At 62.0% G+C, this 62,500-nt stretch overlaps 7 non-coding genes across 7 annotated transcripts; all 7 read right to left on the bottom strand.

Moving 5' to 3' along the window:
* Nucleotides 1-3,139: 3,139 nt before the first annotated feature.
* On the bottom strand, nucleotides 3,140-3,258 carry LOC131864608 (5S ribosomal RNA). Its single transcript, XR_009363373.1, has one exon. It is a non-coding gene; the product is annotated as a 5S ribosomal RNA (ribosomal RNA).
* Nucleotides 3,259-11,063: 7,805 nt separating this feature from the next.
* On the bottom strand, nucleotides 11,064-11,182 carry LOC131864607 (5S ribosomal RNA). Its single transcript, XR_009363372.1, has one exon. It is a non-coding gene; the product is annotated as a 5S ribosomal RNA (ribosomal RNA).
* A 7,804-nt stretch (nucleotides 11,183-18,986) lies between these two features.
* LOC131864606 (5S ribosomal RNA) lies at nucleotides 18,987-19,105 on the bottom strand. The gene has a single exon (XR_009363371.1). It is a non-coding gene; the product is annotated as a 5S ribosomal RNA (ribosomal RNA).
* Nucleotides 19,106-26,909: 7,804 nt separating this feature from the next.
* On the bottom strand, nucleotides 26,910-27,028 carry LOC131864595 (5S ribosomal RNA). Its single transcript, XR_009363361.1, has one exon. It is a non-coding gene; the product is annotated as a 5S ribosomal RNA (ribosomal RNA).
* A 7,804-nt stretch (nucleotides 27,029-34,832) lies between these two features.
* LOC131864584 (5S ribosomal RNA) lies at nucleotides 34,833-34,951 on the bottom strand. The gene has a single exon (XR_009363350.1). It is a non-coding gene; the product is annotated as a 5S ribosomal RNA (ribosomal RNA).
* Nucleotides 34,952-42,755: 7,804 nt separating this feature from the next.
* LOC131864648 (5S ribosomal RNA) lies at nucleotides 42,756-42,874 on the bottom strand. Its single transcript, XR_009363412.1, has one exon. It is a non-coding gene; the product is annotated as a 5S ribosomal RNA (ribosomal RNA).
* Nucleotides 42,875-50,678: 7,804 nt separating this feature from the next.
* On the bottom strand, nucleotides 50,679-50,797 carry LOC131864637 (5S ribosomal RNA). Its single transcript, XR_009363401.1, has one exon. It is a non-coding gene; the product is annotated as a 5S ribosomal RNA (ribosomal RNA).
* Nucleotides 50,798-62,500: the final 11,703 nt, after the last annotated feature.

Here is a 62,500-nt window from a genome sequence, read left to right as displayed (position 1 = left end):
CACCTTCGCCGGGGTGGGCACCTTGGTGTGCAGACCTTGGCTGGGTTGCGCGCCCTGGTGGGCACCATGGTGCGCACCAAGGAGCGCTCCGAAGTGTGCTCCAAGGTGCGGCCTGCACGAAGTCGGAGCCCGGTTTGCCCCGGGTGTGCACCTCGGGTGGGCACCTTGGTGCGCATGCCTTGCCTGGGCTGCGCACCAGGGCGGGCTCAAGATGGCACCCGCGTTCCTTTTTTTTCACTATCTTTCAAAACGGAAATTTTAAAATCTCATTTTTTTTTGCCTTTTTCTGGAAATTAGTGAAGGCAGCGCATCAAAGGTGCGCACCTCGCTGCCCACCACGGTGCGCAACGCCGGTGGGCACCCGGGAGTGCTTCGAAGTGTGCTCCAAGGTGCTGCGTGCACGTTGTCGGAGCCCGGTTTGCCCCGGGTGCGCACCTCGCGTGCACCTTCGTCGGGGTGGGCACCTTGGCTGGGTTTGCCCCGGCTGCGCTCCGAAGCGGGGTTATTGGAGCGCCGCCTCTTTTTTTGTCGGAGCGTTTGGTGGGGTTTCTCGCATTGGCTCTTCCGAGGCCCGGTTGCCACCCTGGCGCGCACGAAGTCGGAAGTAGGGTTAATTGCCCGGGTGCGCACCTTTGCCAGGGTGGGCACCTTACCTGGGCTGCGCACCAGGGCGGGCTCAAGATGGCACGCGCGTTCCGTTTTTTTCACTATCTTTCAAAACGGAAATTTTAAAATCTCCTTTTTTTTTTGCCTTTTCTGGAAATTAGTGAAGGCAGCGCATCAAAGGTGCGCACCTCGCTGCCCACCTTGGTGTGCTCTGAGGTGCGCACCCGGGAGCGCTACGAAGTGTGCTCCAAGGTGCGGCGTGCACGTTGTCGGAGCCCGGTTTGCCCCGGGTGCGCACCTCGCCTGCACCTTGGCCGGGGTGGGCACCTTGGCTGGGTTTGCCCAGGGTGCGCTCCGAAGCGGGGTTACTGGAGCGCCCCCTCTTTTTTTGTCAGAGCGTTTGGTGGGGTTTCTCGCATTGGCTCTTCCCAGGCCCGGTTGTTGGGTGCGCTCCCACCCTGGCGCGCGCGAAGTTGGAAGTTGGGTTAATTGCCCGGGCGCGCACCTTCGCCAGGGTGGGCACCTTGGTGCGCACACCTTGGCTGGGCTGCGCACCAGGGCGGGCTCAAGATGGCACCAGCATTCCCTTTTTCTCACTATCTTTCAAAACGGAAATTTTAAAATCTTGTTTTTTTTTTGCCTTTTATGGAAATTAGTGAAGGCATCGCATCAAAGGTGCGCACCTCGCTGCCCACCTTGGTGTGCTCCGAGGTGTCCACCACGGTGCGCAACGCCGGTGCGAACCCGGGAGCGCCCCGATGTGTGCTCCAAGGTGCGGCGTGCACGAAGTCGGACCCCGGTTTGCCCCGGGTGCGCACCTCGCGTGCACCTTGGTGCGCACACCTTGGCTGGGTTGCGCGGCCTGGTGGGCACCATGGTGCGCACCAAGGAGCGCTCCGAAGTGTGCTCCAAGGTGCGGCGTGCACGAAGTCGGAGCCCGGTTTGCCCCGGGTACGCACCTCGCGTGCACCTTCGCCGGGGTGGGCACCTCGGCTGGGTTGCGCGCCCTGGTGCGCACCAAGGAGCGCTCCGAAGTGTGCTCCAAGGTGCGGCGTGCACGAAGTCGGAGCCCGGTTTGCCCCGGGTGCGCACCTTCGCCGCGGTGCGCACCATGGCGTGCACGAAGTCGGAGCCCGGTTTGCCCCGGGTGCGCACCTCGCGTGCACCTTCGGCGGGGTTGCGCGCCCTGGTGCGCACCAAGGAGCGCTCCGAAGTGTGCTCCAAGGTGCGGCGTGCACGAAGTCGGAGCCCGGTTTGCCCCGGGTGCGCACCTCGCGTGCACCTTCGCCAGGGTGGGCACCTCGGTGCGCACACCTTCTCAATGTTTTCTTGCCTTTTCTGGAAATTGGTGAAGGCAGCGCATCAAAGGTGCGCACCTCGGTGTGCTCCGAGGTGCGAACCCGAGAGCGCTCCGAGGTGCCCACGAAGTCGAAAGTCGGGTTAATTGCATTGTTTTCCCCGGGTGCGCTCCGAGGTGCGCAACATCGGCGCGCACCAAGGAGGGCTCCGAAGTGTGCTCCAAGGTGCGCACGATGGCGTGCACCTCTGGTGCGCACGATTCGGAGCTCGGTTTGACCGGGGTGCGCACACCTTGGCTGGGTTGCGCACCTTTTGTGCGCTCCAAGGTGCGCACGAAGTCGGAGCTCGGTTTGCCCCGGGTGCGCACCTTCGCCAGGGTGCGCACCTTGATGCGCACGCCTTGGCTGGGCTGCGCACCTTGGTGGGCGCCATGGTGCGCACCTTTCGTGCGCTCCAAGGTGCGCACGAAGTCGGAGCTCGGTTTGCCCCGGGTGCGCACCTTGGTGGGCGCCATGGTGCACTCCGAGGTGCCCAAGATTGGTGCGCACCAAGGAGCGCTCCGAAGTGCGCTCCAAGGTGCGCGCGAAGTCGAAAGTTGGGTTAATTGTCCGGTTTGCCTCGGGTGCGCACCTTGCGTGCACCTTCGCCAGGGTGGGCGCCTTGGTGCGCACACCTTGGCTGGGCTGCGCACACCTTGGCACCCGCGTTTCCTTCATTTTAAATTTTTTTTTTTTACAATCTCTCAAGTGGGAAATTCTATAATCTCAACTTTTTTTGCCTTTTCAGGAAACTTTTGAATGGAGCGCATCATTGGTGCGCTCCGAAGTGTGCTCCAAAGCTCTCTCCAGCTGCGTGCACCTGCCCCGGCCGCGCACCCGGCCCCGCCCAGCTTCGCTCACCTGTCCCGGGCGTCTGGTGCGGAACCTTAGAGTAAGAAACATCACCGTGCACCTTGGCCAACGTGCGCGACTCGACCGAGCGCGCACTGGCCGAGGTGCACACCGATTTCACCTGGGTGCGCGCGCAGCACCTCGGGCGCACCGGGGTGCGCGCACAACGCCCGGGTTGCACCGTGGCCTGTGTGCTCGGGGCGCCTCGGGTGCGCGCTCGGTGTCGCCCCCGCGCGCGCGGTAGTGCGGGCAGCGCACCCCGGCCCGGCCCGGCCCCGACGAGAACGCAAACGGGCAAAAGGTTTATTCAAATAGCATTGCGACGCCCGGCGAAAAACTAAAAAAGGGTGCAACACCGGGACTTCCCGGGAGGTCACCCATCCCAGTACTACTCCGGCCCAAGCGCGCTTAACTGCGGAGTTCTGATGGGATCCGGTGCACTAACGCTGGTATGATCGCACCCGTTATGAGCTTGTCGCAGTGTGTACTTAGCAAACCGCGACCCACGTGCGAATCCACCCCGGCCACCCACCCCCGTCGAGGTGCACACCCTCCCTCGCGAAGTGCGCCCCGTTCGCCAAGTGTGAGCCCTGCCCGGGTGCGCGCACCTTGCTAGGGCGTCGGGTGTGCACCCGGCCCGGCCTACGTGCGTGCACCTGGAGGGGGCGTCGTGTGCGTGCAGTGTCCCGTCTGCAACGCGGTGCCCACACACCACCTCGGGCGCAACGACCTGCGCTCACATGTGGGCCGAGTGCACCTTGGTGCATGTTCGGGGCGCCTCGGGTGCACGCTCGATCTTGCCCCGGTGCACCAAGGCGCTCGGTTTGCCCCGGGTGCGCACTTGGTGCAAGGTGGGCACCCAAAATAGGGATCAAGCACCAAAACACAAGTTTCGGGATGCAAAATGGGACCCAAGGACCACAAATGCGTTCCAAGACCCATGATGGGTCCACGAGAACAAAAATGTGTTCCGAGACTTAATAAACAAATATTGGGTTTTAGGAGAAGAAACATGCTCTGATGCCCAAAACGAGAATCGACCCCGAAAAGGCCACAGGCCAAAAGTGGGATGCGAGACAAAAAAAAATGGGACCCGAGGACCAAAATTGGGTTCCCAGGTCGAAGACAGGGCAACCGGACAAGAAACGACCTCTAAGGCTCGAAATGAGTCCCGACGACTAAAACTTGACAAGAAGCACCCATCAGGCACCCAACTCGACACCCATGGGATGCCGACCCACCCGGGCTTCCACCTAGCACACCTTGGCACCCACCCACCCTCGCACCCAACCTCGCACCCAACTTAGCACCTTTGAACCCACATTGGCACTCACCCTGACCCTGGCACCTTGGAACCCACATTGGCACTCACCTTGACCCTGGCACCCACCTTTGCACTCACCTTGGGACCCACCCTGGCTCCCACCTCGGCACCCACCCAGACACCCACCTTGGTTCCTTGGCACCCACCTTGGATCCTTGGCACCCACCCCGACACCCACCTTGGCACGCAACTTGGCTACTTGCCACCCACCTTGGCTCCTTGACGCCCACCCCGACAACCACCCCGTGACCTACCCTGGCTAGGGTTGGTGCACACCCACCCTGGTGCCCACCTTGGCACCCACCCTATGACCCACCTTGGCACGCACCTTAGTACCCACCCCGTTACCCACCCTAGGACCCACCCCGTGACCCACCTTGGCCAGGGTGGGTGCCTTGGTGCGCACAACTTGCCTGGGCTGCACACCAGGGCGGGCTCAAGATGGCACCCGCGTTCCGTTTTTTTCACTATCTTTCAAAACGGAAATTTTAAAATCTCATTTTTTTCTTTTTTTTGCCTTTTCTGGAAATTAGTGAAGGCAGCGCATCAAAGGTGCGCAATGCTGGTGCGAACCCGGGAGCGCTCCGATGTGTGCTCCAAGGTGCGGCGTGCACGAAGTCCGAGCCCGGTTTGCCCCGGGTGCGCACCTCGCGTGCACCTTCGCCGGGGTGAGCACCTTGGCTGGGTTGCGCGCCCTGGTGCGTACCAAGGAGCGCTCTGAAGTGTGCTCCAAGGTGCGGCGTGCACGAAGTCGGAGCCCGGTTTGCCCCGGGTGTGCACCTCGGGTGCGCACCTCGCGTGCACCTTCGCTGCGGTGGGCACCTTGGCTGGGTTGCGCGCCTTGGTGGGCACCATGCAGTGCACGAAGTCGGAGCCCGGTTTGCCCCGGGCGCGCACCTCCGCCAGGGTGGGCACCTTGGTGCGCACAACTTGCCTGGGCTGCGCATCAGGAAGGGCTCAAGATGGCACCCGCGTTCCGTTTTTTTCACTATCTTTCAGAACGGAAATTTTAAAATATCGTTTTTTTTTGCCTTTTCTGGAAATTAGTGAAGGCAGCGCATCAAAGGTGCGCAACGCTGGTGCGAACCTGGGAGCGCTCCGATGTGTGCTCCAAGGTGCGGCGTGCACGAAGTCGGAGCCCGGTTTGCCTCGGGTGCGCCCTGGTGGGCACCATGGTGCGCACCAAGGAGCGCTCCGAAGTGTGCTCCAAGGTGCGGCCTGCACGAAGTCGGAGCCCGGTTTGCCCCGGGTGTGCACCTCGGGTGGGCACCTTGGTGCGCATGCCTTGCCTGGGCTGCGCACCAGGGCGGGCTCAAGATGGCACCCGCGTTCCTTTTTTTTCACTATCTTTCAAAACGGAAATTTTAAAATCTCATTTTTTTTTGCCTTTTTCTGGAAATTAGTGAAGGCAGCGCATCAAAGGTGCGCACCTCGCTGCCCACCACGGTGCGCAACGCCGGTGGGCACCCGGGAGTGCTTCGAAGTGTGCTCCAAGGTGCTGCGTGCACGTTGTCGGAGCCCGGTTTGCCCCGGGTGCGCACCTCGCGTGCACCTTCGTCGGGGTGGGCACCTTGGCTTGGTTTGCCCCGGCTGCGCTCCGAAGCGGGGTTATTGGAGCGCCGCCTCTTTTTTTGTCGGAGCGTTTGGTGGGGTTTCTCGCATTGGCTCTTCCGAGGCCCGGTTGCCACCCTGGCGCGCACGAAGTCGGAAGTAGGGTTAATTGCCCGGGTGCGCACCTTTGCCAGGGTGGCACCTTACCTGGGCTGCGCACCAGGGCGGGCTCAAGATGGCACGCGCGTTCCGTTTTTTTCACTATCTTTCAAAACGGAAATTTTAAAATCTCCTTTTTTTTTTGCCTTTTCTGGAAATTAGTGAAGGCAGCGCATCAAAGGTGCGCACCTCGCTGCCCACCTTGGTGTGCTCTGAGGTGCGCACCCGGGAGCGCTACGAAGTGTGCTCCAAGGTGCGGCGTGCACGTTGTCGGAGCCCGGTTTGCCCCGGGTGCGCACCTCGCCTGCACCTTGGCCGGGGTGGGCACCTTGGCTGGGTTTGCCCAGGGTGCGCTCCGAAGCGGGGTTACTGGAGCGCCCCCTCTTTTTTTGTCAGAGAGTTTGGTGGGGTTTCTCGCATTGGCTCTTCCCAGGCCCGGTTGTTGGGTGCGCTCCCACCCTGGCGCGCGCGAAGTTGGAAGTTGGGTTAATTGCCCGGGCGCGCACCTTCGCCAGGGTGGGCACCTTGGTGCGCAAACCTTGGCTGGGCTGCGCACCAGGGCGGGCTCAAGATGGCACCAGCATTCCCTTTTTCTCACTATCTTTCAAAACGGAAATTTTAAAATCTCGTTTTTTTTTTGCCTTTTATGGAAATTAGTGAAGGCATCGCATCAAAGGTGCGCACCTCGCTGCCCACCTTGGTGTGCTCCGAGGTGCCCACCACGGTGCGCAACGCCGGTGCGAACCCGGGAGCGCCCCGATGTGTGCTCCAAGGTGCGGCGTGCACGAAGTCGGACCCCGGTTTGCCCCGGGTGCGCACCTCGCGTGCACCTTGGTGCGCACACCTTGGCTGGGTTGCGCGGCCTGGTGGGCACCATGGTGCGCACCAAGGAGCGCTCCGAAGTGTGCTCCAAGGTGCGGCGTGCACGAAGTCGGAGCCCGGTTTGCCCCGGGTGCGCACCTTCGCCGCGGTGGGCACCATGGCGTGCACGAAGTCGGAGCCCGGTTTGCCCCGGGTGCGCACCTCGCGTGCACCTTCGCCGGGGTGGGCACCTCGGCTGGGTTGCGCGCCCTGGTGCGCACCAAGGAGCGCTCTGAAGTGTGCTCCAAGGTGCGGCGTGCACGAAGTCGGAGCCCGGTTTGCCCCGGGTGTGCACCTCGCGTGCACCTTCGCTGCGGTGGGCACCTTGGCTGGGTTGCGCGCCTTGGTGGGCACCATGCAGTGCACGAAGTCGGAGCCCGGTTTGCCCCGGGCGCGCACCTCCGCCAGGGTGGGCACCTTGGTGCGCACAACTTGCCTGGGCTGCGCACCAGGAAGGGCTCAAGATGGCACCCGCGTTCCGTTTTTTTCACTATCTTTCAGAACGGAAATTTTAAAATATCGTTTTTTTTTGCCTTTTCTGGAAATTAGTGAAGGCAGCGCATCAAAGGTGCGCAACGCTGGTGCGAACCTGGGAGCGCTCCGATGTGTGCTCCAAGGTGCGGCGTGCACGAAGTCGGACCCCGGTTTGCCCCGGGTGCGCACCTCGCGTGCACCTTGGTGCGCACACCTTGGCTGGGTTGCGCGCCCTGGTGGGCACCATGGTGCGCACCAAGGAGCGCTCCGAAGTGTGCTCCAAGGTGCGGCGTGCACGAAGTCGGAGCCCGGTTTGCCCCGGGTGCGCACCTCGCGTGCACCTTCGCCGCGGTGGGCACCATGGCGTGCACGAAGTCGGAGCCCGGTTTGCCCCGGGTGCGCACCTCGCGTGCACCTTCGCCGGGGTGGGCACCTTAGTGTGCAGACCTTGGCTGGGTTGCGCGCCCTGGTGGGCACCATGGTGCGCACCAAGGAGCGCTCCGAAGTGTGCTCCAAGGTGCGGCCTGCACGAAGTCGGAGCCCGGTTTGCCCCGGGTGTGCACCTCGGGTGGGCACCTTGGTGCGCATGCCTTGCCTGGGCTGCGCACCAGGGCGGGCTCAAGATGGCACCCGCGTTCCTTTTTTTTCACTATCTTTCAAAACGGAAATTTTAAAATCTCATTTTTTTTTGCCTTTTTCTGGAAATTAGTGAAGGCAGCGCATCAAAGGTGCGCACCTCGCTGCCCACCACGGTGCGCAACGCCGGTGGGCACCCGGGAGTGCTTCGAAGTGTGCTCCAAGGTGCTGCGTGCACGTTGTCGGAGCCCGGTTTGCCCCGGGTGCGCACCTCGCGTGCACCTTCGTCGGGGTGGGCACCTTGGCTGGGTTTGCCCCGGCTGCGCTCCGAAGCGGGGTTATTGGAGCGCCGCCTCTTTTTTTGTCGGAGCGTTTGGTGGGGTTTCTCGCATTGGCTCTTCCGAGGCCCGGTTGCCACCCTGGCGCGCACGAAGTCGGAAGTAGGGTTAATTGCCCGGGTGCGCACCTTTGCCAGGGTGGGCACCTTACCTGGGCTGCGCACCAGGGCGGGCTCAAGATGGCACGCGCGTTCCGTTTTTTTCACTATCTTTCAAAACGGAAATTTTAAAATCTCCTTTTTTTTTTGCCTTTTCTGGAAATTAGTGAAGGCAGCGCATCAAAGGTGCGCACCTCGCTGCCCACCTTGGTGTGCTCTGAGGTGCGCACCCGGGAGCGCTACGAAGTGTGCTCCAAGGTGCGGCGTGCACGTTGTCGGAGCCCGGTTTGCCCCGGGTGCGCACCTCGCCTGCACCTTGGCCGGGGTGGGCACCTTGGCTGGGTTTGCCCAGGGTGCGCTCCGAAGCGGGGTTACTGGAGCGCCCCCTCTTTTTTTGTCAGAGCGTTTGGTGGGGTTTCTCGCATTGGCTCTTCCCAGGCCCGGTTGTTGGGTGCGCTCCCACCCTGGCGCGCGCGAAGTTGGAAGTTGGGTTAATTGCCCGGGCGCGCACCTTCGCCAGGGTGGGCACCTTGGTGCGCACACCTTGGCTGGGCTGCGCACCAGGGCGGGCTCAAGATGGCACCAGCATTCCCTTTTTCTCACTATCTTTCAAAACGGAAATTTTAAAATCTCGTTTTTTTTTTGCCTTTTATGGAAATTAGTGAAGGCATCGCATCAAAGGTGCGCACCTCGCTGCCCACCTTGGTGTGCTCCGAGGTGCCCACCACGGTGCGCAACGCCGGTGCGAACCCGGGAGCGCCCCGATGTGTGCTCCAAGGTGCGGCGTGCACGAAGTCGGACCCCGGTTTGCCCCGGGTGCGCACCTCGCGTGCACCTTGGTGCGCACACCTTGGCTGGGTTGCGCGGCCTGGTGGGCACCATGGTGCGCACCAAGGAGCGCTCCGAAGTGTGCTCCAAGGTGCGGCGTGCACGAAGTCGGAGCCCGGTTTGCCCCGGGTACGCACCTCGCGTGCACCTTCGCCGGGGTGGGCACCTCGGCTGGGTTGCGCGCCCTGGTGCGCACCAAGGAGCGCTCCGAAGTGTGCTCCAAGGTGCGGCGTGCACGAAGTCGGAGCCCGGTTTGCCCCGGGTGCGCACCTTCGCCGCGGTGCGCACCATGGCGTGCACGAAGTCGGAGCCCGGTTTGCCCCGGGTGCGCACCTCGCGTGCACCTTCGGCGGGGTTGCGCGCCCTGGTGGGCACCATGGTGCGCACCAAGGAGCGCTCCGAAGTGTGCTCCAAGGTGCGGCGTGCACGAAGTCGGAGCCCGGTTTGCCCCGGGTGCGCACCTCGCGTGCACCTTCGGCGGGGTTGCGCGCCCTGGTGGGCACCATGGTGCGCACCAAGGAGCGCTCCGAAGTGTGCTCCAAGGTGCGGCGTGCACGAAGTCGGAGCCCGGTTTGCCCCGGGTGCGCACCTCGCGTGCACCTTCGCCGCGGTGGGCACCATGGCGTGCACGAAGTCGGAGCCCGGTTTGCCCCGGGTGCGCACCTCGCGTGCACCTTCGCCGGGGTGGGCACCTCGGCTGGGTTGCGCGCCCTGGTGCGCACCAAGGAGCGCTCCGAAGTGTGCTCCAAGGTGCGGCGTGCACGAAGTCGGAGCCCGGTTTGCCCCGGGTGCGCACCTCGCGTGCACCTTCGCCAGGGTGGGCACCTCGGTGCGCACACCTTCTCAATGTTTTCTTGCCTTTTCTGGAAATTGGTGAAGGCAGCGCATCAAAGGTGCGCACCTCGGTGTGCTCCGAGGTGCGAACCCGAGAGCGCTCCGAGGTGCCCACGAAGTCGAAAGTCGGGTTAATTGCATTGTTTTCCCCGGGTGCGCTCCGAGGTGCGCAACATCGGCGCGCACCAAGGAGGGCTCCGAAGTGTGCTCCAAGGTGCGCACGATGGCGTGCACCTCTGGTGCGCACGATTCGGAGCTCGGTTTGACCGGGGTGCGCACACCTTGGCTGGGTTGCGCACCTTTTGTGCGCTCCAAGGTGCGCACGAAGTCGGAGCTCGGTTTGCCCCGGGTGCGCACCTTCGCCAGGGTGCGCACCTTGATGCGCACGCCTTGGCTGGGCTGCGCACCTTGGTGGGCGCCATGGTGCGCACCTTTCGTGCGCTCCAAGGTGCGCACGAAGTCGGAGCTCGGTTTGCCCCGGGTGCGCACCTTGGTGGGCGCCATGGTGCACTCCGAGGTGCCCAAGATTGGTGCGCACCAAGGAGCGCTCCGAAGTGCGCTCCAAGGTGCGCGCGAAGTCGAAAGTTGGGTTAATTGTCCGGTTTGCCTCGGGTGCGCACCTTGCGTGCACCTTCGCCAGGGTGGGCGCCTTGGTGCGCACACCTTGGCTGGGCTGCGCACACCTTGGCACCCGCGTTTCCTTCATTTTAAATTTTTTTTTTTTACAATCTCTCAAGTGGGAAATTCTATAATCTCAACTTTTTTTGCCTTTTCAGGAAACTTTTGAATGGAGCGCATCATTGGTGCGCTCCGAAGTGTGCTCCAAAGCTCTCTCCAGCTGCGTGCACCTGCCCCGGCCGCGCACCCGGCCCCGCCCAGCTTCGCTCACCTGTCCCGGGCGTCTGGTGCGGAACCTTAGAGTAAGAAACATCACCGTGCACCTTGGCCAACGTGCGCGACTCGACCGAGCGCGCACTGGCCGAGGTGCACACCGATTTCACCTGGGTGCGCGCGCAGCACCTCGGGCGCACCGGGGTGCGCGCACAACGCCCGGGTTGCACCGTGGCCTGTGTGCTCGGGGCGCCTCGGGTGCGCGCTCGGTGTCGCCCCCCGCGCGCGCGGTAGTGCGGGCAGCGCACCCCGGCCCGGCCCGGCCCCGACGAGAACGCAAACGGGCAAAAGGTTTATTCAAATAGCATTGCGACGCCCGGCGAAAAACTAAAAAAGGGTGCAACACCGGGACTTCCCGGGAGGTCACCCATCCCAGTACTACTCCGGCCCAAGCGCGCTTAACTGCGGAGTTCTGATGGGATCCGGTGCACTAACGCTGGTATGATCGCACCCGTTATGAGCTTGTCGCAGTGTGTACTTAGCAAACCGCGACCCACGTGCGAATCCACCCCGGCCACCCACCCCCGTCGAGGTGCACACCCTCCCTCGCGAAGTGCGCCCCGTTCGCCAAGTGTGAGCCCTGCCCGGGTGCGCGCACCTTGCTAGGGCGTCGGGTGTGCACCCGGCCCGGCCTACGTGCGTGCACCTGGAGGGGGCGTCGTGTGCGTGCAGTGTCCCGTCTGCAACGCGGTGCCCACACACCACCTCGGGCGCAACGACCTGCGCTCACATGTGGGCCGAGTGCACCTTGGTGCATGTTCGGGGCGCCTCGGGTGCACGCTCGATCTTGCCCCGGTGCACCAAGGCGCTCGGTTTGCCCCGGGTGCGCACTTGGTGCAAGGTGGGCACCCAAAATAGGGATCAAGCACCAAAACACAAGTTTCGGGATGCAAAATGGGACCCAAGGACCACAAATGCGTTCCAAGACCCATGATGGGTCCACGAGAACAAAAATGTGTTCCGAGACTTAATAAACAAATATTGGGTTTTAGGAGAAGAAACATGCTCTGATGCCCAAAACGAGAATCGACCCCGAAAAGGCCACAGGCCAAAAGTGGGATGCGAGACAAAAAAAAATGGGACCCGAGGACCAAAATTGGGTTCCCAGGTCGAAGACAGGGCAACCGGACAAGAAACGACCTCTAAGGCTCGAAATGAGTCCCGACGACTAAAACTTGACAAGAAGCACCCATCAGGCACCCAACTCGACACCCATGGGATGCCGACCCACCCGGGCTTCCACCTAGCACACCTTGGCACCCACCCACCCTCGCACCCAACCTCGCACCCAACTTAGCACCTTTGAACCCACATTGGCACTCACCCTGACCCTGGCACCTTGGAACCCACATTGGCACTCACCTTGACCCTGGCACCCACCTTTGCACTCACCTTGGGACCCACCCTGGCTCCCACCTCGGCACCCACCCAGACACCCACCTTGGTTCCTTGGCACCCACCTTGGATCCTTGGCACCCACCCCGACACCCACCTTGGCACGCAACTTGGCTACTTGCCACCCACCTTGGCTCCTTGACGCCCACCCCGACAACCACCCCGTGACCTACCCTGGCTAGGGTTGGTGCACACCCACCCTGGTGCCCACCTTGGCACCCACCCTATGACCCACCTTGGCACGCACCTTAGTACCCACCCCGTTACCCACCCTAGGACCCACCCCGTGACCCACCTTGGCCAGGGTGGGTGCCTTGGTGCGCACAACTTGCCTGGGCTGCACACCAGGGCGGGCTCAAGATGGCACCCGCGTTCCGTTTTTTTCACTATCTTTCAAAACGGAAATTTTAAAATCTCATTTTTTTCTTTTTTTTGCCTTTTCTGGAAATTAGTGAAGGCAGCGCATCAAAGGTGCGCAATGCTGGTGCGAACCCGGGAGCGCTCCGATGTGTGCTCCAAGGTGCGGCGTGCACGAAGTCCGAGCCCGGTTTGCCCCGGGTGCGCACCTCGCGTGCACCTTCGCCGGGGTGAGCACCTTGGCTGGGTTGCGCGCCCTGGTGCGTACCAAGGAGCGCTCTGAAGTGTGCTCCAAGGTGCGGCGTGCACGAAGTCAGAGCCCGGTTTGCCCCGGGTGTGCACCTCGGGTGCGCACCTCGCGTGCACCTTCGCTGCGGTGGGCACCTTGGCTGGGTTGCGCGCCTTGGTGGGCACCATGCAGTGCACGAAGTCGGAGCCCGGTTTGCCCCGGGCGCGCACCTCCGCCAGGGTGGGCACCTTGGTGCGCACAACTTGCCTGGGCTGCGCATCAGGAAGGGCTCAAGATGGCACCCGCGTTCCGTTTTTTTCACTATCTTTCAGAACGGAAATTTTAAAATATCGTTTTTTTTTGCCTTTTCTGGAAATTAGTGAAGGCAGCGCATCAAAGGTGCGCAACGCTGGTGCGAACCTGGGAGCGCTCCGATGTGTGCTCCAAGGTGCGGCGTGCACGAAGTCGGAGCCCGGTTTGCCTCGGGTGCGCCCTGGTGGGCACCATGGTGCGCACCAAGGAGCGCTCCGAAGTGTGCTCCAAGGTGCGGCCTGCACGAAGTCGGAGCCCGGTTTGCCCCGGGTGTGCACCTCGGGTGGGCACCTTGGTGCGCATGCCTTGCCTGGGCTGCGCACCAGGGCGGGCTCAAGATGGCACCCGCGTTCCTTTTTTTTCACTATCTTTCAAAACGGAAATTTTAAAATCTCATTTTTTTTTGCCTTTTTCTGGAAATTAGTGAAGGCAGCGCATCAAAGGTGCGCACCTCGCTGCCCACCACGGTGCGCAACGCCGGTGGGCACCCGGGAGTGCTTCGAAGTGTGCTCCAAGGTGCTGCGTGCACGTTGTCGGAGCCCGGTTTGCCCCGGGTGCGCACCTCGCGTGCACCTTCGTCGGGGTGGGCACCTTGGCTTGGTTTGCCCCGGCTGCGCTCCGAAGCGGGGTTATTGGAGCGCCGCCTCTTTTTTTGTCGGAGCGTTTGGTGGGGTTTCTCGCATTGGCTCTTCCGAGGCCCGGTTGCCACCCTGGCGTTCACGAAGTCGGAAGTAGGGTTAATTGCCCGGGTGCGCACCTTTGCCAGGGTGGCACCTTACCTGGGCTGCGCACCAGGGCGGGCTCAAGATGGCACGCGCGTTCCGTTTTTTTCACTATCTTTCAAAACGGAAATTTTAAAATCTCCTTTTTTTTTTGCCTTTTCTGGAAATTAGTGAAGGCAGCGCATCAAAGGTGCGCACCTCGCTGCCCACCTTGGTGTGCTCTGAGGTGCGCACCCGGGAGCGCTACGAAGTGTGCTCCAAGGTGCGGCGTGCACGTTGTCGGAGCCCGGTTTGCCCCGGGTGCGCACCTCGCCTGCACCTTGGCCGGGGTGGGCACCTTGGCTGGGTTTGCCCAGGGTGCGCTCCGAAGCGGGGTTACTGGAGCGCCCCCTCTTTTTTTGTCAGAGAGTTTGGTGGGGTTTCTCGCATTGGCTCTTCCCAGGCCCGGTTGTTGGGTGCGCTCCCACCCTGGCGCGCGCGAAGTTGGAAGTTGGGTTAATTGCCCGGGCGCGCACCTTCGCCAGGGTGGGCACCTTGGTGCGCAAACCTTGGCTGGGCTGCGCACCAGGGCGGGCTCAAGATGGCACCAGCATTCCCTTTTTCTCACTATCTTTCAAAACGGAAATTTTAAAATCTCGTTTTTTTTTTGCCTTTTATGGAAATTAGTGAAGGCATCGCATCAAAGGTGCGCACCTCGCTGCCCACCTTGGTGTGCTCCGAGGTGCCCACCACGGTGCGCAACGCCGGTGCGAACCCGGGAGCGCCCCGATGTGTGCTCCAAGGTGCGGCGTGCACGAAGTCGGACCCCGGTTTGCCCCGGGTGCGCACCTCGCGTGCACCTTGGTGCGCACACCTTGGCTGGGTTGCGCGGCCTGGTGGGCACCATGGTGCGCACCAAGGAGCGCTCCGAAGTGTGCTCCAAGGTGCGGCGTGCACGAAGTCGGAGCCCGGTTTGCCCCGGGTGCGCACCTTCGCCGCGGTGGGCACCATGGCGTGCACGAAGTCGGAGCCCGGTTTGCCCCGGGTGCGCACCTCGCGTGCACCTTCGCCGGGGTGGGCACCTCGGCTGGGTTGCGCGCCCTGGTGCGCACCAAGGAGCGCTCTGAAGTGTGCTCCAAGGTGCGGCGTGCACGAAGTCGGAGCCCGGTTTGCCCCGGGTGTGCACCTCGCGTGCACCTTCGCTGCGGTGGGCACCTTGGCTGGGTTGCGCGCCTTGGTGGGCACCATGCAGTGCACGAAGTCGGAGCCCGGTTTGCCCCGGGCGCGCACCTCCGCCAGGGTGGGCACCTTGGTGCGCACAACTTGCCTGGGCTGCGCACCAGGAAGGGCTCAAGATGGCACCCGCGTTCCGTTTTTTTCACTATCTTTCAGAACGGAAATTTTAAAATATCGTTTTTTTTTGCCTTTTCTGGAAATTAGTGAAGGCAGCGCATCAAAGGTGCGCAACGCTGGTGCGAACCTGGGAGCGCTCCGATGTGTGCTCCAAGGTGCGGCGTGCACGAAGTCGGACCCCGGTTTGCCCCGGGTGCGCACCTCGCGTGCACCTTGGTGCGCACACCTTGGCTGGGTTGCGCGCCCTGGTGGGCACCATGGTGCGCACCAAGGAGCGCTCCGAAGTGTGCTCCAAGGTGCGGCGTGCACGAAGTCGGAGCCCGGTTTGCCCCGGGTGCGCACCTCGCGTGCACCTTCGCCGCGGTGGGCACCATGGCGTGCACGAAGTCGGAGCCCGGTTTGCCCCGGGTGCGCACCTCGCGTGCACCTTCGCCGGGGTGGGCACCTTAGTGTGCAGACCTTGGCTGGGTTGCGCGCCCTGGTGGGCACCATGGTGCGCACCAAGGAGCGCTCCGAAGTGTGCTCCAAGGTGCGGCCTGCACGAAGTCGGAGCCCGGTTTGCCCCGGGTGTGCACCTCGGGTGGGCACCTTGGTGCGCATGCCTTGCCTGGGCTGCGCACCAGGGCGGGCTCAAGATGGCACCCGCGTTCCTTTTTTTTCACTATCTTTCAAAACGGAAATTTTAAAATCTCATTTTTTTTTGCCTTTTTCTGGAAATTAGTGAAGGCAGCGCATCAAAGGTGCGCACCTCGCTGCCCACCACGGTGCGCAACGCCGGTGGGCACCCGGGAGTGCTTCGAAGTGTGCTCCAAGGTGCTGCGTGCACGTTGTCGGAGCCCGGTTTGCCCCGGGTGCGCACCTCGCGTGCACCTTCGTCGGGGTGGGCACCTTGGCTGGGTTTGCCCCGGCTGCGCTCCGAAGCGGGGTTATTGGAGCGCCGCCTCTTTTTTTGTCGGAGCGTTTGGTGGGGTTTCTCGCATTGGCTCTTCCGAGGCCCGGTTGCCACCCTGGCGCGCACGAAGTCGGAAGTAGGGTTAATTGCCCGGGTGCGCACCTTTGCCAGGGTGGGCACCTTACCTGGGCTGCGCACCAGGGCGGGCTCAAGATGGCACGCGCGTTCCGTTTTTTTCACTATCTTTCAAAACGGAAATTTTAAAATCTCCTTTTTTTTTTGCCTTTTCTGGAAATTAGTGAAGGCAGCGCATCAAAGGTGCGCACCTCGCTGCCCACCTTGGTGTGCTCTGAGGTGCGCACCCGGGAGCGCTACGAAGTGTGCTCCAAGGTGCGGCGTGCACGTTGTCGGAGCCCGGTTTGCCCCGGGTGCGCACCTCGCCTGCACCTTGGCCGGGGTGGGCACCTTGGCTGGGTTTGCCCAGGGTGCGCTCCGAAGCGGGGTTACTGGAGCGCCCCCTCTTTTTTTGTCAGAGCGTTTGGTGGGGTTTCTCGCATTGGCTCTTCCCAGGCCCGGTTGTTGGGTGCGCTCCCACCCTGGCGCGCGCAAAGTTGGAAGTTGGGTTAATTGCCCGGGCGCGCACCTTCGCCAGGGTGGGCACCTTGGTGCGCACACCTTGGCTGGGCTGCGCACCAGGGCGGGCTCAAGATGGCACCAGCATTCCCTTTTTCTCACTATCTTTCAAAACGGAAATTTTAAAATCTCGTTTTTTTTTTGCCTTTTATGGAAATTAGTGAAGGCATCGCATCAAAGGTGCGCACCTCGCTGCCCACCTTGGTGTGCTCCGAGGTGCCCACCACGGTGCGCAACGCCGGTGCGAACCCGGGAGCGCCCCGATGTGTGCTCCAAGGTGCGGCGTGCACGAAGTCGGACCCCGGTTTGCCCCGGGTGCGCACCTCGCGTGCACCTTGGTGCGCACACCTTGGCTGGGTTGCGCGGCCTGGTGGGCACCATGGTGCGCACCAAGGAGCGCTCCGAAGTGTGCTCCAAGGTGCGGCGTGCACGAAGTCGGAGCCCGGTTTGCCCCGGGTACGCACCTCGCGTGCACCTTCGCCGGGGTGGGCACCTCGGCTGGGTTGCGCGCCCTGGTGCGCACCAAGGAGCGCTCCGAAGTGTGCTCCAAGGTGCGGCGTGCACGAAGTCGGAGCCCGGTTTGCCCCGGGTGCGCACCTTCGCCGCGGTGCGCACCATGGCGTGCACGAAGTCGGAGCCCGGTTTGCCCCGGGTGCGCACCTCGCGTGCACCTTCGGCGGGGTTGCGCGCCCTGGTGGGCACCATGGTGCGCACCAAGGAGCGCTCCGAAGTGTGCTCCAAGGTGCGGCGTGCACGAAGTCGGAGCCCGGTTTGCCCCGGGTGCGCACCTCGCGTGCACCTTCGGCGGGGTTGCGCGCCCTGGTGGGCACCATGGTGCGCACCAAGGAGCGCTCCGAAGTGTGCTCCAAGGTGCGGCGTGCACGAAGTCGGAGCCCGGTTTGCCCCGGGTGCGCACCTCGCGTGCACCTTCGCCGCGGTGGGCACCATGGCGTGCACGAAGTCGGAGCCCGGTTTGCCCCGGGTGCGCACCTCGCGTGCACCTTCGCCGGGGTGGGCACCTCGGCTGGGTTGCGCGCCCTGGTGCGCACCAAGGAGCGCTCCGAAGTGTGCTCCAAGGTGCGGCGTGCACGAAGTCGGAGCCCGGTTTGCCCCGGGTGCGCACCTCGCGTGCACCTTCGCCAGGGTGGGCACCTCGGTGCGCACACCTTCTCAATGTTTTCTTGCCTTTTCTGGAAATTGGTGAAGGCAGCGCATCAAAGGTGCGCACCTCGGTGTGCTCCGAGGTGCGAACCCGAGAGCGCTCCGAGGTGCCCACGAAGTCGAAAGTCGGGTTAATTGCATTGTTTTCCCCGGGTGCGCTCCGAGGTGCGCAACATCGGCGCGCACCAAGGAGGGCTCCGAAGTGTGCTCCAAGGTGCGCACGATGGCGTGCACCTCTGGTGCGCACGATTCGGAGCTCGGTTTGACCGGGGTGCGCACACCTTGGCTGGGTTGCGCACCTTTTGTGCGCTCCAAGGTGCGCACGAAGTCGGAGCTCGGTTTGCCCCGGGTGCGCACCTTCGCCAGGGTGCGCACCTTGATGCGCACGCCTTGGCTGGGCTGCGCACCTTGGTGGGCGCCATGGTGCGCACCTTTCGTGCGCTCCAAGGTGCGCACGAAGTCGGAGCTCGGTTTGCCCCGGGTGCGCACCTTGGTGGGCGCCATGGTGCACTCCGAGGTGCCCAAGATTGGTGCGCACCAAGGAGCGCTCCGAAGTGCGCTCCAAGGTGCGCGCGAAGTCGAAAGTTGGGTTAATTGTCCGGTTTGCCTCGGGTGCGCACCTTGCGTGCACCTTCGCCAGGGTGGGCGCCTTGGTGCGCACACCTTGGCTGGGCTGCGCACACCTTGGCACCCGCGTTTCCTTCATTTTAAATTTTTTTTTTTTACAATCTCTCAAGTGGGAAATTCTATAATCTCAACTTTTTTTGCCTTTTCAGGAAACTTTTGAATGGAGCGCATCATTGGTGCGCTCCGAAGTGTGCTCCAAAGCTCTCTCCAGCTGCGTGCACCTGCCCCGGCCGCGCACCCGGCCCCGCCCAGCTTCGCTCACCTGTCCCGGGCGTCTGGTGCGGAACCTTAGAGTAAGAAACATCACCGTGCACCTTGGCCAACGTGCGCGACTCGACCGAGCGCGCACTGGCCGAGGTGCACACCGATTTCACCTGGGTGCGCGCGCAGCACCTCGGGCGCACCGGGGTGCGCGCACAACGCCCGGGTTGCACCGTGGCCTGTGTGCTCGGGGCGCCTCGGGTGCGCGCTCGGTGTCGCCCCCGCGCGCGCGGTAGTGCGGGCAGCGCACCCCGGCCCGGCCCGGCCCCGACGAGAACGCAAACGGGCAAAAGGTTTATTCAAATAGCATTGCGACGCCCGGCGAAAAACTAAAAAAGGGTGCAACACCGGGACTTCCCGGGAGGTCACCCATCCCAGTACTACTCCGGCCCAAGCGCGCTTAACTGCGGAGTTCTGATGGGATCCGGTGCACTAACGCTGGTATGATCGCACCCGTTATGAGCTTGTCGCAGTGTGTACTTAGCAAACCGCGACCCACGTGCGAATCCACCCCGGCCACCCACCCCCGTCGAGGTGCACACCCTCCCTCGCGAAGTGCGCCCCGTTCGCCAAGTGTGAGCCCTGCCCGGGTGCGCGCACCTTGCTAGGGCGTCGGGTGTGCACCCGGCCCGGCCTACGTGCGTGCACCTGGAGGGGGCGTCGTGTGCGTGCAGTGTCCCGTCTGCAACGCGGTGCCCACACACCACCTCGGGCGCAACGACCTGCGCTCACATGTGGGCCGAGTGCACCTTGGTGCATGTTCGGGGCGCCTCGGGTGCACGCTCGATCTTGCCCCGGTGCACCAAGGCGCTCGGTTTGCCCCGGGTGCGCACTTGGTGCAAGGTGGGCACCCAAAATAGGGATCAAGCACCAAAACACAAGTTTCGGGATGCAAAATGGGACCCAAGGACCACAAATGCGTTCCAAGACCCATGATGGGTCCACGAGAACAAAAATGTGTTCCGAGACTTAATAAACAAATATTGGGTTTTAGGAGAAGAAACATGCTCTGATGCCCAAAACGAGAATCGACCCCGAAAAGGCCACAGGCCAAAAGTGGGATGCGAGACAAAAAAAAATGGGACCCGAGGACCAAAATTGGGTTCCCAGGTCGAAGACAGGGCAACCGGACAAGAAACGACCTCTAAGGCTCGAAATGAGTCCCGACGACTAAAACTTGACAAGAAGCACCCATCAGGCACCCAACTCGACACCCATGGGATGCCGACCCACCCGGGCTTCCACCTAGCACACCTTGGCACCCACCCACCCTCGCACCCAACCTCGCACCCAACTTAGCACCTTTGAACCCACATTGGCACTCACCCTGACCCTGGCACCTTGGAACCCACATTGGCACTCACCTTGACCCTGGCACCCACCTTTGCACTCACCTTGGGACCCACCCTGGCTCCCACCTCGGCACCCACCCAGACACCCACCTTGGTTCCTTGGCACCCACCTTGGATCCTTGGCACCCACCCCGACACCCACCTTGGCACGCAACTTGGCTACTTGCCACCCACCTTGGCTCCTTGACGCCCACCCCGACAACCACCCCGTGACCTACCCTGGCTAGGGTTGGTGCACACCCACCCTGGTGCCCACCTTGGCACCCACCCTATGACCCACCTTGGCACGCACCTTAGTACCCACCCCGTTACCCACCCTAGGACCCACCCCGTGACCCACCTTGGCCAGGGTGGGTGCCTTGGTGCGCACAACTTGCCTGGGCTGCACACCAGGGCGGGCTCAAGATGGCACCCGCGTTCCGTTTTTTTCACTATCTTTCAAAACGGAAATTTTAAAATCTCATTTTTTTCTTTTTTTTGCCTTTTCTGGAAATTAGTGAAGGCAGCGCATCAAAGGTGCGCAATGCTGGTGCGAACCCGGGAGCGCTCCGATGTGTGCTCCAAGGTGCGGCGTGCACGAAGTCCGAGCCCGGTTTGCCCCGGGTGCGCACCTCGCGTGCACCTTCGCCGGGGTGAGCACCTTGGCTGGGTTGCGCGCCCTGGTGCGTACCAAGGAGCGCTCTGAAGTGTGCTCCAAGGTGCGGCGTGCACGAAGTCGGAGCCCGGTTTGCCCCGGGTGTGCACCTCGGGTGCGCACCTCGCGTGCACCTTCGCTGCGGTGGGCACCTTGGCTGGGTTGCGCGCCTTGGTGGGCACCATGCAGTGCACGAAGTCGGAGCCCGGTTTGCCCCGGGCGCGCACCTCCGCCAGGGTGGGCACCTTGGTGCGCACAACTTGCCTGGGCTGCGCATCAGGAAGGGCTCAAGATGGCACCCGCGTTCCGTTTTTTTCACTATCTTTCAGAACGGAAATTTTAAAATATCGTTTTTTTTTGCCTTTTCTGGAAATTAGTGAAGGCAGCGCATCAAAGGTGCGCAACGCTGGTGCGAACCTGGGAGCGCTCCGATGTGTGCTCCAAGGTGCGGCGTGCACGAAGTCGGAGCCCGGTTTGCCTCGGGTGCGCCCTGGTGGGCACCATGGTGCGCACCAAGGAGCGCTCCGAAGTGTGCTCCAAGGTGCGGCCTGCACGAAGTCGGAGCCCGGTTTGCCCCGGGTGTGCACCTCGGGTGGGCACCTTGGTGCGCATGCCTTGCCTGGGCTGCGCACCAGGGCGGGCTCAAGATGGCACCCGCGTTCCTTTTTTTTCACTATCTTTCAAAACGGAAATTTTAAAATCTCATTTTTTTTTGCCTTTTTCTGGAAATTAGTGAAGGCAGCGCATCAAAGGTGCGCACCTCGCTGCCCACCACGGTGCGCAACGCCGGTGGGCACCCGGGAGTGCTTCGAAGTGTGCTCCAAGGTGCTGCGTGCACGTTGTCGGAGCCCGGTTTGCCCCGGGTGCGCACCTCGCGTGCACCTTCGTCGGGGTGGGCACCTTGGCTTGGTTTGCCCCGGCTGCGCTCCGAAGCGGGGTTATTGGAGCGCCGCCTCTTTTTTTGTCGGAGCGTTTGGTGGGGTTTCTCGCATTGGCTCTTCCGAGGCCCGGTTGCCACCCTGGCGTTCACGAAGTCGGAAGTAGGGTTAATTGCCCGGGTGCGCACCTTTGCCAGGGTGGCACCTTACCTGGGCTGCGCACCAGGGCGGGCTCAAGATGGCACGCGCGTTCCGTTTTTTTCACTATCTTTCAAAACGGAAATTTTAAAATCTCCTTTTTTTTTTGCCTTTTCTGGAAATTAGTGAAGGCAGCGCATCAAAGGTGCGCACCTCGCTGCCCACCTTGGTGTGCTCTGAGGTGCGCACCCGGGAGCGCTACGAAGTGTGCTCCAAGGTGCGGCGTGCACGTTGTCGGAGCCCGGTTTGCCCCGGGTGCGCACCTCGCCTGCACCTTGGCCGGGGTGGGCACCTTGGCTGGGTTTGCCCAGGGTGCGCTCCGAAGCGGGGTTACTGGAGCGCCCCCTCTTTTTTTGTCAGAGAGTTTGGTGGGGTTTCTCGCATTGGCTCTTCCCAGGCCCGGTTGTTGGGTGCGCTCCCACCCTGGCGCGCGCGAAGTTGGAAGTTGGGTTAATTGCCCGGGCGCGCACCTTCGCCAGGGTGGGCACCTTGGTGCGCAAACCTTGGCTGGGCTGCGCACCAGGGCGGGCTCAAGATGGCACCAGCATTCCCTTTTTCTCACTATCTTTCAAAACGGAAATTTTAAAATCTCGTTTTTTTTTTGCCTTTTATGGAAATTAGTGAAGGCATCGCATCAAAGGTGCGCACCTCGCTGCCCACCTTGGTGTGCTCCGAGGTGCCCACCACGGTGCGCAACGCCGGTGCGAACCCGGGAGCGCCCCGATGTGTGCTCCAAGGTGCGGCGTGCACGAAGTCGGACCCCGGTTTGCCCCGGGTGCGCACCTCGCGTGCACCTTGGTGCGCACACCTTGGCTGGGTTGCGCGGCCTGGTGGGCACCATGGTGCGCACCAAGGAGCGCTCCGAAGTGTGCTCCAAGGTGCGGCGTGCACGAAGTCGGAGCCCGGTTTGCCCCGGGTGCGCACCTTCGCCGCGGTGGGCACCATGGCGTGCACGAAGTCGGAGCCCGGTTTGCCCCGGGTGCGCACCTCGCGTGCACCTTCGCCGGGGTGGGCACCTCGGCTGGGTTGCGCGCCCTGGTGCGCACCAAGGAGCGCTCTGAAGTGTGCTCCAAGGTGCGGCGTGCACGAAGTCGGAGCCCGGTTTGCCCCGGGTGTGCACCTCGCGTGCACCTTCGCTGCGGTGGGCACCTTGGCTGGGTTGCGCGCCTTGGTGGGCACCATGCAGTGCACGAAGTCGGAGCCCGGTTTGCCCCGGGCGCGCACCTCCGCCAGGGTGGGCACCTTGGTGCGCACAACTTGCCTGGGCTGCGCACCAGGAAGGGCTCAAGATGGCACCCGCGTTCCGTTTTTTTCACTATCTTTCAGAACGGAAATTTTAAAATATCGTTTTTTTTTGCCTTTTCTGGAAATTAGTGAAGGCAGCGCATCAAAGGTGCGCAACGCTGGTGCGAACCTGGGAGCGCTCCGATGTGTGCTCCAAGGTGCGGCGTGCACGAAGTCGGACCCCGGTTTGCCCCGGGTGCGCACCTCGCGTGCACCTTGGTGCGCACACCTTGGCTGGGTTGCGCGCCCTGGTGGGCACCATGGTGCGCACCAAGGAGCGCTCCGAAGTGTGCTCCAAGGTGCGGCGTGCACGAAGTCGGAGCCCGGTTTGCCCCGGGTGCGCACCTCGCGTGCACCTTCGCCGCGGTGGGCACCATGGCGTGCACGAAGTCGGAGCCCGGTTTGCCCCGGGTGCGCACCTCGCGTGCACCTTCGCCGGGGTGGGCACCTTAGTGTGCAGACCTTGGCTGGGTTGCGCGCCCTGGTGGGCACCATGGTGCGCACCAAGGAGCGCTCCGAAGTGTGCTCCAAGGTGCGGCCTGCACGAAGTCGGAGCCCGGTTTGCCCCGGGTGTGCACCTCGGGTGGGCACCTTGGTGCGCATGCCTTGCCTGGGCTGCGCACCAGGGCGGGCTCAAGATGGCACCCGCGTTCCTTTTTTTTCACTATCTTTCAAAACGGAAATTTTAAAATCTCATTTTTTTTTGCCTTTTTCTGGAAATTAGTGAAGGCAGCGCATCAAAGGTGCGCACCTCGCTGCCCACCACGGTGCGCAACGCCGGTGGGCACCCGGGAGTGCTTCGAAGTGTGCTCCAAGGTGCTGCGTGCACGTTGTCGGAGCCCGGTTTGCCCCGGGTGCGCACCTCGCGTGCACCTTCGTCGGGGTGGGCACCTTGGCTGGGTTTGCCCCGGCTGCGCTCCGAAGCGGGGTTATTGGAGCGCCGCCTCTTTTTTTGTCGGAGCGTTTGGTGGGGTTTCTCGCATTGGCTCTTCCGAGGCCCGGTTGCCACCCTGGCGCGCACGAAGTCGGAAGTAGGGTTAATTGCCCGGGTGCGCACCTTTGCCAGGGTGGGCACCTTACCTGGGCTGCGCACCAGGGCGGGCTCAAGATGGCACGCGCGTTCCGTTTTTTTCACTATCTTTCAAAACGGAAATTTTAAAATCTCCTTTTTTTTTTGCCTTTTCTGGAAATTAGTGAAGGCAGCGCATCAAAGGTGCGCACCTCGCTGCCCACCTTGGTGTGCTCTGAGGTGCGCACCCGGGAGCGCTACGAAGTGTGCTCCAAGGTGCGGCGTGCACGTTGTCGGAGCCCGGTTTGCCCCGGGTGCGCACCTCGCCTGCACCTTGGCCGGGGTGGGCACCTTGGCTGGGTTTGCCCAGGGTGCGCTCCGAAGCGGGGTTACTGGAGCGCCCCCTCTTTTTTTGTCAGAGCGTTTGGTGGGGTTTCTCGCATTGGCTCTTCCCAGGCCCGGTTGTTGGGTGCGCTCCCACCCTGGCGCGCGCGAAGTTGGAAGTTGGGTTAATTGCCCGGGCGCGCACCTTCGCCAGGGTGGGCACCTTGGTGCGCACACCTTGGCTGGGCTGCGCACCAGGGCGGGCTCAAGATGGCACCAGCATTCCCTTTTTCTCACTATCTTTCAAAACGGAAATTTTAAAATCTCGTTTTTTTTTTGCCTTTTATGGAAATTAGTGAAGGCATCGCATCAAAGGTGCGCACCTCGCTGCCCACCTTGGTGTGCTCCGAGGTGCCCACCACGGTGCGCAACGCCGGTGCGAACCCGGGAGCGCCCCGATGTGTGCTCCAAGGTGCGGCGTGCACGAAGTCGGACCCCGGTTTGCCCCGGGTGCGCACCTCGCGTGCACCTTGGTGCGCACACCTTGGCTGGGTTGCGCGGCCTGGTGGGCACCATGGTGCGCACCAAGGAGCGCTCCGAAGTGTGCTCCAAGGTGCGGCGTGCACGAAGTCGGAGCCCGGTTTGCCCCGGGTACGCACCTCGCGTGCACCTTCGCCGGGGTGGGCACCTCGGCTGGGTTGCGCGCCCTGGTGCGCACCAAGGAGCGCTCCGAAGTGTGCTCCAAGGTGCGGCGTGCACGAAGTCGGAGCCCGGTTTGCCCCGGGTGCGCACCTTCGCCGCGGTGCGCACCATGGCGTGCACGAAGTCGGAGCCCGGTTTGCCCCGGGTGCGCACCTCGCGTGCACCTTCGGCGGGGTTGCGCGCCCTGGTGGGCACCATGGTGCGCACCAAGGAGCGCTCCGAAGTGTGCTCCAAGGTGCGGCGTGCACGAAGTCGGAGCCCGGTTTGCCCCGGGTGCGCACCTCGCGTGCACCTTCGGCGGGGTTGCGCGCCCTGGTGGGCACCATGGTGCGCACCAAGGAGCGCTCCGAAGTGTGCTCCAAGGTGCGGCGTGCACGAAGTCGGAGCCCGGTTTGCCCCGGGTGCGCACCTCGCGTGCACCTTCGCCGCGGTGGGCACCATGGCGTGCACGAAGTCGGAGCCCGGTTTGCCCCGGGTGCGCACCTCGCGTGCACCTTCGCCGGGGTGGGCACCTCGGCTGGGTTGCGCGCCCTGGTGCGCACCAAGGAGCGCTCCGAAGTGTGCTCCAAGGTGCGGCGTGCACGAAGTCGGAGCCCGGTTTGCCCCGGGTGCGCACCTCGCGTGCACCTTCGCCAGGGTGGGCACCTCGGTGCGCACACCTTCTCAATGTTTTCTTGCCTTTTCTGGAAATTGGTGAAGGCAGCGCATCAAAGGTGCGCACCTCGGTGTGCTCCGAGGTGCGAACCCGAGAGCGCTCCGAGGTGCCCACGAAGTCGAAAGTCGGGTTAATTGCATTGTTTTCCCCGGGTGCGCTCCGAGGTGCGCAACATCGGCGCGCACCAAGGAGGGCTCCGAAGTGTGCTCCAAGGTGCGCACGATGGCGTGCACCTCTGGTGCGCACGATTCGGAGCTCGGTTTGACCGGGGTGCGCACACCTTGGCTGGGTTGCGCACCTTTTGTGCGCTCCAAGGTGCGCACGAAGTCGGAGCTCGGTTTGCCCCGGGTGCGCACCTTCGCCAGGGTGCGCACCTTGATGCGCACGCCTTGGCTGGGCTGCGCACCTTGGTGGGCGCCATGGTGCGCACCTTTCGTGCGCTCCAAGGTGCGCACGAAGTCGGAGCTCGGTTTGCCCCGGGTGCGCACCTTGGTGGGCGCCATGGTGCACTCCGAGGTGCCCAAGATTGGTGCGCACCAAGGAGCGCTCCGAAGTGCGCTCCAAGGTGCGCGCGAAGTCGAAAGTTGGGTTAATTGTCCGGTTTGCCTCGGGTGCGCACCTTGCGTGCACCTTCGCCAGGGTGGGCGCCTTGGTGCGCACACCTTGGCTGGGCTGCGCACACCTTGGCACCCGCGTTTCCTTCATTTTAAATTTTTTTTTTTTACAATCTCTCAAGTGGGAAATTCTATAATCTCAACTTTTTTTGCCTTTTCAGGAAACTTTTGAATGGAGCGCATCATTGGTGCGCTCCGAAGTGTGCTCCAAAGCTCTCTCCAGCTGCGTGCACCTGCCCCGGCCGCGCACCCGGCCCCGCCCAGCTTCGCTCACCTGTCCCGGGCGTCTGGTGCGGAACCTTAGAGTAAGAAACATCACCGTGCACCTTGGCCAACGTGCGCGACTCGACCGAGCGCGCACTGGCCGAGGTGCACACCGATTTCACCTGGGTGCGCGCGCAGCACCTCGGGCGCACCGGGGTGCGCGCACAACGCCCGGGTTGCACCGTGGCCTGTGTGCTCGGGGCGCCTCGGGTGCGCGCTCGGTGTCGCCCCCGCGCGCGCGGTAGTGCGGGCAGCGCACCCCGGCCCGGCCCGGCCCCGACGAGAACGCAAACGGGCAAAAGGTTTATTCAAATAGCATTGCGACGCCCGGCGAAAAACTAAAAAAGGGTGCAACACCGGGACTTCCCGGGAGGTCACCCATCCCAGTACTACTCCGGCCCAAGCGCGCTTAACTGCGGAGTTCTGATGGGATCCGGTGCACTAACGCTGGTATGATCGCACCCGTTATGAGCTTGTCGCAGTGTGTACTTAGCAAACCGCGACCCACGTGCGAATCCACCCCGGCCACCCACCCCCGTCGAGGTGCACACCCTCCCTCGCGAAGTGCGCCCCGTTCGCCAAGTGTGAGCCCTGCCCGGGTGCGCGCACCTTGCTAGGGCGTCGGGTGTGCACCCGGCCCGGCCTACGTGCGTGCACCTGGAGGGGGCGTCGTGTGCGTGCAGTGTCCCGTCTGCAACGCGGTGCCCACACACCACCTCGGGCGCAACGACCTGCGCTCACATGTGGGCCGAGTGCACCTTGGTGCATGTTCGGGGCGCCTCGGGTGCACGCTCGATCTTGCCCCGGTGCACCAAGGCGCTCGGTTTGCCCCGGGTGCGCACTTGGTGCAAGGTGGGCACCCAAAATAGGGATCAAGCACCAAAACACAAGTTTCGGGATGCAAAATGGGACCCAAGGACCACAAATGCGTTCCAAGACCCATGATGGGTCCACGAGAACAAAAATGTGTTCCGAGACTTAATAAACAAATATTGGGTTTTAGGAGAAGAAACATGCTCTGATGCCCAAAACGAGAATCGACCCCGAAAAGGCCACAGGCCAAAAGTGGGATGCGAGACAAAAAAAAATGGGACCCGAGGACCAAAATTGGGTTCCCAGGTCGAAGACAGGGCAACCGGACAAGAAACGACCTCTAAGGCTCGAAATGAGTCCCGACGACTAAAACTTGACAAGAAGCACCCATCAGGCACCCAACTCGACACCCATGGGATGCCGACCCACCCGGGCTTCCACCTAGCACACCTTGGCACCCACCCACCCTCGCACCCAACCTCGCACCCAACTTAGCACCTTTGAACCCACATTGGCACTCACCCTGACCCTGGCACCTTGGAACCCACATTGGCACTCACCTTGACCCTGGCACCCACCTTTGCACTCACCTTGGGACCCACCCTGGCTCCCACCTCGGCACCCACCCAGACACCCACCTTGGTTCCTTGGCACCCACCTTGGATCCTTGGCACCCACCCCGACACCCACCTTGGCACGCAACTTGGCTACTTGCCACCCACCTTGGCTCCTTGACGCCCACCCCGACAACCACCCCGTGACCTACCCTGGCTAGGGTTGGTGCACACCCACCCTGGTGCCCACCTTGGCACCCACCCTATGACCCACCTTGGCACGCACCTTAGTACCCACCCCGTTACCCACCCTAGGACCCACCCCGTGACCCACCTTGGCCAGGGTGGGTGCCTTGGTGCGCACAACTTGCCTGGGCTGCACACCAGGGCGGGCTCAAGATGGCACCCGCGTTCCGTTTTTTTCACTATCTTTCAAAACGGAAATTTTAAAATCTCATTTTTTTCTTTTTTTTGCCTTTTCTGGAAATTAGTGAAGGCAGCGCATCAAAGGTGCGCAATGCTGGTGCGAACCCGGGAGCGCTCCGATGTGTGCTCCAAGGTGCGGCGTGCACGAAGTCCGAGCCCGGTTTGCCCCGGGTGCGCACCTCGCGTGCACCTTCGCCGGGGTGAGCACCTTGGCTGGGTTGCGCGCCCTGGTGCGTACCAAGGAGCGCTCTGAAGTGTGCTCCAAGGTGCGGCGTGCACGAAGTCGGAGCCCGGTTTGCCCCGGGTGTGCACCTCGGGTGCGCACCTCGCGTGCACCTTCGCTGCGGTGGGCACCTTGGCTGGGTTGCGCGCCTTGGTGGGCACCATGCAGTGCACGAAGTCGGAGCCCGGTTTGCCCCGGGCGCGCACCTCCGCCAGGGTGGGCACCTTGGTGCGCACAACTTGCCTGGGCTGCGCATCAGGAAGGGCTCAAGATGGCACCCGCGTTCCGTTTTTTTCACTATCTTTCAGAACGGAAATTTTAAAATATCGTTTTTTTTTGCCTTTTCTGGAAATTAGTGAAGGCAGCGCATCAAAGGTGCGCAACGCTGGTGCGAACCTGGGAGCGCTCCGATGTGTGCTCCAAGGTGCGGCGTGCACGAAGTCGGAGCCCGGTTTGCCTCGGGTGCGCCCTGGTGGGCACCATGGTGCGCACCAAGGAGCGCTCCGAAGTGTGCTCCAAGGTGCGGCCTGCACGAAGTCGGAGCCCGGTTTGCCCCGGGTGTGCACCTCGGGTGGGCACCTTGGTGCGCATGCCTTGCCTGGGCTGCGCACCAGGGCGGGCTCAAGATGGCACCCGCGTTCCTTTTTTTTCACTATCTTTCAAAACGGAAATTTTAAAATCTCATTTTTTTTTGCCTTTTTCTGGAAATTAGTGAAGGCAGCGCATCAAAGGTGCGCACCTCGCTGCCCACCACGGTGCGCAACGCCGGTGGGCACCCGGGAGTGCTTCGAAGTGTGCTCCAAGGTGCTGCGTGCACGTTGTCGGAGCCCGGTTTGCCCCGGGTGCGCACCTCGCGTGCACCTTCGTCGGGGTGGGCACCTTGGCTTGGTTTGCCCCGGCTGCGCTCCGAAGCGGGGTTATTGGAGCGCCGCCTCTTTTTTTGTCGGAGCGTTTGGTGGGGTTTCTCGCATTGGCTCTTCCGAGGCCCGGTTGCCACCCTGGCGCGCACGAAGTCGGAAGTAGGGTTAATTGCCCGGGTGCGCACCTTTGCCAGGGTGGCACCTTACCTGGGCTGCGCACCAGGGCGGGCTCAAGATGGCACGCGCGTTCCGTTTTTTTCACTATCTTTCAAAACGGAAATTTTAAAATCTCCTTTTTTTTTTGCCTTTTCTGGAAATTAGTGAAGGCAGCGCATCAAAGGTGCGCACCTCGCTGCCCACCTTGGTGTGCTCTGAGGTGCGCACCCGGGAGCGCTACGAAGTGTGCTCCAAGGTGCGGCGTGCACGTTGTCGGAGCCCGGTTTGCCCCGGGTGCGCACCTCGCCTGCACCTTGGCCGGGGTGGGCACCTTGGCTGGGTTTGCCCAGGGTGCGCTCCGAAGCGGGGTTACTGGAGCGCCCCCTCTTTTTTTGTCAGAGAGTTTGGTGGGGTTTCTCGCATTGGCTCTTCCCAGGCCCGGTTGTTGGGTGCGCTCCCACCCTGGCGCGCGCGAAGTTGGAAGTTGGGTTAATTGCCCGGGCGCGCACCTTCGCCAGGGTGGGCACCTTGGTGCGCAAACCTTGGCTGGGCTGCGCACCAGGGCGGGCTCAAGATGGCACCAGCATTCCCTTTTTCTCACTATCTTTCAAAACGGAAATTTTAAAATCTCGTTTTTTTTTTGCCTTTTATGGAAATTAGTGAAGGCATCGCATCAAAGGTGCGCACCTCGCTGCCCACCTTGGTGTGCTCCGAGGTGCCCACCACGGTGCGCAACGCCGGTGCGAACCCGGGAGCGCCCCGATGTGTGCTCCAAGGTGCGACGTGCACGAAGTCGGACCCCGGTTTGCCCCGGGTGCGCACCTCGCGTGCACCTTGGTGCGCACACCTTGGCTGGGTTGCGCGGCCTGGTGGGCACCATGGTGCGCACCAAGGAGCGCTCCGAAGTGTGCTCCAAGGTGCGGCGTGCACGAAGTCGGAGCCCGGTTTGCCCCGGGTGCGCACCTTCGCCGCGGTGGGCACCATGGCGTGCACGAAGTCGGAGCCCGGTTTGCCCCGGGTGCGCACCTCGCGTGCACCTTCGCCGGGGTGGGCACCTCGGCTGGGTTGCGCGCCCTGGTGCGCACCAAGGAGCGCTCTGAAGTGTGCTCCAAGGTGCGGCGTGCACGAAGTCGGAGCCCGGTTTGCCCCGGGTGTGCACCTCGCGTGCACCTTCGCTGCGGTGGGCACCTTGGCTGGGTTGCGCGCCTTGGTGGGCACCATGCAGTGCACGAAGTCGGAGCCCGGTTTGCCCCGGGCGCGCACCTCCGCCAGGGTGGGCACCTTGGTGCGCACAACTTGCCTGGGCTGCGCACCAGGAAGGGCTCAAGATGGCACCCGCGTTCCGTTTTTTTCACTATCTTTCAGAACGGAAATTTTAAAATATCGTTTTTTTTTGCCTTTTCTGGAAATTAGTGAAGGCAGCGCATCAAAGGTGCGCAACGCTGGTGCGAACCTGGGAGCGCTCCGATGTGTGCTCCAAGGTGCGGCGTGCACGAAGTCGGACCCCGGTTTGCCCCGGGTGCGCACCTCGCGTGCACCTTGGTGCGCACACCTTGGCTGGGTTGCGCGCCCTGGTGGGCACCATGGTGCGCACCAAGGAGCGCTCCGAAGTGTGCTCCAAGGTGCGGCGTGCACGAAGTCGGAGCCCGGTTTGCCCCGGGTGCGCACCTCGCGTGCACCTTCGCCGCGGTGGGCACCATGGCGTGCACGAAGTCGGAGCCCGGTTTGCCCCGGGTGCGCACCTCGCGTGCACCTTCGCCGGGGTGGGCACCTTAGTGTGCAGACCTTGGCTGGGTTGCGCGCCCTGGTGGGCACCATGGTGCGCACCAAGGAGCGCTCCGAAGTGTGCTCCAAGGTGCGGCCTGCACGAAGTCGGAGCCCGGTTTGCCCCGGGTGTGCACCTCGGGTGGGCACCTTGGTGCGCATGCCTTGCCTGGGCTGCGCACCAGGGCGGGCTCAAGATGGCACCCGCGTTCCTTTTTTTTCACTATCTTTCAAAACGGAAATTTTAAAATCTCATTTTTTTTTGCCTTTTTCTGGAAATTAGTGAAGGCAGCGCATCAAAGGTGCGCACCTCGCTGCCCACCACGGTGCGCAACGCCGGTGGGCACCCGGGAGTGCTTCGAAGTGTGCTCCAAGGTGCTGCGTGCACGTTGTCGGAGCCCGGTTTGCCCCGGGTGCGCACCTCGCGTGCACCTTCGTCGGGGTGGGCACCTTGGCTGGGTTTGCCCCGGCTGCGCTCCGAAGCGGGGTTATTGGAGCGCCGCCTCTTTTTTTGTCGGAGCGTTTGGTGGGGTTTCTCGCATTGGCTCTTCCGAGGCCCGGTTGCCACCCTGGCGCGCACGAAGTCGGAAGTAGGGTTAATTGCCCGGGTGCGCACCTTTGCCAGGGTGGGCACCTTACCTGGGCTGCGCACCAGGGCGGGCTCAAGATGGCACGCGCGTTCCGTTTTTTTCACTATCTTTCAAAACGGAAATTTTAAAATCTCCTTTTTTTTTTGCCTTTTCTGGAAATTAGTGAAGGCAGCGCATCAAAGGTGCGCACCTCGCTGCCCACCTTGGTGTGCTCTGAGGTGCGCACCCGGGAGCGCTACGAAGTGTGCTCCAAGGTGCGGCGTGCACGTTGTCGGAGCCCGGTTTGCCCCGGGTGCGCACCTCGCCTGCACCTTGGCCGGGGTGGGCACCTTGGCTGGGTTTGCCCAGGGTGCGCTCCGAAGCGGGGTTACTGGAGCGCCCCCTCTTTTTTTGTCAGAGCGTTTGGTGGGGTTTCTCGCATTGGCTCTTCCCAGGCCCGGTTGTTGGGTGCGCTCCCACCCTGGCGCGCGCGAAGTTGGAAGTTGGGTTAATTGCCCGGGCGCGCACCTTCGCCAGGGTGGGCACCTTGGTGCGCACACCTTGGCTGGGCTGCGCACCAGGGCGGGCTCAAGATGGCACCAGCATTCCCTTTTTCTCACTATCTTTCAAAACGGAAATTTTAAAATCTCGTTTTTTTTTTGCCTTTTATGGAAATTAGTGAAGGCATCGCATCAAAGGTGCGCACCTCGCTGCCCACCTTGGTGTGCTCCGAGGTGCCCACCACGGTGCGCAACGCCGGTGCGAACCCGGGAGCGCCCCGATGTGTGCTCCAAGGTGCGGCGTGCACGAAGTCGGACCCCGGTTTGCCCCGGGTGCGCACCTCGCGTGCACCTTGGTGCGCACACCTTGGCTGGGTTGCGCGGCCTGGTGGGCACCATGGTGCGCACCAAGGAGCGCTCCGAAGTGTGCTCCAAGGTGCGGCGTGCACGAAGTCGGAGCCCGGTTTGCCCCGGGTACGCACCTCGCGTGCACCTTCGCCGGGGTGGGCACCTCGGCTGGGTTGCGCGCCCTGGTGCGCACCAAGGAGCGCTCCGAAGTGTGCTCCAAGGTGCGGCGTGCACGAAGTCGGAGCCCGGTTTGCCCCGGGTGCGCACCTTCGCCGCGGTGCGCACCATGGCGTGCACGAAGTCGGAGCCCGGTTTGCCCCGGGTGCGCACCTCGCGTGCACCTTCGGCGGGGTTGCGCGCCCTGGTGGGCACCATGGTGCGCACCAAGGAGCGCTCCGAAGTGTGCTCCAAGGTGCGGCGTGCACGAAGTCGGAGCCCGGTTTGCCCCGGGTGCGCACCTCGCGTGCACCTTCGGCGGGGTTGCGCGCCCTGGTGGGCACCATGGTGCGCACCAAGGAGCGCTCCGAAGTGTGCTCCAAGGTGCGGCGTGCACGAAGTCGGAGCCCGGTTTGCCCCGGGTGCGCACCTCGCGTGCACCTTCGCCGCGGTGGGCACCATGGCGTGCACGAAGTCGGAGCCCGGTTTGCCCCGGGTGCGCACCTCGCGTGCACCTTCGCCGGGGTGGGCACCTCGGCTGGGTTGCGCGCCCTGGTGCGCACCAAGGAGCGCTCCGAAGTGTGCTCCAAGGTGCGGCGTGCACGAAGTCGGAGCCCGGTTTGCCCCGGGTGCGCACCTCGCGTGCACCTTCGCCAGGGTGGGCACCTCGGTGCGCACACCTTCTCAATGTTTTCTTGCCTTTTCTGGAAATTGGTGAAGGCAGCGCATCAAAGGTGCGCACCTCGGTGTGCTCCGAGGTGCGAACCCGAGAGCGCTCCGAGGTGCCCACGAAGTCGAAAGTCGGGTTAATTGCATTGTTTTCCCCGGGTGCGCTCCGAGGTGCGCAACATCGGCGCGCACCAAGGAGGGCTCCGAAGTGTGCTCCAAGGTGCGCACGATGGCGTGCACCTCTGGTGCGCACGATTCGGAGCTCGGTTTGACCGGGGTGCGCACACCTTGGCTGGGTTGCGCACCTTTTGTGCGCTCCAAGGTGCGCACGAAGTCGGAGCTCGGTTTGCCCCGGGTGCGCACCTTCGCCAGGGTGCGCACCTTGATGCGCACGCCTTGGCTGGGCTGCGCACCTTGGTGGGCGCCATGGTGCGCACCTTTCGTGCGCTCCAAGGTGCGCACGAAGTCGGAGCTCGGTTTGCCCCGGGTGCGCACCTTGGTGGGCGCCATGGTGCACTCCGAGGTGCCCAAGATTGGTGCGCACCAAGGAGCGCTCCGAAGTGCGCTCCAAGGTGCGCGCGAAGTCGAAAGTTGGGTTAATTGTCCGGTTTGCCTCGGGTGCGCACCTTGCGTGCACCTTCGCCAGGGTGGGCGCCTTGGTGCGCACACCTTGGCTGGGCTGCGCACACCTTGGCACCCGCGTTTCCTTCATTTTAAATTTTTTTTTTTTACAATCTCTCAAGTGGGAAATTCTATAATCTCAACTTTTTTTGCCTTTTCAGGAAACTTTTGAATGGAGCGCATCATTGGTGCGCTCCGAAGTGTGCTCCAAAGCTCTCTCCAGCTGCGTGCACCTGCCCCGGCCGCGCACCCGGCCCCGCCCAGCTTCGCTCACCTGTCCCGGGCGTCTGGTGCGGAACCTTAGAGTAAGAAACATCACCGTGCACCTTGGCCAACGTGCGCGACTCGACCGAGCGCGCACTGGCCGAGGTGCACACCGATTTCACCTGGGTGCGCGCGCAGCACCTCGGGCGCACCGGGGTGCGCGCACAACGCCCGGGTTGCACCGTGGCCTGTGTGCTCGGGGCGCCTCGGGTGCGCGCTCGGTGTCGCCCCCGCGCGCGCGGTAGTGCGGGCAGCGCACCCCGGCCCGGCCCGGCCCCGACGAGAACGCAAACGGGCAAAAGGTTTATTCAAATAGCATTGCGACGCCCGGCGAAAAACTAAAAAAGGGTGCAACACCGGGACTTCCCGGGAGGTCACCCATCCCAGTACTACTCCGGCCCAAGCGCGCTTAACTGCGGAGTTCTGATGGGATCCGGTGCACTAACGCTGGTATGATCGCACCCGTTATGAGCTTGTCGCAGTGTGTACTTAGCAAACCGCGACCCACGTGCGAATCCACCCCGGCCACCCACCCCCGTCGAGGTGCACACCCTCCCTCGCGAAGTGCGCCCCGTTCGCCAAGTGTGAGCCCTGCCCGGGTGCGCGCACCTTGCTAGGGCGTCGGGTGTGCACCCGGCCCGGCCTACGTGCGTGCACCTGGAGGGGGCGTCGTGTGCGTGCAGTGTCCCGTCTGCAACGCGGTGCCCACACACCACCTCGGGCGCAACGACCTGCGCTCACATGTGGGCCGAGTGCACCTTGGTGCATGTTCGGGGCGCCTCGGGTGCACGCTCGATCTTGCCCCGGTGCACCAAGGCGCTCGGTTTGCCCCGGGTGCGCACTTGGTGCAAGGTGGGCACCCAAAATAGGGATCAAGCACCAAAACACAAGTTTCGGGATGCAAAATGGGACCCAAGGACCACAAATGCGTTCCAAGACCCATGATGGGTCCACGAGAACAAAAATGTGTTCCGAGACTTAATAAACAAATATTGGGTTTTAGGAGAAGAAACATGCTCTGATGCCCAAAACGAGAATCGACCCCGAAAAGGCCACAGGCCAAAAGTGGGATGCGAGACAAAAAAAAATGGGACCCGAGGACCAAAATTGGGTTCCCAGGTCGAAGACAGGGCAACCGGACAAGAAACGACCTCTAAGGCTCGAAATGAGTCCCGACGACTAAAACTTGACAAGAAGCACCCATCAGGCACCCAACTCGACACCCATGGGATGCCGACCCACCCGGGCTTCCACCTAGCACACCTTGGCACCCACCCACCCTCGCACCCAACCTCGCACCCAACTTAGCACCTTTGAACCCACATTGGCACTCACCCTGACCCTGGCACCTTGGAACCCACATTGGCACTCACCTTGACCCTGGCACCCACCTTTGCACTCACCTTGGGACCCACCCTGGCTCCCACCTCGGCACCCACCCAGACACCCACCTTGGTTCCTTGGCACCCACCTTGGATCCTTGGCACCCACCCCGACACCCACCTTGGCACGCAACTTGGCTACTTGCCACCCACCTTGGCTCCTTGACGCCCACCCCGACAACCACCCCGTGACCTACCCTGGCTAGGGTTGGTGCACACCCACCCTGGTGCCCACCTTGGCACCCACCCTATGACCCACCTTGGCACGCACCTTAGTACCCACCCCGTTACCCACCCTAGGACCCACCCCGTGACCCACCTTGGCCAGGGTGGGTGCCTTGGTGCGCACAACTTGCCTGGGCTGCACACCAGGGCGGGCTCAAGATGGCACCCGCGTTCCGTTTTTTTCACTATCTTTCAAAACGGAAATTTTAAAATCTCATTTTTTTCTTTTTTTTGCCTTTTCTGGAAATTAGTGAAGGCAGCGCATCAAAGGTGCGCAATGCTGGTGCGAACCCGGGAGCGCTCCGATGTGTGCTCCAAGGTGCGGCGTGCACGAAGTCCGAGCCCGGTTTGCCCCGGGTGCGCACCTCGCGTGCACCTTCGCCGGGGTGAGCACCTTGGCTGGGTTGCGCGCCCTGGTGCGTACCAAGGAGCGCTCTGAAGTGTGCTCCAAGGTGCGGCGTGCACGAAGTCGGAGCCCGGTTTGCCCCGGGTGTGCACCTCGGGTGCGCACCTCGCGTGCACCTTCGCTGCGGTGGGCACCTTGGCTGGGTTGCGCGCCTTGGTGGGCACCATGCAGTGCACGAAGTCGGAGCCCGGTTTGCCCCGGGCGCGCACCTCCGCCAGGGTGGGCACCTTGGTGCGCACAACTTGCCTGGGCTGCGCATCAGGAAGGGCTCAAGATGGCACCCGCGTTCCGTTTTTTTCACTATCTTTCAGAACGGAAATTTTAAAATATCGTTTTTTTTTGCCTTTTCTGGAAATTAGTGAAGGCAGCGCATCAAAGGTGCGCAACGCTGGTGCGAACCTGGGAGCGCTCCGATGTGTGCTCCAAGGTGCGGCGTGCACGAAGTCGGAGCCCGGTTTGCCTCGGGTGCGCCCTGGTGGGCACCATGGTGCGCACCAAGGAGCGCTCCGAAGTGTGCTCCAAGGTGCGGCCTGCACGAAGTCGGAGCCCGGTTTGCCCCGGGTGTGCACCTCGGGTGGGCACCTTGGTGCGCATGCCTTGCCTGGGCTGCGCACCAGGGCGGGCTCAAGATGGCACCCGCGTTCCTTTTTTTTCACTATCTTTCAAAACGGAAATTTTAAAATCTCATTTTTTTTTGCCTTTTTCTGGAAATTAGTGAAGGCAGCGCATCAAAGGTGCGCACCTCGCTGCCCACCACGGTGCGCAACGCCGGTGGGCACCCGGGAGTGCTTCGAAGTGTGCTCCAAGGTGCTGCGTGCACGTTGTCGGAGCCCGGTTTGCCCCGGGTGCGCACCTCGCGTGCACCTTCGTCGGGGTGGGCACCTTGGCTTGGTTTGCCCCGGCTGCGCTCCGAAGCGGGGTTATTGGAGCGCCGCCTCTTTTTTTGTCGGAGCGTTTGGTGGGGTTTCTCGCATTGGCTCTTCCGAGGCCCGGTTGCCACCCTGGCGCGCACGAAGTCGGAAGTAGGGTTAATTGCCCGGGTGCGCACCTTTGCCAGGGTGGCACCTTACCTGGGCTGCGCACCAGGGCGGGCTCAAGATGGCACGCGCGTTCCGTTTTTTTCACTATCTTTCAAAACGGAAATTTTAAAATCTCCTTTTTTTTTTGCCTTTTCTGGAAATTAGTGAAGGCAGCGCATCAAAGGTGCGCACCTCGCTGCCCACCTTGGTGTGCTCTGAGGTGCGCACCCGGGAGCGCTACGAAGTGTGCTCCAAGGTGCGGCGTGCACGTTGTCGGAGCCCGGTTTGCCCCGGGTGCGCACCTCGCCTGCACCTTGGCCGGGGTGGGCACCTTGGCTGGGTTTGCCCAGGGTGCGCTCCGAAGCGGGGTTACTGGAGCGCCCCCTCTTTTTTTGTCAGAGAGTTTGGTGGGGTTTCTCGCATTGGCTCTTCCCAGGCCCGGTTGTTGGGTGCGCTCCCACCCTGGCGCGCGCGAAGTTGGAAGTTGGGTTAATTGCCCGGGCGCGCACCTTCGCCAGGGTGGGCACCTTGGTGCGCAAACCTTGGCTGGGCTGCGCACCAGGGCGGGCTCAAGATGGCACCAGCATTCCCTTTTTCTCACTATCTTTCAAAACGGAAATTTTAAAATCTCGTTTTTTTTTTGCCTTTTATGGAAATTAGTGAAGGCATCGCATCAAAGGTGCGCACCTCGCTGCCCACCTTGGTGTGCTCCGAGGTGCCCACCACGGTGCGCAACGCCGGTGCGAACCCGGGAGCGCCCCGATGTGTGCTCCAAGGTGCGGCGTGCACGAAGTCGGACCCCGGTTTGCCCCGGGTGCGCACCTCGCGTGCACCTTGGTGCGCACACCTTGGCTGGGTTGCGCGGCCTGGTGGGCACCATGGTGCGCACCAAGGAGCGCTCCGAAGTGTGCTCCAAGGTGCGGCGTGCACGAAGTCGGAGCCCGGTTTGCCCCGGGTGCGCACCTTCGCCGCGGTGGGCACCATGGCGTGCACGAAGTCGGAGCCCGGTTTGCCCCGGGTGCGCACCTCGCGTGCACCTTCGCCGGGGTGGGCACCTCGGCTGGGTTGCGCGCCCTGGTGCGCACCAAGGAGCGCTCTGAAGTGTGCTCCAAGGTGCGGCGTGCACGAAGTCGGAGCCCGGTTTGCCCCGGGTGTGCACCTCGCGTGCACCTTCGCTGCGGTGGGCACCTTGGCTGGGTTGCGCGCCTTGGTGGGCACCATGCAGTGCACGAAGTCGGAGCCCGGTTTGCCCCGGGCGCGCACCTCCGCCAGGGTGGGCACCTTGGTGCGCACAACTTGCCTGGGCTGCGCACCAGGAAGGGCTCAAGATGGCACCCGCGTTCCGTTTTTTTCACTATCTTTCAGAACGGAAATTTTAAAATATCGTTTTTTTTTGCCTTTTCTGGAAATTAGTGAAGGCAGCGCATCAAAGGTGCGCAACGCTGGTGCGAACCTGGGAGCGCTCCGATGTGTGCTCCAAGGTGCGGCGTGCACGAAGTCGGACCCCGGTTTGCCCCGGGTGCGCACCTCGCGTGCACCTTGGTGCGCACACCTTGGCTGGGTTGCGCGCCCTGGTGGGCACCATGGTGCGCACCAAGGAGCGCTCCGAAGTGTGCTCCAAGGTGCGGCGTGCACGAAGTCGGAGCCCGGTTTGCCCCGGGTGCGCACCTCGCGTGCACCTTCGCCGCGGTGGGCACCATGGCGTGCACGAAGTCGGAGCCCGGTTTGCCCCGGGTGCGCACCTCGCGTGCACCTTCGCCGGGGTGGGCACCTTAGTGTGCAGACCTTGGCTGGGTTGCGCGCCCTGGTGGGCACCATGGTGCGCACCAAGGAGCGCTCCGAAGTGTGCTCCAAGGTGCGGCCTGCACGAAGTCGGAGCCCGGTTTGCCCCGGGTGTGCACCTCGGGTGGGCACCTTGGTGCGCATGCCTTGCCTGGGCTGCGCACCAGGGCGGGCTCAAGATGGCACCCGCGTTCCTTTTTTTTCACTATCTTTCAAAACGGAAATTTTAAAATCTCATTTTTTTTTGCCTTTTTCTGGAAATTAGTGAAGGCAGCGCATCAAAGGTGCGCACCTCGCTGCCCACCACGGTGCGCAACGCCGGTGGGCACCCGGGAGTGCTTCGAAGTGTGCTCCAAGGTGCTGCGTGCACGTTGTCGGAGCCCGGTTTGCCCCGGGTGCGCACCTCGCGTGCACCTTCGTCGGGGTGGGCACCTTGGCTGGGTTTGCCCCGGCTGCGCTCCGAAGCGGGGTTATTGGAGCGCCGCCTCTTTTTTTGTCGGAGCGTTTGGTGGGGTTTCTCGCATTGGCTCTTCCGAGGCCCGGTTGCCACCCTGGCGCGCACGAAGTCGGAAGTAGGGTTAATTGCCCGGGTGCGCACCTTTGCCAGGGTGGGCACCTTACCTGGGCTGCGCACCAGGGCGGGCTCAAGATGGCACGCGCGTTCCGTTTTTTTCACTATCTTTCAAAACGGAAATTTTAAAATCTCCTTTTTTTTTTGCCTTTTCTGGAAATTAGTGAAGGCAGCGCATCAAAGGTGCGCACCTCGCTGCCCACCTTGGTGTGCTCTGAGGTGCGCACCCGGGAGCGCTACGAAGTGTGCTCCAAGGTGCGGCGTGCACGTTGTCGGAGCCCGGTTTGCCCCGGGTGCGCACCTCGCCTGCACCTTGGCCGGGGTGGGCACCTTGGCTGGGTTTGCCCAGGGTGCGCTCCGAAGCGGGGTTACTGGAGCGCCCCCTCTTTTTTTGTCAGAGCGTTTGGTGGGGTTTCTCGCATTGGCTCTTCCCAGGCCCGGTTGTTGGGTGCGCTCCCACCCTGGCGCGCGCGAAGTTGGAAGTTGGGTTAATTGCCCGGGCGCGCACCTTCGCCAGGGTGGGCACCTTGGTGCGCACACCTTGGCTGGGCTGCGCACCAGGGCGGGCTCAAGATGGCACCAGCATTCCCTTTTTCTCACTATCTTTCAAAACGGAAATTTTAAAATCTCGTTTTTTTTTTGCCTTTTATGGAAATTAGTGAAGGCATCGCATCAAAGGTGCGCACCTCGCTGCCCACCTTGGTGTGCTCCGAGGTGCCCACCACGGTGCGCAACGCCGGTGCGAACCCGGGAGCGCCCCGATGTGTGCTCCAAGGTGCGGCGTGCACGAAGTCGGACCCCGGTTTGCCCCGGGTGCGCACCTCGCGTGCACCTTGGTGCGCACACCTTGGCTGGGTTGCGCGGCCTGGTGGGCACCATGGTGCGCACCAAGGAGCGCTCCGAAGTGTGCTCCAAGGTGCGGCGTGCACGAAGTCGGAGCCCGGTTTGCCCCGGGTACGCACCTCGCGTGCACCTTCGCCGGGGTGGGCACCTCGGCTGGGTTGCGCGCCCTGGTGCGCACCAAGGAGCGCTCCGAAGTGTGCTCCAAGGTGCGGCGTGCACGAAGTCGGAGCCCGGTTTGCCCCGGGTGCGCACCTTCGCCGCGGTGCGCACCATGGCGTGCACGAAGTCGGAGCCCGGTTTGCCCCGGGTGCGCACCTCGCGTGCACCTTCGGCGGGGTTGCGCGCCCTGGTGGGCACCATGGTGCGCACCAAGGAGCGCTCCGAAGTGTGCTCCAAGGTGCGGCGTGCACGAAGTCGGAGCCCGGTTTGCCCCGGGTGCGCACCTCGCGTGCACCTTCGGCGGGGTTGCGCGCCCTGGTGGGCACCATGGTGCGCACCAAGGAGCGCTCCGAAGTGTGCTCCAAGGTGCGGCGTGCACGAAGTCGGAGCCCGGTTTGCCCCGGGTGCGCACCTCGCGTGCACCTTCGCCGCGGTGGGCACCATGGCGTGCACGAAGTCGGAGCCCGGTTTGCCCCGGGTGCGCACCTCGCGTGCACCTTCGCCGGGGTGGGCACCTCGGCTGGGTTGCGCGCCCTGGTGCGCACCAAGGAGCGCTCCGAAGTGTGCTCCAAGGTGCGGCGTGCACGAAGTCGGAGCCCGGTTTGCCCCGGGTGCGCACCTCGCGTGCACCTTCGCCAGGGTGGGCACCTCGGTGCGCACACCTTCTCAATGTTTTCTTGCCTTTTCTGGAAATTGGTGAAGGCAGCGCATCAAAGGTGCGCACCTCGGTGTGCTCCGAGGTGCGAACCCGAGAGCGCTCCGAGGTGCCCACGAAGTCGAAAGTCGGGTTAATTGCATTGTTTTCCCCGGGTGCGCTCCGAGGTGCGCAACATCGGCGCGCACCAAGGAGGGCTCCGAAGTGTGCTCCAAGGTGCGCACGATGGCGTGCACCTCTGGTGCGCACGATTCGGAGCTCGGTTTGACCGGGGTGCGCACACCTTGGCTGGGTTGCGCACCTTTTGTGCGCTCCAAGGTGCGCACGAAGTCGGAGCTCGGTTTGCCCCGGGTGCGCACCTTCGCCAGGGTGCGCACCTTGATGCGCACGCCTTGGCTGGGCTGCGCACCTTGGTGGGCGCCATGGTGCGCACCTTTCGTGCGCTCCAAGGTGCGCACGAAGTCGGAGCTCGGTTTGCCCCGGGTGCGCACCTTGGTGGGCGCCATGGTGCACTCCGAGGTGCCCAAGATTGGTGCGCACCAAGGAGCGCTCCGAAGTGCGCTCCAAGGTGCGCGCGAAGTCGAAAGTTGGGTTAATTGTCCGGTTTGCCTCGGGTGCGCACCTTGCGTGCACCTTCGCCAGGGTGGGCGCCTTGGTGCGCACACCTTGGCTGGGCTGCGCACACCTTGGCACCCGCGTTTCCTTCATTTTAAATTTTTTTTTTTTACAATCTCTCAAGTGGGAAATTCTATAATCTCAACTTTTTTTGCCTTTTCAGGAAACTTTTGAATGGAGCGCATCATTGGTGCGCTCCGAAGTGTGCTCCAAAGCTCTCTCCAGCTGCGTGCACCTGCCCCGGCCGCGCACCCGGCCCCGCCCAGCTTCGCTCACCTGTCCCGGGCGTCTGGTGCGGAACCTTAGAGTAAGAAACATCACCGTGCACCTTGGCCAACGTGCGCGACTCGACCGAGCGCGCACTGGCCGAGGTGCACACCGATTTCACCTGGGTGCGCGCGCAGCACCTCGGGCGCACCGGGGTGCGCGCACAACGCCCGGGTTGCACCGTGGCCTGTGTGCTCGGGGCGCCTCGGGTGCGCGCTCGGTGTCGCCCCCGCGCGCGCGGTAGTGCGGGCAGCGCACCCCGGCCCGGCCCGGCCCCGACGAGAACGCAAACGGGCAAAAGGTTTATTCAAATAGCATTGCGACGCCCGGCGAAAAACTAAAAAAGGGTGCAACACCGGGACTTCCCGGGAGGTCACCCATCCCAGTACTACTCCGGCCCAAGCGCGCTTAACTGCGGAGTTCTGATGGGATCCGGTGCACTAACGCTGGTATGATCGCACCCGTTATGAGCTTGTCGCAGTGTGTACTTAGCAAACCGCGACCCACGTGCGAATCCACCCCGGCCACCCACCCCCGTCGAGGTGCACACCCTCCCTCGCGAAGTGCGCCCCGTTCGCCAAGTGTGAGCCCTGCCCGGGTGCGCGCACCTTGCTAGGGCGTCGGGTGTGCACCCGGCCCGGCCTACGTGCGTGCACCTGGAGGGGGCGTCGTGTGCGTGCAGTGTCCCGTCTGCAACGCGGTGCCCACACACCACCTCGGGCGCAACGACCTGCGCTCACATGTGGGCCGAGTGCACCTTGGTGCATGTTCGGGGCGCCTCGGGTGCACGCTCGATCTTGCCCCGGTGCACCAAGGCGCTCGGTTTGCCCCGGGTGCGCACTTGGTGCAAGGTGGGCACCCAAAATAGGGATCAAGCACCAAAACACAAGTTTCGGGATGCAAAATGGGACCCAAGGACCACAAATGCGTTCCAAGACCCATGATGGGTCCACGAGAACAAAAATGTGTTCCGAGACTTAATAAACAAATATTGGGTTTTAGGAGAAGAAACATGCTCTGATGCCCAAAACGAGAATCGACCCCGAAAAGGCCACAGGCCAAAAGTGGGATGCGAGACAAAAAAAAATGGGACCCGAGGACCAAAATTGGGTTCCCAGGTCGAAGACAGGGCAACCGGACAAGAAACGACCTCTAAGGCTCGAAATGAGTCCCGACGACTAAAACTTGACAAGAAGCACCCATCAGGCACCCAACTCGACACCCATGGGATGCCGACCCACCCGGGCTTCCACCTAGCACACCTTGGCACCCACCCACCCTCGCACCCAACCTCGCACCCAACTTAGCACCTTTGAACCCACATTGGCACTCACCCTGACCCTGGCACCTTGGAACCCACATTGGCACTCACCTTGACCCTGGCACCCACCTTTGCACTCACCTTGGGACCCACCCTGGCTCCCACCTCGGCACCCACCCAGACACCCACCTTGGTTCCTTGGCACCCACCTTGGATCCTTGGCACCCACCCCGACACCCACCTTGGCACGCAACTTGGCTACTTGCCACCCACCTTGGCTCCTTGACGCCCACCCCGACAACCACCCCGTGACCTACCCTGGCTAGGGTTGGTGCACACCCACCCTGGTGCCCACCTTGGCACCCACCCTATGACCCACCTTGGCACGCACCTTAGTACCCACCCCGTTACCCACCCTAGGACCCACCCCGTGACCCACCTTGGCCAGGGTGGGTGCCTTGGTGCGCACAACTTGCCTGGGCTGCACACCAGGGCGGGCTCAAGATGGCACCCGCGTTCCGTTTTTTTCACTATCTTTCAAAACGGAAATTTTAAAATCTCATTTTTTTCTTTTTTTTGCCTTTTCTGGAAATTAGTGAAGGCAGCGCATCAAAGGTGCGCAATGCTGGTGCGAACCCGGGAGCGCTCCGATGTGTGCTCCAAGGTGCGGCGTGCACGAAGTCCGAGCCCGGTTTGCCCCGGGTGCGCACCTCGCGTGCACCTTCGCCGGGGTGAGCACCTTGGCTGGGTTGCGCGCCCTGGTGCGTACCAAGGAGCGCTCTGAAGTGTGCTCCAAGGTGCGGCGTGCACGAAGTCGGAGCCCGGTTTGCCCCGGGTGTGCACCTCGGGTGCGCACCTCGCGTGCACCTTCGCTGCGGTGGGCACCTTGGCTGGGTTGCGCGCCTTGGTGGGCACCATGCAGTGCACGAAGTCGGAGCCCGGTTTGCCCCGGGCGCGCACCTCCGCCAGGGTGGGCACCTTGGTGCGCACAACTTGCCTGGGCTGCGCATCAGGAAGGGCTCAAGATGGCACCCGCGTTCCGTTTTTTTCACTATCTTTCAGAACGGAAATTTTAAAATATCGTTTTTTTTTGCCTTTTCTGGAAATTAGTGAAGGCAGCGCATCAAAGGTGCGCAACGCTGGTGCGAACCTGGGAGCGCTCCGATGTGTGCTCCAAGGTGCGGCGTGCACGAAGTCGGAGCCCGGTTTGCCTCGGGTGCGCCCTGGTGGGCACCATGGTGCGCACCAAGGAGCGCTCCGAAGTGTGCTCCAAGGTGCGGCCTGCACGAAGTCGGAGCCCGGTTTGCCCCGGGTGTGCACCTCGGGTGGGCACCTTGGTGCGCATGCCTTGCCTGGGCTGCGCACCAGGGCGGGCTCAAGATGGCACCCGCGTTCCTTTTTTTTCACTATCTTTCAAAACGGAAATTTTAAAATCTCATTTTTTTTTGCCTTTTTCTGGAAATTAGTGAAGGCAGCGCATCAAAGGTGCGCACCTCGCTGCCCACCACGGTGCGCAACGCCGGTGGGCACCCGGGAGTGCTTCGAAGTGTGCTCCAAGGTGCTGCGTGCACGTTGTCGGAGCCCGGTTTGCCCCGGGTGCGCACCTCGCGTGCACCTTCGTCGGGGTGGGCACCTTGGCTTGGTTTGCCCCGGCTGCGCTCCGAAGCGGGGTTATTGGAGCGCCGCCTCTTTTTTTGTCGGAGCGTTTGGTGGGGTTTCTCGCATTGGCTCTTCCGAGGCCCGGTTGCCACCCTGGCGCGCACGAAGTCGGAAGTAGGGTTAATTGCCCGGGTGCGCACCTTTGCCAGGGTGGCACCTTACCTGGGCTGCGCACCAGGGCGGGCTCAAGATGGCACGCGCGTTCCGTTTTTTTCACTATCTTTCAAAACGGAAATTTTAAAATCTCCTTTTTTTTTTGCCTTTTCTGGAAATTAGTGAAGGCAGCGCATCAAAGGTGCGCACCTCGCTGCCCACCTTGGTGTGCTCTGAGGTGCGCACCCGGGAGCGCTACGAAGTGTGCTCCAAGGTGCGGCGTGCACGTTGTCGGAGCCCGGTTTGCCCCGGGTGCGCACCTCGCCTGCACCTTGGCCGGGGTGGGCACCTTGGCTGGGTTTGCCCAGGGTGCGCTCCGAAGCGGGGTTACTGGAGCGCCCCCTCTTTTTTTGTCAGAGAGTTTGGTGGGGTTTCTCGCATTGGCTCTTCCCAGGCCCGGTTGTTGGGTGCGCTCCCACCCTGGCGCGCGCGAAGTTGGAAGTTGGGTTAATTGCCCGGGCGCGCACCTTCGCCAGGGTGGGCACCTTGGTGCGCAAACCTTGGCTGGGCTGCGCACCAGGGCGGGCTCAAGATGGCACCAGCATTCCCTTTTTCTCACTATCTTTCAAAACGGAAATTTTAAAATCTCGTTTTTTTTTTGCCTTTTATGGAAATTAGTGAAGGCATCGCATCAAAGGTGCGCACCTCGCTGCCCACCTTGGTGTGCTCCGAGGTGCCCACCACGGTGCGCAACGCCGGTGCGAACCCGGGAGCACCCCGATGTGTGCTCCAAGGTGCGGCGTGCACGAAGTCGGACCCCGGTTTGCCCCGGGTGCGCACCTCGCGTGCACCTTGGTGCGCACACCTTGGCTGGGTTGCGCGGCCTGGTGGGCACCATGGTGCGCACCAAGGAGCGCTCCGAAGTGTGCTCCAAGGTGCGGCGTGCACGAAGTCGGAGCCCGGTTTGCCCCGGGTGCGCACCTTCGCCGCGGTGGGCACCATGGCGTGCACGAAGTCGGAGCCCGGTTTGCCCCGGGTGCGCACCTCGCGTGCACCTTCGCCGGGGTGGGCACCTCGGCTGGGTTGCGCGCCCTGGTGCGCACCAAGGAGCGCTCTGAAGTGTGCTCCAAGGTGCGGCGTGCACGAAGTCGGAGCCCGGTTTGCCCCGGGTGTGCACCTCGCGTGCACCTTCGCTGCGGTGGGCACCTTGGCTGGGTTGCGCGCCTTGGTGGGCACCATGCAGTGCACGAAGTCGGAGCCCGGTTTGCCCCGGGCGCGCACCTCCGCCAGGGTGGGCACCTTGGTGCGCACAACTTGCCTGGGCTGCGCACCAGGAAGGGCTCAAGATGGCACCCGCGTTCCGTTTTTTTCACTATCTTTCAGAACGGAAATTTTAAAATATCGTTTTTTTTTGCCTTTTCTGGAAATTAGTGAAGGCAGCGCATCAAAGGTGCGCAACGCTGGTGCGAACCTGGGAGCGCTCCGATGTGTGCTCCAAGGTGCGGCGTGCACGAAGTCGGACCCCGGTTTGCCCCGGGTGCGCACCTCGCGTGCACCTTGGTGCGCACACCTTGGCTGGGTTGCGCGCCCTGGTGGGCACCATGGTGCGCACCAAGGAGCGCTCCGAAGTGTGCTCCAAGGTGCGGCGTGCACGAAGTCGGAGCCCGGTTTGCCCCGGGTGCGCACCTCGCGTGCACCTTCGCCGCGGTGGGCACCATGGCGTGCACGAAGTCGGAGCCCGGTTTGCCCCGGGTGCGCACCTCGCGTGCACCTTCGCCGGGGTGGGCACCTTAGTGTGCAGACCTTGGCTGGGTTGCGCGCCCTGGTGGGCACCATGGTGCGCACCAAGGAGCGCTCCGAAGTGTGCTCCAAGGTGCGGCCTGCACGAAGTCGGAGCCCGGTTTGCCCCGGGTGTGCACCTCGGGTGGGCACCTTGGTGCGCATGCCTTGCCTGGGCTGCGCACCAGGGCGGGCTCAAGATGGCACCCGCGTTCCTTTTTTTTCACTATCTTTCAAAACGGAAATTTTAAAATCTCATTTTTTTTTGCCTTTTTCTGGAAATTAGTGAAGGCAGCGCATCAAAGGTGCGCACCTCGCTGCCCACCACGGTGCGCAACGCCGGTGGGCACCCGGGAGTGCTTCGAAGTGTGCTCCAAGGTGCTGCGTGCACGTTGTCGGAGCCCGGTTTGCCCCGGGTGCGCACCTCGCGTGCACCTTCGTCGGGGTGGGCACCTTGGCTGGGTTTGCCCCGGCTGCGCTCCGAAGCGGGGTTATTGGAGCGCCGCCTCTTTTTTTGTCGGAGCGTTTGGTGGGGTTTCTCGCATTGGCTCTTCCGAGGCCCGGTTGCCACCCTGGCGCGCACGAAGTCGGAAGTAGGGTTAATTGCCCGGGTGCGCACCTTTGCCAGGGTGGGCACCTTACCTGGGCTGCGCACCAGGGCGGGCTCAAGATGGCACGCGCGTTCCGTTTTTTTCACTATCTTTCAAAACGGAAATTTTAAAATCTCCTTTTTTTTTTGCCTTTTCTGGAAATTAGTGAAGGCAGCGCATCAAAGGTGCGCACCTCGCTGCCCACCTTGGTGTGCTCTGAGGTGCGCACCCGGGAGCGCTACGAAGTGTGCTCCAAGGTGCGGCGTGCACGTTGTCGGAGCCCGGTTTGCCCCGGGTGCGCACCTCGCCTGCACCTTGGCCGGGGTGGGCACCTTGGCTGGGTTTGCCCAGGGTGCGCTCCGAAGCGGGGTTACTGGAGCGCCCCCTCTTTTTTTGTCAGAGCGTTTGGTGGGGTTTCTCGCATTGGCTCTTCCCAGGCCCGGTTGTTGGGTGCGCTCCCACCCTGGCGCGCGCGAAGTTGGAAGTTGGGTTAATTGCCCGGGCGCGCACCTTCGCCAGGGTGGGCACCTTGGTGCGCACACCTTGGCTGGGCTACGCACCAGGGCGGGCTCAAGATGGCACCAGCATTCCCTTTTTCTCACTATCTTTCAAAACGGAAATTTTAAAATCTCGTTTTTTTTTTGCCTTTTATGGAAATTAGTGAAGGCATCGCATCAAAGGTGCGCACCTCGCTGCCCACCTTGGTGTGCTCCGAGGTGCCCACCACGGTGCGCAACGCCGGTGCGAACCCGGGAGCGCCCCGATGTGTGCTCCAAGGTGCGGCGTGCACGAAGTCGGACCCCGGTTTGCCCCGGGTGCGCACCTCGCGTGCACCTTGGTGCGCACACCTTGGCTGGGTTGCGCGGCCTGGTGGGCACCATGGTGCGCACCAAGGAGCGCTCCGAAGTGTGCTCCAAGGTGCGGCGTGCACGAAGTCGGAGCCCGGTTTGCCCCGGGTACGCACCTCGCGTGCACCTTCGCCGGGGTGGGCACCTCGGCTGGGTTGCGCGCCCTGGTGCGCACCAAGGAGCGCTCCGAAGTGTGCTCCAAGGTGCGGCGTGCACGAAGTCGGAGCCCGGTTTGCCCCGGGTGCGCACCTTCGCCGCGGTGCGCACCATGGCGTGCACGAAGTCGGAGCCCGGTTTGCCCCGGGTGCGCACCTCGCGTGCACCTTCGGCGGGGTTGCGCGCCCTGGTGGGCACCATGGTGCGCACCAAGGAGCGCTCCGAAGTGTGCTCCAAGGTGCGGCGTGCACGAAGTCGGAGCCCGGTTTGCCCCGGGTGCGCACCTCGCGTGCACCTTCGGCGGGGTTGCGCGCCCTGGTGGGCACCATGGTGCGCACCAAGGAGCGCTCCGAAGTGTGCTCCAAGGTGCGGCGTGCACGAAGTCGGAGCCCGGTTTGCCCCGGGTGCGCACCTCGCGTGCACCTTCGCCGCGGTGGGCACCATGGCGTGCACGAAGTCGGAGCCCGGTTTGCCCCGGGTGCGCACCTCGCGTGCACCTTCGCCGGGGTGGGCACCTCGGCTGGGTTGCGCGCCCTGGTGCGCACCAAGGAGCGCTCCGAAGTGTGCTCCAAGGTGCGGCGTGCACGAAGTCGGAGCCCGGTTTGCCCCGGGTGCGCACCTCGCGTGCACCTTCGCCAGGGTGGGCACCTCGGTGCGCACACCTTCTCAATGTTTTCTTGCCTTTTCTGGAAATTGGTGAAGGCAGCGCATCAAAGGTGCGCACCTCGGTGTGCTCCGAGGTGCGAACCCGAGAGCGCTCCGAGGTGCCCACGAAGTCGAAAGTCGGGTTAATTGCATTGTTTTCCCCGGGTGCGCTCCGAGGTGCGCAACATCGGCGCGCACCAAGGAGGGCTCCGAAGTGTGCTCCAAGGTGCGCACGATGGCGTGCACCTCTGGTGCGCACGATTCGGAGCTCGGTTTGACCGGGGTGCGCACACCTTGGCTGGGTTGCGCACCTTTTGTGCGCTCCAAGGTGCGCACGAAGTCGGAGCTCGGTTTGCCCCGGGTGCGCACCTTCGCCAGGGTGCGCACCTTGATGCGCACGCCTTGGCTGGGCTGCGCACCTTGGTGGGCGCCATGGTGCGCACCTTTCGTGCGCTCCAAGGTGCGCACGAAGTCGGAGCTCGGTTTGCCCCGGGTGCGCACCTTGGTGGGCGCCATGGTGCACTCCGAGGTGCCCAAGATTGGTGCGCACCAAGGAGCGCTCCGAAGTGCGCTCCAAGGTGCGCGCGAAGTCGAAAGTTGGGTTAATTGTCCGGTTTGCCTCGGGTGCGCACCTTGCGTGCACCTTCGCCAGGGTGGGCGCCTTGGTGCGCACACCTTGGCTGGGCTGCGCACACCTTGGCACCCGCGTTTCCTTCATTTTAAATTTTTTTTTTTTACAATCTCTCAAGTGGGAAATTCTATAATCTCAACTTTTTTTGCCTTTTCAGGAAACTTTTGAATGGAGCGCATCATTGGTGCGCTCCGAAGTGTGCTCCAAAGCTCTCTCCAGCTGCGTGCACCTGCCCCGGCCGCGCACCCGGCCCCGCCCAGCTTCGCTCACCTGTCCCGGGCGTCTGGTGCGGAACCTTAGAGTAAGAAACATCACCGTGCACCTTGGCCAACGTGCGCGACTCGACCGAGCGCGCACTGGCCGAGGTGCACACCGATTTCACCTGGGTGCGCGCGCAGCACCTCGGGCGCACCGGGGTGCGCGCACAACGCCCGGGTTGCACCGTGGCCTGTGTGCTCGGGGCGCCTCGGGTGCGCGCTCGGTGTCGCCCCCGCGCGCGCGGTAGTGCGGGCAGCGCACCCCGGCCCGGCCCGGCCCCGACGAGAACGCAAACGGGCAAAAGGTTTATTCAAATAGCATTGCGACGCCCGGCGAAAAACTAAAAAAGGGTGCAACACCGGGACTTCCCGGGAGGTCACCCATCCCAGTACTACTCCGGCCCAAGCGCGCTTAACTGCGGAGTTCTGATGGGATCCGGTGCACTAACGCTGGTATGATCGCACCCGTTATGAGCTTGTCGCAGTGTGTACTTAGCAAACCGCGACCCACGTGCGAATCCACCCCGGCCACCCACCCCCGTCGAGGTGCACACCCTCCCTCGCGAAGTGCGCCCCGTTCGCCAAGTGTGAGCCCTGCCCGGGTGCGCGCACCTTGCTAGGGCGTCGGGTGTGCACCCGGCCCGGCCTACGTGCGTGCACCTGGAGGGGGCGTCGTGTGCGTGCAGTGTCCCGTCTGCAACGCGGTGCCCACACACCACCTCGGGCGCAACGACCTGCGCTCACATGTGGGCCGAGTGCACCTTGGTGCATGTTCGGGGCGCCTCGGGTGCACGCTCGATCTTGCCCCGGTGCACCAAGGCGCTCGGTTTGCCCCGGGTGCGCACTTGGTGCAAGGTGGGCACCCAAAATAGGGATCAAGCACCAAAACACAAGTTTCGGGATGCAAAATGGGACCCAAGGACCACAAATGCGTTCCAAGACCCATGATGGGTCCACGAGAACAAAAATGTGTTCCGAGACTTAATAAACAAATATTGGGTTTTAGGAGAAGAAACATGCTCTGATGCCCAAAACGAGAATCGACCCCGAAAAGGCCACAGGCCAAAAGTGGGATGCGAGACAAAAAAAAATGGGACCCGAGGACCAAAATTGGGTTCCCAGGTCGAAGACAGGGCAACCGGACAAGAAACGACCTCTAAGGCTCGAAATGAGTCCCGACGACTAAAACTTGACAAGAAGCACCCATCAGGCACCCAACTCGACACCCATGGGATGCCGACCCACCCGGGCTTCCACCTAGCACACCTTGGCACCCACCCACCCTCGCACCCAACCTCGCACCCAACTTAGCACCTTTGAACCCACATTGGCACTCACCCTGACCCTGGCACCTTGGAACCCACATTGGCACTCACCTTGACCCTGGCACCCACCTTTGCACTCACCTTGGGACCCACCCTGGCTCCCACCTCGGCACCCACCCAGACACCCACCTTGGTTCCTTGGCACCCACCTTGGATCCTTGGCACCCACCCCGACACCCACCTTGGCACGCAACTTGGCTACTTGCCACCCACCTTGGCTCCTTGACGCCCACCCCGACAACCACCCCGTGACCTACCCTGGCTAGGGTTGGTGCACACCCACCCTGGTGCCCACCTTGGCACCCACCCTATGACCCACCTTGGCACGCACCTTAGTACCCACCCCGTTACCCACCCTAGGACCCACCCCGTGACCCACCTTGGCCAGGGTGGGTGCACCCACCCTGGTGCCCACCTTGGCACCCACCCATCCTAGCACCCAGCCTGTGACCGGGCTTGGAACCCAACCTTGCACCCGCACCCGTCTTGGCCAGTGTGGGTGCGCACCCATCCTGGCACCCACGTTGTGACACACCCTTTAACCCACGCACCCTAGCACCCACGTTGGCACCCACCTTGGAACCCAACCTAGCAACTTGGCACCCACCCCGTGACCCACCTTGGCATCCACCATAGCAGTCGCCGACTTGGCACCCACCTCGGCACCCACCTTGACACTTGTGGACCCACCTTGCCACTCACCCTAGCATCGACCCATCCTAGCACCCACCCTGGCACCTTTGCACCCTAGCACTCACCCATCCTAGCACCTAACCTGTGACCCACCTTGACACTCACCCTCGCACCCACCTTGGAACCCAACCTAGCACCCACCCACCCTGACACCAACCCTAGCACCTACCCACCCTTGCACCCACCCTGTGACCCATCTTGGCACCCACCCATCCTACCACTCAACCTATCACCCACCTTCTCACCCACCTTGGCATCCACCTTAGCACCCACCCACACTGGCACCTTGGCACCCACCTCGGGCAAGGTGGGTGCACACCCACCCTGGCACCCAATTTAGAACCCACCGAGCATGTTACCCACCTTGGCACCCACATTGCAGCCCACCCTAGTACCCACCCTATGACCCACATTGGCATCCACACCCTAGCACCCAGGCACCTCGACACCCGCCTTGACACCCACCCTAGCACTGAACCTGTGACCCACCTTGGAACTCACCCTAGAACCCACCCACCCTGTGAACCACCTTGGCATCCACCTTAGCACCCACCCACCTTGGCACCCACTCTAGCACTCACCCATCCTAACACCCAACTTGTTACCCACCTTGGCACCCGCCCTCGCGTCCACCTTGAAACCCACCCTAGCACCCACCCACGCAGGAGCCCACCTTGGCACCCAACCTAACACCCACGCATCCTGGCACCCAACTTGTGACCCACCTTGGAACCCACCCTAGTACCCACCTTTGAACCCACTATATCACCAACCCACCTTGGCACCCACCCTATGACCCTCTTTGGAATCCACCCTAGCACGCACCCACCCTGGCACCCACCATGGAGCGCACCCTAGCACCCACCCACCTCGGCACGCACCTCAACACCCACCTTGGTGTGCGCACTGCGCCAACCTCTCAAAGACCCTATGTGGTGCGCTCCAAAGTGTACACCTTTGGTGCGCTCCAAGGTGCGCACCTTTGGTGCACACCGAGGTGCACACCAAAGTGTGCACCGAGGTGAGCACCAAAGTGCACTCCAGGGTGCACACCAAGGCGTGCACCTTTGGTGCGGTCAATGCAAACGAATTCGGAAGTTGGGGTCGATGTCCTAATCGCTGCTGCAGACTACACGTATGAGAATCGGACAAATAGCTTTATATAGGGGAGGTGTTGCGTTTGATGGGTCGACTCCCCTGGTTGTGTGCACTGCACCAACTTCAAAGACCCTGTCTTGTTTAAGAAGTCAAAAGTTGGGGTGGATGTCCTAATCATTGCTGCAGTCTACGCATGTATGAGAATCAGACAAATAGCTTATATAGGGGAGGTGTTGCATTCGGTGGGTTGACTCCCCTGGTTGTGCGCACTGCGCCAACCTCAAAGACCCCGCATAGCAGAAGAAGTCGGAAGTCGGATTTTGGTGAGCACCAAGGCGTGCACCTTTGGTGCGGTCAACGCAGACGAATTCAGAAGTTGGGGTGGATGTCCTAATCGTTGTTGCAGGCTACACATGTATGAGAATCAGACAAATAGCTTATATAGGGGAGGTGTTGGGTTTGATGGGTCAACTCCCTTGGTTGTGCGCATTACGCCAACCTCAAAGACCTTGTTTTCGTTAAGAAGTCAAAAGTTGGGGTCAATGTCCTAATGGCTCCTGCAGGCTACACATGTATGAGAATCGGACAAATAGCTTATATAGGGGAGGTGTTGGGTTTGATGGGTCGACTCCCCTGGTTGTGCGCATTACGTCAACCTCAAAGACCTTGTTTTCGTTAAGAAGTCAAAAGTTGGGGTCGATGTCCTAATTGCTCCTGTAGACTACACATGTATGAGAATCAGACAAATAGCTTATATAGGGGAGGTGTTGGGTTTGATGGGTTGACTCCCCTAGTTGTTCGCATTACACCAACCTCAAAGACCTTGTTTTCGTTTAGAAGCCGAAAGTTGGGGTCGATGTCCTAATTGCTCCTGCAGGCTACGCATGTATGAGAATCAGACAAATAGCTTATATAGGGGAGGTGTTGGGTTTGATGGGTCGACTCCCCTGGTTGTGCGCATTGCGCCAACCTCAAAGACCCTGCATTGCGGATGAAGTCGAAAGTCAGAGTTTGGTGTGCTACAAGGTGTGGTCGAAGGTGCTCACCTAGGTGTGCACCTTTGGAGCACAGGAAAAGTGCCCTCCAAAAGTGCGCACCTTTGGAGTGCACAAAAGTGCCCTCCAAAAGTGCGCACCTTTGGAGCGCAGAAAAGTGCCCTCCAAAAAGTGCCCTCCAAAAGTGCGCACCTTTGGAGCGCAGAAAAGTGCCCTCCAAAAAGTGCCCTCCAAAAGTGCGCACCTTTGGAGCGCAGAAAAGTGCCCTCCAAAAAGTGCCCTCCAAAAGTGCGCACCTTTGGAGCGCAGAAAAGTGCCCTCCAAAAGTGCGCACCTTTGGAGCGCAGAAAAGTGCCCTCCAAAAAGTGCCCTCCAAAAGTGCGCACCTTTGGAGCGCAGAAAAGTGCCCTCCAAAAAGTGCCCTCCAAAAGTGCGCACCTTTGGAGCGCAGAAAAGTGCCCTCCAAAAAGTGCCCTCCAAAAGTGCGCACCTTTGGAGCGCAGAAAAGTGCCCTCCAAAAAGTGCCCTCCAAAAGTGCGCACCTTTGGAGCGCAGAAAAGTGCCCTCCAAAAAGTGCCCTCCAAAAGTGCGCACCTTTGGAGCGCAGAAAAGTGCCCTCCAAAAGTGCGCACCTTTGGAGCGCACAAAAGTGCCCTCCAAAAGTGCGCACTTTTGGTGCGCACCAAGGCGCTGGTTCGGTCGTTGCAGGCGAGTTCGGAAGTTGGGGTCGATGTCCTGAGCGGAGGTGCAAACTACACAGGTGTCGGAATCGGACAAATAGCTTATATAGGGGAGGTGTATGCTTCGATGGGTCGACTCCCCAGGTTGAGCGCACCGCGCCAACCTCAAAGACCCTACGGTATGGATGAAGTCGGAAGTTGGGTCCGATGACCAATTCGATTAGTAGGTATGCTCATGAGGTCGGAATTTGGGTCCGATGACCTGCCATGTGCAGGAAGGCGAATGTTGACACTGTGCGTTGCAAGGTGCACACCAAGGCGCTGGTGCGGTCTTTTTAGTCGAGTTCGGAAGTTGGGGTCGATGTCCTGATCGGAGGTGCAAGCTACACAGGTGTGGGAATCGGACAAATAGCTTATATAGGGGAGGTGTATGCTTCGTTGGGTCGACTCCCCGGGTTGAGCGCACCGCGCCAACCTCAAAGACCCTACGGTATGGATGAAGTCGGAAGTTGGGTCCGATGACCGATTCGATATGTAGGCATACTCGCGAGGTCGGAATTTGGGTCCGATGACCTGCCACGTGCAGGAAGGCGAATGTTGGCACTGTGCGTTGCAAGGTGCGCACCAAGGCGCTGGTTCGGTCGTTGGAGGCGAGTTCGGAAGTTGGGGTCGATGTCTTGATCGGAGGTGCAAACTACACAGGTGTGGGAATCGGACAAATAGCTTATATAGGGGAGGTGTATGCTTCGTTGGGTCGACTCCCCGGGTTGAGCGCACCGCGCCAACCTCAAAGACCCTACGGTATGGATGAAGTCGGAAGTTGGGTCCGATGACCGATTCGATATGTAGGCATACTCGCGAGGTCGGAATTTGGGTCCGATGACCTGCCATGTGCAGGAAGGCGAATGTTGGGACTGTGCGTCGCAAGGTGCGCACCAAGGCGCTGGTGCCGTCGTTGCAGTCGAGTTCGGAAGTTGGGGTCGATGTCCTGGTCAGAGGTGCAAACTACACAGGTGTGGGAATCGGACAAATAGCTTATATAGGGGAGGTGTATGCTTCGATGGGTCGACTCCCTGGGTTGAGCGCACCGCGCCAACCTCAAAGACCCTACAGTATGGATGAAGTCGGAAGTTGGGTCCGATGACCGATTCGATACGTAGGCATATTGGCGAGGTCTGAATTTGTGTCCGATGACCTGCCATGCGCAGGAAGGCGGAATTTGGGTCCGATGACCGAGTTGATGGCGTGCCATGCGCAGAAAGGCGGAATTTGGGTCCGATGACCGAGTTGATGTTGATGGCCCGCCATGCACAGGAAGGCGGAATTTGGGTCCGATGACCGATTTGAAGGCGTGCCATACGCAAAAAGGCGGAGTTTGGGTCCGATGACCGAGTTGATATTGATGGCCCGCCATGCGCAGGAAGGCGGAATTTGGGTCCGATGACCTGACATACGCATGGAGTCCGACTCGGGGGCCGATGTTCGATTCGATGACTTGCATTGTGGGTAAAGTCGGAAGTTGTGGTCTTTGACCCGATTCGATGACCAGACTTCGGCTGCTTGAGAATCGGACAAATAACTTATATAGGGGAGGTAGTGTTCTCGAGCATCCTCCCCCCGTGCCCGTTTATGTCGATTGATGCTGGTGCTCGACTGGTTGGAGCGCTCGGATGCAAAAATCTTGCACCAGGATTTATCGATTGTGATGGACACGGCAAGTCTCCTGATTGCTATGCAGGAGCTCATCGTGAATCTCTATGCGGCCTTGGTATGGACTCGACCTGCGGAATGGTTCGGCAATGGTAGTCGCTCCAACACGTCCTTGCAATGGCCACAGAGGTGATTCGACTAGAGCTCCAGTCTAGCTTTTGGGTTGCTTGGCGGACTGGTATAGCCGCGATCGAGTTCCGGCCATGAACGTTTTAGATAGCTCTTGGGCTTTCTGGGACGGAAGTCGGAAGTTTGGGCTGTTGTCCGATTTGATGACCATTCTTCGGATGTGTGAGAATCGGACAAATAACTTATATAGGGGACTGTGTTGTCTCACGCAGCCCCCTCCGTGCCCCTCTATCTCGACCGATGTTGGTGCTTGAAAGGGTTGGGATCGCTCGGATTTATAAACGTGCACCACCATTTGTCGAGTGTGAGGGACGCGGCAGGTCTCCTAAATGCTATGCGGGCGCTCTCTGAGAATCTCTATCCGGCCTCGACACAGACTAGTCTTGCTGAATGGTTTGGCACTGGTAGTCGATCCAACACGTCGTTGTTGTGGCCGCCTAGGCGATTCGATTCGAGCCCCCGTCTAGCTTTTGGGTTGCTTGGCGGATTTTGCCCTATCCGCAAGTGAGCTCGGTCCCTAAACGTTCGAGAAACCCGATTGCTATGCGCCGACTCTCTTTCTTGCGAGCCTCCATCTAGCTTTTGGGTCTCTACGGAACGGAAGTCGGAATCTGGGACCGTTGTTTGATTCGACGAGGCAGACTACGGTTGTGCGAGAATCGGACAAATAACTTATATAGGGGAGGTGTTGACTGGAGCATTCTCCCCCGTGCCCCTCTAACTCGACCAATGCTGGCGCTCGAACGGTGGTAGCGCTCGGATTTTCATTGAGCGCCAGCATTGGTCGATTTAGAGGGGCATGCGAGATTCCCGAATGCTATGCGAGGGCTCTAACGGAAATGTCTATTGGTTTCGGTATGGATGCAATTGCGAGTGGTTCGGCAAAGGTAGTCGTTCCGATGCGTCCATGTCGTGGCCAAATCGATAATTCGATTTGAGCCCTCGTATAGCATTTGGGTCTCTCGATGTGATTCCGCATTCCAGTCCCTTTGGGCACTGCTTGAGCCGCATCCCAGGGGGTTCCCTTCCCAATAATCTGCCTCGCAACCCGATTGCTATGCGGTGAGGCTCCTCGGCCGCCTCGGAACTATCTGTGTATCAGACGCATCGCGGGATAAGGGGTTGGCAACGGTAGTCGCCCCAAGCGCGTCCGATGCTTGGACCATTCCGAGGCGGCCCTGAAGCCTCTTCCGTCTAGCCGTTGGGTCCTTCTCGCCGCATCCCTCGCCTCGCACCCCGATTGCTATGCGGTGAGGCTCCTCGGCCGCCTCGGAACTATCTGTGTATCGGACGCGTCGCGGGATAAGGGGTTGTCACTGGTAGTCGCCCCAAGCGCGTCCGATGCTTGGACCATTCCGAGGCGGCCCTGAAGCCTCTTCCGTCTAGCCGTTGGGTCCTTCTCGCCGCATCCCTCGCCTCGCACCCCGATTGCTATGCGGTGAGGCTCCTCGGCCGCCTCGGAACTATCTGTGTATCGGACGCGTCGCGGGATAAGGGGTTGTCATTGGTAGTCGCCCCAAGCGCGTCCGATGCTTGGACCATTCCGAGGCGGCCCTGAAGCCTCTTCCGTCTAGCCGTTGGGTCCTTCTCGCCGCATCCCTCGCCTCGCACCCCGATTGCTATGCGGTGAGGCTCCTCGGCCGCCTCGGAACTATCTGTGTATCGGACGCGTCGCGGGATAAGGGGTTGTCACTGGTAGTCGCCCCAAGCGCGTCCGATGCTTGGACCATTCCGAGGCGGCCCTGAAGCCTCTTCCGTCTAGCCGTTGGGTCCTTCTCGCCGCATCCCTCGCCTCGCACCCCGATTGCTATGCGGTGAGGCTCCTCGGCCGCCTCGGAACTATCTGTGTATCGGACGCGTCGCGGGATAAGGGGTTGTCACTGGTAGTCGCCCCAAGCGCGTTCGATGCTTGGACCATTCCGAGGCGGCCCTGAAGCCTCTTCCGTCTAGCCGTTGGGTCCTTCTCGCCGCATCCCTCGCCTCGCACCCCGATTGCTATGCGGTGAGGCTCCTCGGCCGCCTTGGAACTATCTGTGTATCGGACGCGTCGCGGGATAAGGGGTTGTCACTGGTAGTCGCCCCAAGCGCGTCCGATGCTTAGACCATTCCGAGGCGGACCCGAAGCCTCTTCCGTCTAGCCGTTGGGTCCTTCTCGCCGCATCCTTCGCCTCGCACCCCGATTGCTATGCGGTGAGGCTCCTCGGCCGCCTCGGAACTATCTGTGTATCGGACGCGTCGCGGGATAAGGGGTTGTCACTGGTAGTCGCCCCAAGCGCGTCCGATGCTTGGACCATTCCGAGGTGGACCCGAAGCCTCTTCCGTCTAGCCGTTGGGTCCTTCTCGCCGCATCCCTCGCCTCGCACCCCGATTGCTATGCGGTGAGGCTCCTCGGCCGCCTTGGAACTATCTGTGTATCGGACGCGTCGCGGGATAAGGGGTTGTCACTGGTAGTCGCCCCAAGCGCGTCCGATGCTTGGACCATTCCGAGGCGGACCCGAAGCCTCTTCCGTCTAGCCGTTGGGTCCTTCTCGCCGCATCCCTCGCCTCGCACCCCGATTGCTATGCGGTGAGGCTCCTCGGCCGCCTTGGAACTATCTGTGTATCGGACGCGTCGCGGGATAAGGGGTTGTCACTGGTAGTCGCCCCAAGCGCGTCCGATGCTTGGACCATTCCGAGGCGGACCCGAAGCCTCTTCCGTCTAGCCGTTGGGTCCTTCTCGCCGCATCCCTCGCCTCGCACCCCGATTGCTATGCGGTGAGGCTCCTCGGCCGCCTTGGAACTATCTGTGTATCGGACGCGTCGCGGGATAAGGGGTTGTCACTGGTAGTCGCCCCAAGCGCGTCCGATGCTTGGACCATTCCGAGGCGGCCCCGAAGCCTCTTCCGTGTAGCCGTTGGGTCCTTCTCGCCGCATCCCTCGCCTCGCACCCCGATTGCTATGCGGTGAGGCTCCTCGGCCGCCTTGGAACTATCTGTGTATCGGACGCGTCGCGGGATAAGGGGTTGTCACTGGTAGTCGCCCCAAGCGCGTCCGATGCTTGGACCATTCCGAGGCGGCCCCGAAGCCTCTTCCGTGTAGCCGTTGGGTCCTTCTCGCCGCATCCCTCGCCTCGCACCCCGATTGCTATGCGGTGAGGCTCCTCGGCCGCCTTGGAACTATCTGTGTATCGGACGCGTCGCGGGATAAGGGGTTGTCACTGGTAGTCGCCCCAAGCGCGTCCGATGCTTGGACCATTCCGAGGCGGACCTGAAGCCTCTTCCCTCTAGCCGTTGGGGCTTTCTCGCCGCATCCCTCGCCTCGCACCCTGATTGCTATGCTGTGAGGCTCCTCGGCCACCTTGGAACTATCTGTGTATCGGACGCATCGCGGGATAAGGGGTTGGCAGTGGTAGTCGCCCCAAGCGCATCCGATGCTTGGACCATTCCGAGGCGGCCCTGCAGCCTCTTCCGTCTAGCCGTTGGGGCCATCTCGCCGCATCCCCCACCTCGCACCACGATTGCTATGCGGTGAGGCTCCTTGGCCGCCTCGGAACTATCTGTGTATCGGACGCATCGCGGGATAAGGGGTTGTCACTGGTAGTCGCCCCAAGCGCGTCCGATGCTTGGACTATTCCGAGGCGGCCCTGCAGCCTCTTCCGTCTAGCCGTTGGGGCCATCTCGCTGCATCCCCCACCTCCTCGGCCGCCTCGGAACTATCTGTGTATCGAACGCATCGCGGGATAAGGGGTTGGCAGTGGTAGTCGCCCCAAGCGCGTCCGATGCTTGGACTATTCCGAGGCAGCCCTGCAGCCTCTTCCGTCTAGCCTTTGGGGCCATCTCGCCGCATCCCTCGCCTCGCACCCCGATTGCTATGCGGTGAGGCTCCTCGGCCGCCTGGGAACTATCTTCGTATCGGACGCATCGCGGGATAAGGGGTTGTCACTGGTAGTCGCCCCAAGCGCGTCCGATGCTTGGACTATTCCGAGGCGGCCCTGTGGCCTCTTCCATCTAGCCGTTGGGGCCATCTCGCCGCATCCCCCACCTCGCACCCCGATTGCTATGCGGTGAGGCTCTTCGGCCGCCTTGGAACTATCTTCGTATCGGACGCATTGCGGGATAAGGGGTTGTCACTGGTAGTGGCCCCAAGCGCGTCCGATGCTTGGACTATTCCGAGGCGGCCCTGCAGCCTCTTCCGTCTAGCCGTTGGGGCCATCTCGCCGCATCCCCCACCTCGCACCCCGATTGCTATGCGGTGAGGCTCCTCGGCCGCCTTGGAACTATCTTCGTATCGGACGCATCGCGGGATAAGGGGTTGTCACTGGTAGTCGCCCCAAGCGCGTCCGATGCTTGGACTATTCCGACGCGGCCCTGTGGCCTCTTCCGTCTAGCCGTTGGGGCCATCTCGCCGCATCCCCCACCTCGCACCCCGATTGCTATGCGGTGAGGCTCCTCGGCCGCCTTGGAACCATCTTCGTATCGGACGCATCGCGGGATAGGGGGCTGTCACTGGTAGTCGCCCCAAGCGTGTCCGATGCTTGGACCATTCCTAGGCGGCCCTGAAGCCTCTTCCGTCTAGCCGTTGGGGCCTTCCCTCCCCATCCCTCGCCTCGCACCCCCGATTGCTATGCGGTGAGGCTCCTCGGCCGCCTTGGAACCATCTGTGTATCGGACGCATCGCGGGATAAGGGGTTGGCACTGGCAGTCGCCCCAAGCGCGTCCGATGCTTGGACCATTCCGAGGTGGCCCTGAAGCCTCTTCCGTCTAGCCGTTGGGGCCTTCCCGCCCCATCCCTCGCCTCGCACCCCGATTGATATGCGGTGAGGCTCCTCGGCCGCCTTGGAACTATCTGTGTATCGGACGCATCGCGGGATAAGGGGTTGGCACTGGTAGTCGTCCCAATCGCATCCGATGCTTGGACCATTCCGAGGCGGCCCTGCAGCCTCTTCCGTTTAGCCGTCGGGGCCTTCCCGCCGCATCCCTCGCCTCGCATCCCGATTCCTATGCGGTGAGTCTTCTCGGCCGCCGCGGAACTATACCTGTTATTGCTACTGCATCCTTCGGCTGGTAACCTCCTCTGCCGCCTTGGAACGTTCTCTTTGTCGGACGCGTCGCGGGATAAGGGGTTGGCACTGGTAGTCGCCCCAAGCGCGCCCGATGCATAGACCGCTCCGAGTCGACCTTGCTTTCAGCCTCTCACATGCATAGACCTCTCTGAGTCGACCCTGCAGCCTCTCACGTTTAGCCTTTGGAATCTCGCCTCACAACATGATTGCTATCCTTGATGCATCCCTTGCCTCGAGCCCTGATTGCTTTCTTGGCTGCATCCCTCCTCTCCTCACAGCCCGGTTGTCATCACTGCTTCATCCGTCGCTTCATGCATTCTGGCTGCTGGGCCCTTCCCACCGCACACCTCGATTGCTATCTCTTCTGCATCACACACCCCGATTGCTATCTCTGCTACATCCCTCGGCTCTCACTTCTGCATCCTTCGCCTCACACCTCGATTGCTATCAATGCTGCATCCGTAACCTCACACCCCGATTGCTATGCGGGGAGGCTCCT

This window comes from Cryptomeria japonica, unplaced genomic scaffold, assembly GCF_030272615.1.
Source record: "Cryptomeria japonica unplaced genomic scaffold, Sugi_1.0 HiC_scaffold_89, whole genome shotgun sequence".
NCBI classification, from domain to species: Eukaryota; Viridiplantae; Streptophyta; class Pinopsida; order Cupressales; family Cupressaceae; genus Cryptomeria; species Cryptomeria japonica.
The sequence above is the reverse complement of the archived record's forward strand: the minus strand, read 5'-3'. Positions and strand labels throughout refer to the sequence as shown.